Source organism: Lolium perenne, chromosome 7 (genome assembly GCF_019359855.2).
Source record: "Lolium perenne isolate Kyuss_39 chromosome 7, Kyuss_2.0, whole genome shotgun sequence".
NCBI classification, from domain to species: domain Eukaryota; kingdom Viridiplantae; phylum Streptophyta; class Magnoliopsida; order Poales; family Poaceae; genus Lolium; species Lolium perenne.
In genome coordinates this window covers 227,227,034-227,298,740 of record NC_067250.2, presented here as the reverse complement: position 1 = coordinate 227,298,740, position 71,707 = coordinate 227,227,034, and the positions used below count along the sequence as shown (strand labels likewise).

Sequence of the window (71,707 nt, the reverse complement as noted above, 5' to 3'; positions counted from 1 at the left end):
ATGTAGGGTGGGCTGTTGCTGGTCGATGAATTTGGTGGTCAATTGTGCGACTACCATCTTTAGCAGGAGGTAGTCCAGATTACTGTCATCGATGCTATGTATCACATAATTATGGTATTGATTACTCATTTGTGATGCTCTGCTTGCTTGATTGGCTGGTGACCGTGATTTGGGTGTTACTTGGGATGTAAGGGCGCTTTGACTTCTTTAGTCCTTGAGTTCTCTAAACTAAAACGTTGGCCACTATGCTCTAAGTTGGTTTTCCTTCCACCATCCTGGCTATATTTTCTGTTCTGACATGTTCTGTTAGTTTGCTCCTATCTTATCTATTGTGGGCTGATGTTATCCAATGAATATAGTGGTTCGTTGTGCAACTAGAGATCTTTATAGTTTCAGTTGGTCCATGTTGTGACAATTCTCGGATTTATTTTATTATTATTGTTGTTTGTAACAATTCTTGCCTGCCATATGACATGCTGATTATCGTATTAACATTGTGCCTAGTAATGTTCTCTGCTTGGATTGATTGATTCGCCGGCCCACAGTGATTTGGGTGTAGTTTAGGATTTGGGCGTGTTCTGATTGTCTTCAGGAGTTACTTTGCTAATCTGATATGCCATTACATACGTTGTTCTTCCTTCTGTCCTAGCTGTGCGTTGTTCTTCCTTCTGGATGGGACGATGACTTACTTCGCTTATCTAATAAGCTTTTCTTACTTTCTATTTGTCTGCCCTCTATACTTTATTCTGTGCTATTCTAACTAATAGTGTGTCTGCTGCTACTTATCTGTATCTATGGTGGTTGCCCTTGTGGATTGATGGATGTTGCGACGAGATAATGTTATGATTTTATTTGAGGTGGTCCCAGTAATTGTCGGATTTATTATTGTATCACTCCCTCTGGCCCGAATTAACGGGTGTGATGTTACTTTTGCAAAACGCCCCTTATGTATTTCCCGACAAACAACCGAGTTAAGCGTCGTCTCTCTCCCTCACACTCCCCCGCCGCTCCCCCGCCGGCCACCACTTTCTCGCCCGCGCCGCCTGCCCCGACCTTCCCTCGCCGGCCGCGTTGCTTCCTCCTCGTCTCCTGCGTTGCTTCCTCCTCGTCTCCCGCGTTTCTTCCAATCGAAACCTCACGAGGAGGGAGATCAAAGATGAAAGGGATCCCTCCCCCCCCCCCCCCCAAGCGCATCACTTTGCCGACTTCGGTGGCGCGCCGTCCCCTCCTCCCCGTCTCCGGCGACATCGCACCGCGCCAGGCCGGCAAGCGAAGACGCAGGGAGGGGCGATGGACGCGGAGCTCCTGGAGCTGTAGCGGCAGCTGGAGGCGGCGCAGAGCGCGCGCTCGAGCGTGCGCCTGTCGGAGCGGAACGTGGTGGAGCTGGTGCAGAAGCTGCAGGAGCGCGGCCTCATCGACTTCGAGCTCCTCCACACCGTCTCCGGCAAGGAGTACATCACATCCGTTAGCCATCCGGCCCCTCCCCCTCCTCCGCGCACCTCTACTAGTACTCCCCAATCCCCTCGCAGTCTCTGTGGAACCAGATTCACCTCTTTGCGGCGGAGGGGTTGTAGTACTCTCTGCTGTAATTGGGAATCAGCCCTTCGAATTATGGACCCCGCGTTGAATGAAATCATCGGTTCTACTATTTCAGCTTTGCTGTACAGCAGTCTAGAGATTTAGTTTGATAAATCGTATGCCAACGATGATCTAGCCAGTGCTCGGCACTGACCTATTCTATCTGTGGTGGATTGCCTCTGTTGTAGTGTGCTATTAGGATATGATGCTACCATGTAACAACTATTGATTGGGTGTTGTCAGTCTTGTCTGCTCCACTTCTGATAGTTGTAGGTTGGCCTTAACTTGTGTAATCTGAGTGGCACCATATGTCCTTCCCCTACACGATATTTCAGTCCAAAACATAAAATCTGAGTTGCACCAAACATTGAACTTGATTTCTCTGAATATGTTGTGTTGGAAAAATGGACCTTACCTGCAAAACATTGGCGTAACTGCTCTATTTTCATTTGTTGGTAGGTGCTGGAGCAGCTGAGCGGACAGTCACCGGTGTTCTCCAAGGGTCAGTTTCTTAGAGCCAGCCTATTCTGTTTGGCCATGTCCAGTTCCAGTATGGTCTATGTTGGTGGTGCCTGACAGCGATGGTATTGCGTTGTTGCAGGCTTGCAGCGAGGTACACTGCGAGGTCTTTCGGCATCCGGCGTAATGAGAAGATTGCGTGCTACGTGACGATCAGGGGTGAGAAGGCGATGCAGCTGCTGGATAGTGGCCTGAAGGTGAAGGAGTACGAGCTGCTCAGGAGGAACTTCAGTGACACGGGATGCTTTGGGTTCGGTATCTAGGAGCACATTGATCTTGGCATGAAGTAAGTTAATCTGATGCTGGTACTTTTTGTGTATGGCACATTGGCTGCTTCCACTGGTTATTATCTTGTTATAAAGATACTGTTTACTTGTTAAGTAGATGAAATCACATGTTGTGCATCTGTAACTTCATGTTTATATATTGTATCCATTTGGAGTAAATAAGATTTCTGTTTAGTAATTGCCATTTGCTATATATTGTATCCATTTGGAGTAAATAAGGTCAGCATCCAAGCGCCCGCCAAGTGCTTGCATTTATTCCTGTTACATGCTGCCTCCTAGCTGTAGAAATGCACGAACTATTTGGACTTACTCAACATCAACGCAGTTGTACTTGAAATGAAGAATCGAGTATGAAGAGCATTAAGTAAGGTACAATGTGAACAAAAGGTGTATTGCCTTACTCTGATGCAGCTGTATTGCTTCAAGAAACCTAGAGTTCTTCTTTGTGGTCTCTGACCTTTTGCATTTCTTTTTTTTGAAAGCAGCAGCTTACATTGCCCTTATTTTCAGATCATGACAGACCACTTAGCAAAGCTGGGAGAGCTGATGCAATAAGTGTTTCTGATAAATTTACAACTGTTTGCAGTATGCCATGTTTATAATTTACAATTGTTTGCCATGTTAATAATTTACAACTGTTTGCAATATACCATGCTTATAATTTACTCCTCTTGATCCTCTGCTCCTCCTCTTCTCCTCTTCTTCTCCTTAGGCTTCTCTTTTTCTATTATTGGTGGTTTTCCCTTCCTCTTCTCCTGCTTAGGCTTCTCTTCTTCTATTCTTGGTTGTATTGCAGCTTCAAATTCGCCTATTTGTGTTTCCCGGATGAGGTCAAGTTTCTGTAAATAGTAGACATAAAATTCTGTGAGTAAGATGCATCAGTTAATACAGATAATTACAAGCAATAGGACATTGACATACAGTCTTGACTCGACGCCATGGACGGCTAATGCTTGATGGGTCCTTCAACCATGTGCTATATTCTTCTGCTGTGATAATAGTGTCATCGTCCATAATTAATTGGGATCTTCCTTTTTTCTTTGATGCTTTCTTTGCTTGTGTAGCCTTGATCTTTTTCTCCTCTTCCTCCTTTAGTTGCTTCTCATATTCCTCTATCAACTTTAAGGTTTCTTCATATAGTTCACTATCAACCTCTAGTGTGTCAGGCAAGTTTCCCTCTTTTATCAGTTTGTCCTTGCCCATGTGAATTAGCTTGTATGTATTTCCACCCTGGTTTTTCATAATCTGCACAAGGACATACTGCAAGGTGACATACACTTTGGCAAGTGTATTCACGTCATATGCATCATAAGCTTGTTCTACTGATTCTATCAGTTCTTTGAGACTATTAGGTGCACTCTCAAATGCCAAGGATTGGATTGAACTGAAGATGCAGAGATCCAGAACATTCACATCCGGGGAGTTAGAAGGTTGAAAAGTCAACCTAATATCCAATCCTGAAGCTTTTACGGCGGCTTGAAAAATAGGATCATCAGGCGGAACATGTGTTCTTGCATTGTCTTGTTGTATCCATATGGTTCCCACGTCTCCATCGTCGGGCCATACTTCAACAATTGCTGGAATTACCTTCTCACAGAGGTATTCCCGCATCACGTCTCTAGTAACATTGAGATTCTTTAGCATCAAATCGCCTTTTGTGTGATACTTTGAGTTGTACTTGGCCACATCCTCTATGAAAAAAGCCCAAATTCCGACCTTTCCGTCAAATGTCATATTACCTTGTGCATCAAATCTTGGTCTTGCAACCAGAGTTAGGAACATCACCTTACCGATGTTGTTATGGTTATGGATAGTGCGAACTGGATCCGATTCTTCTAGAGTTAGGTAATATGTTCGATTACGCTTTGTCATATCAAACCATTTTTCATCCATATGCATTATGTTCCCCATCATTTTGAAGATAAGCTTTGCATCTGTTATTGATGGTTCATCTATCATTGAGATGCAATATAGAAGTCTTCTAAGTCTATTTTCCAAAGATAGATATGGCTTCAGACTATTAGTATGGCGCCTTAAATCGCCCCATGCCAACCGTCTTTGAAGTGTCGAGAAAGGGACATCAAGGGACCTTGCTAGCGCCCTCAATGTACCCCTTTTGTTTAGTGGAACTTTAGGCACCCTTTCGTCGAGATTAAGCTCTCTCCTCTTTCTTCCACACCTTCCCTTGCGCTTGTTTGAGAAATCAAGCACTTCATTTCTGCTCTCTTGATCTATGGCCTTCTTCCATGTCTTCTCAACAGATCTAAGACTTATTCCCAAAAGTTGAGCGACAATTTCTTTATCCGCCTTCACCACGGGTCTATCATTGCCTAGTGCTTTCAGTGCAATATATGCAACAAATTTATAACTCTCCGGCATATCTTTATGGTGCCTCTGCACACCATGTTCTTGTTCTTCTTCTAGAATCTGGTCTGCCTCCGCAGCATGTTCTTGTTCTTGGTGTTCTTCTTCTGGAACATGTTCTAGCTGAGCAGCATGTTCTGGAGTATGCGGACTGAAGTCAAGATCCAGATCCCTCCCTGCATCATCCTGTTCTTGTGGAGGAGTTAAATTGATATCAAAGAGGAGGACCATTTTCTCCTATTGTGGATTGGGCGAGCTGCAAAAAAGATAGACCAGAGTCATTACAACCATAAAGTTTCTGTAGCTAGAAGTTAGAGATAACACATTTGTTCCCTACTTGCTTTGATGAAATACAGGTAACTACCAATAAATGTTTCATACTCCCGTACATTGCTGGGTTCCAGTTGATTGTTTAATTGTTTCAGTAAGTTGATTAAAAACTGACAAAGTACTGAGTACAATCCACATCTACAGGTTATTAAGTCGGCCTCTCCTTGGATGATATGTGCCAGGAAGGAATGGGTGCTCGCTGCATGGCTTGGCTCCTGGAATGGGAATTCTACAATGTCCACTCCTAATTGTTATCAGTAGGATACATTCACAGTTGTAAAATCAAAAGCTTCACAACGCTGGTGTATTGCTATGTACCATCTTGTTGTACTACCCAGTTCCTAACTTCTTTGTTTTTATCTTGGTGATTTAGGCGAAAGGAAATGACTACCGTTCCGGGTTCCCTGGTCTGGGAGCTTGTCAAGAAGAACAACTGCTTCCTGATCAAGCAGTTCGGCAACAGCAACGCCAAGGTGCAGTTCAGCAAGGAGCCCAACAACCTCTACAATGTCCACTCCTATAAGTTCTCTGGTCCGTAGCTGCATGCGCTGTTTAAACCCTTCTGTACCTATAGATCTAGTGTGGTGCTTACCGACGAGCTCCGCGACAAGATCGTCAAGCAGGTACACCGGTCACCGTCTGATTTTTGTGTGATTATCTGAAAGTAAACTGTTTCTAATCCTGCATTCGCGCAATACACAAACCATATTCTGAATGGTGTGATTATCTGAAAGTAAACTGTTTCGAATTTGCAGGTGGAGTACTACTTCAGCGATGAGAACCTTTCGACGGATGAGTTTATGTTGAAATTTGTCAAAAAGAACAAGGATGGCTTTGGTAATGGTAAGTACTCTGTCATTTCTTCAGGACATCTGTGTCGCCTGTTCTCAGACTGCATAACCTTTTGCAGAGGCCACAGGTGATCAAGTTCTGCTACAGGAAGAGTGGCAAGGATGATAGCAGCCAGGACCCCATGACCCAACCTGCCAGCTCGCCCTTGAGCAGACAGAGCCTGTCCACGCCTGTCATCGACCCCTACCATGCTGGTGAGCAATGCTGGTCTCCGACATACGGTTTTTGTGCAATCCTCCATTCCTCTGCATGTCAAGTTGTTGATATTATGATTTTCAAGTCCATACGCGTTGTACAGGTGAGGATTCTGTATCGCTCACAGGGTTTTTCCTGAAGAACCAGGAGTTCCGCAAGATGGCCAAGGCTGTCAAGAACTAGGTAATAACACTACTCCTTGTTTGTTCATGTGCTCTTTACTTCCATCATCTTTTCTGCTGGTCTAAAACATATGGAACGCTAATAACCGCCAATATTATGCTGGTCCTGGTGTTTCATTTGATAGAGCCTTGTTATTTGGTTTTGTGAAATGGGCTTCGAATTTGTAAGAAGTATCTCTCTGAACAGCTCCAGCTGAGAATAATTTACTCACGGCCATGTCCAGCTCTGGTATGCATACCATGTCCATGTTGCATCTTGGATCTGTTAATGCCTAGCGCTAGTAATTTTGCAGCAATGAAAGAAAAACAGGTGGTGTCATTTTTGCAGAGTACAAGGTTCTTACCGGCAGGGCCCCGTCCCCGGCGGGTTGGTTGCAGAATGTAGCAGCAGCAGCACGAATTCGACCGGCGGCAGCTGCCGTTGCGAGCTGCTCCTGCGCGTCCCCCGTCCACGACGCGAGGGGCACGGATGGGACGGCCGCGAGCGCGGACGAAGGCGGCGCAGCGGCGGCGGAGTGGGTCTCGAGGAAGAGGAGGCCAAACCTCGACGGCCGCCAGACGACCTCGACGGCGCAGTCGGTGTCGAGGAAGAGGAGCTCGGTGAGGTCGCCCACGAGGCCTTCCTGCGCAGGGAAAGGCGAAGCGACCGGCCGGCGGGCCCTCCGTGGGAGCCTCCCGACACCGAGCGGATCCGCCCCGAACTCCCTCTCGCCGGGGAGCTGCGGACGGCAGCGCCGCGCCGTCGGCCTCCTCCTGGAAGAAGACGAGTCCTGATTTGGACCTGATTGCAAAGTATTTTGAATTCGCGAGGGGGTTATTGTAAAAATAACTTATAACACTCGCCCGAACAGTAATTCGGGTCGGAGGGAGTACTATGTTTACAACAATTCTAGTCTGTCATAGTATGATGCTAAGATGACCGGTAATGATATTGTGCCTGCACTTGCTTGATTGGCCGACCCACTAGGATTTTGGGCGTGTAGGACGATATGTGTTTGCAGGTCTGCTTAACAGGTCCTTCCTCTAGTTCTAGTGGTCTGCGGACGTTTGGAACCTGGGTGCACGCGCACCCATTTACGAAAAGTTCAAAAAAAATGCTATTTAAAAGTTTCAAAAAAATGTGAACTAAAATTTTGCATGTACATATTATGTTGATACTTACTCGTGTGAGTTTTCAAGAAAAAATACCATTGTGTGTGGCCTGCATAAAAATGACAAAATGTCCAAATGAGAATAGTGAATAGGAATTTTACTATTCACAGGAATAGGAATTTGCATTTTGTCATTTTTGTGTAGGTCATATACAATGGTATTTTTTCCGTGAAAACACACACGAGTAAGTATCAACATAATATATTCATGCAAAAATTTACTTCACATTTTTTGAAACTTTTAAATAGCATTTTTTTGAACTTTTCGTAAATGGGTGTGTGCGCACCCAGGTTCCATTCACCATTTCCGACCAACGATATTCATATTGCTGACTTGTGATGCTTGTTTGATTTGCCCGTCGACCTTATTTGGGATGTAAGCGTGTTTTGAATTCTTTAGGCCTTGAGTTCTCTAATCTGACATGGTGGCCAGTCTGCTTTAAGTTGGTTCCCCTTCCATCCTGGTTATATTTTCTGTTTTGATCTGTTCTGTTACCTCCAGCACTACAATTATTGGAAGCTCCGCCTGCTTCTACTGCAATTGATCACAATGGTGGTGCCCCTCCAATCAATTTGAACTCCCTATTGTCATCTTCCGCGTGCAGCCAGAGATGCCAGCTTTTGAAGAAACATAGTAGTACAATACTCTGCCGTGCCTTGGCCTCTGTGTGCCGCCGACCTCTGCCTTGGACACCCTCCGCCCTGCCTTGGATGCGCTCCACCGTGCCTAGGTCACCGTCCAGAACCCCACCTTGGTTGCTGTCCGCTGCGGGGATTGGTCTGCTAGCCGTAGTCATGCCATGGCCGCCATGCGCTGCCACGCCAAGGCCTATGGCCCCTGAACCCCCTCCGCTGAGTACGGGGCGAATCAGGCTTTGGATTTTTTTTTCATCGATACATAGGCAGAGCCGCCGAGGGGTACTTTGGTCCATCCAAGAAAAAACTTACAAAATAACATGTTGGAACCAACGGGCGGTATCATATAAGGATTTTTTTTACACAAAGTGTCATATAGGGAAGAATGTTCTGGTCCCTGTCAAATAAGGGAGTGCCATACAAGGAATATTCTCCAGATTATATTCGAGCGGCGAATGCCGAATAGGGTTCCGCATTGATCGGTCCATTTTTTTTTTGTCGACTCGCGATGCAAAGCATGGCAGCAAAACCCAAACGGGCTAGCCCACCAATGAGCACGCGTGGGCTGAAGGAATGGCTGCTCAGTAACGCCCGGTTGAGCAGTTTCCGATGCCCCCAACATCCTATACTCGGCAAGTCGATGTCTCACTACCATGGTTGCAACCTCACAAAGTTCAAAGATTCTCTTTTTCGACCGGCGCGACAGAGCCTCGAGCTAGGGGAAAAAAAGACCAAAAGGGAAGAGGTGCGGCGTGGGACAAGTGAGATAAGTTGGATAATCAAATCTGGATTTATTAAGAAGGAAAAGGAGTCAAATGAAGTACAATATGTCTATCCCACTTCTACATTCTTAGACGCAGGAGGGTCATTAGGGACCTAAGCCAAACGTCAAAACCAACAGTGTAAACATGCTCCTCGAAAAGGAAAATGGGTTAACCATATGACCACCATACTATGTTCAATGCAATACATGGATATTTTCTAAATAAACCTGCTACTCTGATTCTGTTCTAGTAAAATACAAGTGCGAGATAAACAGTCTGCCACTTGTTGTCCTGATCTCACATAAGCCAATGAGATAATCCCTGCATCAATCTTTTCTTTAATAAAGAATCTGTCTATCTCCACATGTTTAGTTCGCTCATGCTGGACAGGGTTATTTGTTATGTTTATGGCAGATATATTATCACACCACACTTTCAAGCTTCCTTGCCTTAAAATTTTCAGCTCTCTTAGAAGGTTTCGTACCCACAACATTTCACCCAGGCCCTGTGACATAGCTACGTACTCGGCTTGGTGTTGATTTCGAGACAACAGATTGTTTCTTACTTCTCCATGACACCAAATTTCCTCCAACAAAAACACAATACCCTGAGGTGGATCTTCGATCATCTAAGCAGCTAGCCCAATCTGCATCACAATATCCATCTACATTTAGGTGTCCATTACTTTTAAACAACACTCCTTTTCCCGGAGTGCCCTTCAGGTATCTCAAGATTCTTTGAGCTGCTTCCAAGTGTCCATCCCTCGGATCATGCATATAGCGACTCACTACACTCACTGCAAATGATATATCTGGTCTCGTGTGGCATAAGTATATTAGTCTTCCAACAAGTCTTTGATACCTCTCCTTGTTTATGGGTTCTCCAGACTCTGCTGTGATTTTAGTGTTCTGGTCAATAGGTGTCGAAGCCACTCGACACCCCAGCATGCCCATATCATCTAAGAGATCCAATGTATACTTTCTTTGAGATAGTGATATCCCTTTTGATGATCTTGCAACTTCTATTCCAAGGAAGTATCTAAGTTTTCCCAAATCTTTCACCTCAAAGGCCTGACTCAAGCATCCTTTCAGTTTTGCGATTTCCACAACATCATCTCCCGTGATGATAATATCATCAACATACACAGCAAGGATAGTGATTTTACGCTCCGAGATGTACGTAGAAATAAGGTATGGTCTCCATTGCATTGACCATATCCCATGCCACACATCACTTGTCTGAACCTGTCAAACCAGGCCCGTGGAGATTGTTTGAGACCATATAGAGATTTCTTCAGTCTACATACCTTCCCTTTAGTTTCAGGTCTGACAAATCCTGGTGGCATCTCCATATACACCTCCTCTTGGAGATCACCATGCAGAAATGCATTTTTGACATCAAGTTGATGCAAGGGCCATCCGAAATTTGCTGCACAAGAGATCAATATTCTAACAGTGCTCATTTTTGCCACTGGTGCAAATGTCTCATCATAGTCAATGCCATAAGTCTGACTATATCCTCTTGCCACAAGTCTTGCCTTATATCTCTCCACTTTTCCTTCTGCATTTTGTTTCTGAGAATAGATCCACTTACAGCCTCATCGTATTCTTTCCTTTAGGGAGATCTGTCAACTCCCATGTTTTATTTTTCTTCAAGGCCTCTAACTCTTCCATCATAGCATTGCACCATCTCGGGTCCAACCTGGCTGCCTTCCAATCCTTAGGAACAGATACAGTTTGCAGTGAAGCAACAAAAGCCCGAAAAGAGGGTGACAATGCCTCGTAAGAAATATAATTTCCTACGTCATAGTCATCATAACTCAGTCGCTTTGGGGGCCCAACTTTCCTTATCCCTTTCCTTATTGCAATTGGCAAGTCTAGGCTATTATTGGACTCAGTCTGAGATTGATTCTCCTCTGCAGCATCTACACTTGTGCTTCCTTGATTTTCTGGTCCAATGGGTTGCTCCCCCTGCCCCTGGTCTTGTTGCTCCTCCAGTGCATCTACTTGTTCCCTTTGTACTTGTCTTCTAGAGTACACAAGTGGATTCTGCAGCCATCTTTGTGGTGGTACAGGTCTAGGTGGTGTAGGTGTACCAGGAATTACAGGAATCTCCGCAACAATAGGAATTTGTTGATGTTGTTGTTGGTCACCATCTTGCTGCTCTTGATCACCACCTTGCTGTTGCTCCCCCTCTTGAGCATCACCAAGATGGTCAAGCCCCTGGAACAAGCCACTAAGATCATTCTCACCGTCATAAAATGGTTCTGACTCGCGAAACGTAACATCCATGCTTACAAATGTCCTCCTGTCAGTGGGACTCCAACACTTGTAACCCTTCTGTCTGGAGGAATAGCCAATAAAGATACATTTGATAGCCCGATGATCTAGCTTGCCAACAGATGGCCTGTGATCCCTTACAAAACATGTACAGCCAAAGAGTTTGGGTGGTACAACAAAGTCATTGTTATTTAGAAGGAGTTGGCAGGGAGACTGCATACCTAGAATCTTTGAAGGCATTCTGTTGATCAAATATGTAGCAGTCATAACTGCCTCACTCCATAAGAATTTGGGAACATTCATGGTAAACATAAGAGATCGAGCCACTTCAAGAATGTGCCTATTCTTCCGCTCAGCAACTCCATTCTGGGGAGGAGTGTCGGGACATGAAGTGCAGTGCAGTATACCTTGCGAAGATAAGAAAGCAGCAAAAGGTTTGTTGATATATTCAGTACCATTATCAGTTCTGATCACTTGCACCTGAACATTGAATTGGTTTTTCACATAGGCACAAAAACTCTGGAAACAAGTGAACACTTCATCTTTGTGACGCATAAGATAAATCCAAGTCATTCTGGAATAGCAGTCAATAAAAGTCACAAAGTACTTCATGCCACTTACTGACACAACAGGACACGTCCATACATCAGAGTGCACTAACACAAATGGGGATACACTTCTGATCCCTCTACTAACATAAGAGGTTCTCGTATGCTTAGCATATTCGCAGGCATCACAATATAATTTGGTTTTGTCCACTCCATTCATTACATCAGGAAAGACACGAAACATTTTATCAAACGCCATGTGGCCCATTCGACAATGATGAACTAGTGCCATACTCTCCTTTCCTCCAACAATCGCAGCAAACACAGAACTAGCATCATGCCCCATCTTGTCACGATCTATGTGCCAAAGACCTCTATGCCTGGTTGCAGTCCCAATCTTCTTGCTGCTCTCCCTTTCCTGAATTAAACACATATATCTATCAACTATTATACGGTAGTCCTGCTGATCAATCAGGGCACTTAGAGATAGCAGATTTACTGGAAAAGCAGGAACATGTAGAACTGATGACAATTTTATGTTGGGTGTACATTGCACCGACCCCTCCCCTTTTATAGATTGTGCTGTGCCATCTGCTGTTTGGATAGTGCCTCTATGTGTGGGAGGATACTGAGTATAAGAGTCAAACTCACTAATATTTCCAGTAACATGTTTGGATGCTCCAGAATCAAGAATCCAATCTGAATTAGCATTATGAGTGGCTATAGAAACTCTATCAATATTACCTTCATCTCTGTAGACATAGTGGGCAAAGTTCCCAAAGGTTGCTTCATTTTGTCCTTCTTCCTTGGATTGTCCCCTCGAGAGGTCTTGGTAGTTGACTCTGAAGCTGCTGCCATATGTGCCTTGGGTGATATAGCGTGCTGCTGTCCTCCACCCCTACCATACTGATGTCCATATGGCTGTCCACCACTTCTGCCATAGTGTTGTCCACCACCTCTTCCATACTGCTGTCCATATGGCTGTCCACTACCTCTTCCATACTGCTGTCCATATGGCTGTCCACTACCTCTGCCATCACCTCTTCCTCTGTAGCTTCCTCTGCCATGTGTGTATCCTCCTCTCCCCCTACTGGGTGTAGCAAAGGAGGTACACTGATGCTTCAAGTGTCCCTTCTGCCCACAAGTATAGCAGTCTCTCATCTCTTGTCTCTCGGTAGTGTAGAAGGTCGGATGAGGGACAGAATCACTTCCCTTTGTCATATTCAGACGCACTTCCTCTCTGGACATAGCTGCAATGGCTTCTTTGAGAGAAGGGGTAGTGGTTTGATGCAGTAAAGCAGCCCTTCTCCCCTCAAAATCTTGATTAAGACCCTTCAAGAACTTCATGACTCGCCGACGTTCAATCCAGCTTGCAGCAGCACTCACACATTCCCCATGGGCAAGTTCTAGAGGATCAACATGATCTAAATCTCCCCAAAGATGCTGCAACTCAGCCACATATGCCATCACAGTTTTGTTTCCTTGTTGCAAGTCATGCACTTTATCCTCAATCTCAGCAATCAACATAATGTTCCCCTTTCCAGAATAAAGATTTGATAGGGTGTCCCATACCTCTGAAGCTTTTGTGAGTGCCTCTACAGAAGCAGCAATGTTAGGGACCAAAGAGTTAAGCAACCATGCCACAATCAGAGAATTTATGGCATTCCACTGTTTCCATTCCGGACTGGTCTTGTCTGCTGGTTCTGCAGATTCACCACTCACACGTTCATCCAGCCCTTTCGAGTTCAAAATCAACAGCGCCCTCCTTGACCACCGGAGATAGTTGGCCACTCCTTCCAACTTGATTTCGTTCGCCGGCAGCTCAAGTTTCTGACCGATGTTAGTATGGGGAACGATTGCTCCCCCTCCAGCAGATCCTCCTCCATCTCCTTTGTTAGTGATAAGTTCTGCCAGCTTCTCCAGAGCCTTGGCCAAATCCCTGTTGTCCCCCATGCTTGACACCAAACTAACCTCAATCACCAAAGGACTTACCCGCAGGATGCCTCTTCGTCTCCTTACTTGTCACTGTCTTCCCCTCCTTGCCGCCGCAGCAGCCTGCTCCCTTCCTCTTCCTCTTCCTCCTAGCTGCCACATCAGACTAGGCTTCCAGATCGGCAGTCCTTCCCGTCGTTGCCCTCACTGCCCCTTGCTCTGATACCATGTTGACAGAGGTGAGGGTCTAACCTGAGGTAGAAGGAGGCTGCAGGGAGGAACTCACACTTCTTAGGGTTACAGAGATAGAAGCACCTTATATAGGTCAGGACTGGGCTGGGCCAAGTGGGCCACAACAGAGAACAAGAAGACAGCCCAACAGATACACCAACAGTTATCCAACAGGGTGATTGTGCTTAGCTTACCATTTGGACCGTTACTACGAGGTGTGGAAGAATTTTGAATCATATCTGCCCGGCGACGGTCTAGTTTACTTGCAGCCCTGAATATAGTAATCGATGCAAAACTGAAGAGTCAATTTCAGGCATGGATGTCAAACAACTAAAACAACTGAATGACAGTGATCGAAAACACAGAGTTCGCAAGAAAATAAAAATATAGAAAATGAGCAGCACGGTTCTGCAACAAGAACAATAGTGCAGTGTTATGTACTAGAATATAGACGCAGGAATGAATAACATAGCAAGAAAATGGGCAAGATTTTAGTTTTATTTCATGCTCACAGGGATGGTTGTGAGATTGCCTACATGGAAGTGTAGTGTACTTGCCTACATGGGGTACTATTTAGTTGTGTTCAAGTCACATTTTGCTTGCGAAAGAGTGCCTGGCAGCAACTTGCATGTTCAACAGACAGAGAAAATGCTAGCAGTAGCAGTGGTTCAAGCATCAGTGATAAGCCTTCTGCTGCGCAAAGTGGACATTTAACCGTCTGAGGAAATTGAAGGGGAAGACTTGGGATTACATAAAACCATCTTGATGATTATTACTTTACTTCTTTGCACCGGTGGAGTGTTAATAATGGTTGTAGTATTTGTTATTGTCAAATTGTATTTCATGTCATGTTAAAGTTGCTAATTTATGTGGCTGTGGCATATATGTTTTGCCTCCATGATGACTAATATGCTGAGTTTTTTTTTTTTGGAGCAACCGGCAGGAGCTCTGCCTTTTCATTAAGAAGAGGGAAATTTGGCCAGTTTATAAGGGAAACTGGCCGAAAACCGATACAAACACAACACCGTGTCCGGTTTATAAGGAAAACCAGACAAAAGAAAACCAAACACGGCACAGTTTTTCTGGGAAAACCGGCGAAAACCCGCACACCTGGCCACACGACCTGGATAAACCAGGTCTGGAGCTCCGCCGAAAGGCACCAGCACGACGGCAACAGCGAGCGCCACGACTGCCCGGTCCACGTCCCTGGAAAGGAAGTCAGAGCCGAAAGAGACGGCTAGGCCTTTCAAGCTTCGAGGGGTGAGGCAGGCCGCAAGGCAAGCCAGCGGCACTCGCGCACCGACGGAACACGAAAACGTCGACCCAAGCAGTAGCCAAGGCATTGCCGGAGATGGCTCCCAAACATTCCAAGAAATGACGCCTTCAAGGAGGTGACGACGTCCAAAGACGCCGCCGTCATTCAATCCAGAGCAGGATTTGGGTTTTCACCCTGGAATGATGGACGGAGGTGTGTGAGGACTCCACAGCAACGCCTCCAAGGAGGAAAACGGCGCCCTCGAGCGTCGCCGTTGCCGGCACCGACCGAGTCGGGCAAGACTTTCGTCCGGAGACCTACAACACCGCCGCTGCCGAAGACAGCCCAAACCCCGGACGAGCACAAACTACCACAACAGGGGCGCCGCCCACGCCACGGAGATATACCCTGCCGCCCACACAGCCTGCCGCCCACACAGCCAGAGGCATACCATCAACACACCAAGTTCCCGGAGCCGCCGCTCCGGCCTCCACGTACGGTAGGCCAACTCCTCATGCCAACTTGCCGCCGTCGCCGAGACGTTGCGAAGCAAACGCCCGGACCACCAAGAGCCGCGCCGCCGCGCCGCCGCGCCGCCGCCCAAGCGCCATGGCTCACCTCTGCCATGGGCCTGCAGGTGCCAGCAATGGCAGCCTGCCACACGCAGTGGTCCACCGCGACCACCGGGACACCGACGAAGCTGGGACCAGCCTCCACGCGACCACCACGCCGAGACACCCCGAGATCCGCCGTCCTCCGCGCAACCTCCGTGCCGAGGCGAAGCCGGCCGTCCCCAACCCTCCACCACCGCGTCCCCGGGGCCGCCGCCCCGGCATGCCTGCGCTGACGAGCCCCGAAGTCCGAGCAGGACCAGATCAGCCCCCTCCGGGCCTAGATCGGCCCTGGCCGCACCAGCCCGCCGACGCCCGAGCGCCGCCGGAGGCCCGCAGCGAGCCGCCGCGGAAGATCCTCCGAAGCACCGCGCCACGCCACTCCGTGCACGCCGGCGGGCGGCCCGCGCCGCACCACGCCCAGGCAGCCACCACCGCCGTCGAAGCCGGGGCCGCCGCCCCGGCATCCCGCGCCGCCCGACACCACCGGGCCTGGCCGCCGACGCCCGAGCGCCTGCCGCGTTCACCGCGAGCTCCCCCCGCGCCGCCTTTGGAGGCCGGGGCCGCCGCCACCGCGACGACGTCAGCGGCAGCGGCGGAGGGTGCGCCACGAGGGAGATCCGCCGAGCCGCTCCGCTCGAGCGACGCGGGGGGCTGTCTTCGGAACGGCTCTCTTCGTGAGAATAGGTGCACTAATATGCTGAGTTTCAGTTTCTATTTTTCATAAAATGTTGTCTGGTTTAATATATTGCTGAACTTACCACTGTGAACTTGTAAAACTTATGTCTCGTTGAAATCAAATGCAAAAAAGGAGCAATCTCATCACCTCATGACAAAAAGGTCAGCACAGCAACCTATATACATCGTCCCTTCAAGGAAACAATCTTCTACCCAAGAACAAATTGGCGCATCCCCTCTAATCCAACCAAACAGAAAAAAGGATACCCCCATCCATGCGGACAAGGATATCTCAACACATTCCTTCTTGACCTCAAAATCAAACAAAACTTAAGGGTTTCAAAGGTAGCAATGGGGTGGACATCTTGCAAGTTGCAATGCTCCCATCACCTTCATAACCATGACATTTGGTGTTCTCACTTTACTCAATATATATTTCAATAAAGAAGCACAACATAAAAATTCATAGCTTTCACAAGTTCTTGGCCCCGCATAATGCATATGCTATTTTCATCAGCATGGCTTTTGAATGAAAGTTACTATTAGTCTAGCATATGGACACCCTATTTCTAGCTCACTGAAATTTCCAGCTTTAGCTGTTAGCGTTTTGAGGCCTCCATCCTTATATCTTTTTCTTGTTGCATATGGATATGGCTTTGCTTTATTCCGTATGGGGAAAAATGCATCCCATGTTTTCATTCACACAATGCTTTCATTAGTTTGATTTATTCTACACATCTGCACTTCTGTCAAGAGACCCAGCCCAGAAATAATGTCTTCTCAACCAATTTGCATACTATCATACTTTGTTGAAAAAGTAGAAACTAGCAAAGGACAGTAAGCTAACTAGAAAAGCTGTTCAACATAAACGCTTGAATTCAACCTTACCAGTATATATCATGCCCCAAACATTCTAAAATAAGATTACTTGGTAAGAATGGGTTTTGTTCCGCATCATAGTAGTTGATGCCAACAATATTCCCATCACAGTCAACAAGTGGTCCTCCACTTGCAGCCTAGCACAAAAAATTAACATAAGTTCAGCCTACCAAACAGAGGGGAAACAAGTAATTCTGGGGCATCAAAAAGTTCAGTGCCTATCAAATAACTATGACCCTAATATCATGAATTCACTGTACAATTGTTGACTTCGATCATGTAGAGCAATCAGAAGAGATATCAACAGCGCACCTCTATGATTTTGCACGTGGAAAGTTTACGCCCTTCACTATGAATTCCCCCTATGAGTGACCCTCTCGTGGACATTAATTTGCCTGAGAAAAAGCACCTCCTTATAGCTAATAACTCAGCAGACACTCAACTTGCATGTCGTTGGCAAAACTTGCTACAAGAAGATCAAGGGAGGGCGGCAAGTTATGGGTGATGAAAACAGCCAATCTGGAAGGACCCGAATAATACTGCAACCACACTTTGACTTTTTCGTTATTGGGAAGGCGTACCATGAACTGGAAATACAGCAAAGCAAGACAAACGTTATGTGTAACCATTAACTATATCATAGATAAGCAGGCGAAGCACAGAAAAGTTGGCAGCACAAACCGTCAAAGAGTGCCACAATATTCGGTGTAGTGATCCGAATAAACTTCCCGTCGTCAGAAAAGAGGCTGAAGACAGTTTTCTGTCAATAACAATACCTGTGCATTCAGAATACAATGCCTCTCCTACACAACAGCATAATTTCAGTCATTAACTACTGATGGCTAAGTGCAAACATGGGAAATGTGCATATAGTAGTATAATCACCATGAAATGAAGCAACAGAGATAATTCTTGGAGACAAATTTGAAGCAAGTTCTTCACTGAGGTCACACCATACGCCATTAGCCCCGTGGTTTGGAAATGCACAAGGTTCCTGGTTCTTATTTTCACTTCCCTCAGTTGAGACAGTTTGACTTGAGCTACTTATAACTAGACTTGAAGTACCTATAATGGACGTGGGACTGAAATGAGACAAACTGACTTCATATATGTATACTTCAGAACGACCTATGTTATTGTAATAACAATTACAAAGGAGTGGTTGTGGTTAGCTCACCTTCTGAACTGAAGTCATCTGGTCTGGGAACATTATTTACATAGATCCTGCAGCAGAAGGTAGTAAACTAATCATAATGCAGAGTATATTTCTCAGTAGTTGAGGGTATTTGTTTTGAGTCCCAGATAACTAGCCCAACCAAAATTTTGGTACGATTACCAAAGCAAAGGCATGACCAATATTTTGAATTATAACAATTGTATGTGCCAAAGTTTTGGCAAAATGTTTAGGGCTCTGATTGGTTTGCAGCCAACTTGCTTGGCAAATAGTTGGGAACTTGGCTTGATTAGTGCTTGTTTGATTCCAACCCATTTTCACGATGAGCCAATAAAAACTTGAAAGATGTGAGCATGTAAAGAAATACAGATGTCCATCACATATGACACATGTCACCATTCAGAGTGAGACTTAGCCATCGCCAACTACAATCAACATGACTATAATCAAACTTGAACGCTAACAAATAGTCATCAACTCATCATCCTTTGAATTCAGGACAACCTTTTTTACAAAATGATCAGTGAAGTGTGTTGGCCTGCTATTGGGCTGTGCTAGACAGGATTAGTTAAGCGGACACTTGCACATAAACGTTTGCTTAATCAACTCAAAAGTCCTACACTTTAAAAACAATTGAAATGTCCATGTGTTCAAATCTGCAGGTAAGACATGACGATTTGGCTCCTGGTCAGCCACCTCTGACCACCAAAGGAGACCCAGATAGAAGGACGGGAGAGCTGCGAAGCCAATTTTTTGGCAGAGCTTTCCCACACCCTTCTGCTCACTGGGATCCAGATGAACTGGGCTCCAAGAGCACGTTTGGTGTTGACACATCAACAGAGTGCATCAAATTCATTAGATGGTGTAAGGAAGATCTGTACTGAAGTCGCTTGTCCTAAAATGGCAAGGGTTTGAACATCGTAAGATCAGATTGTCCCCTATAGGGACATCTAGCCTGTTTAAATAAAGTGAAGAAAAAAACACAGGTGCACATAGGGCTAGGTGAGCCAAAATTTTGACATGTTCCAAAGATCATCCAAATCAGGTGGGCCAGCGCAATTTTTGATCTAGCTAGCTTTGGTTGAACTCAAGATCGATTAAAGTGCCAAAGACTTCATCACTTGTTTTGTGTTTGTATTTTTCAGCAGTACGATTAAAGTATAGATGACATACCAAAACCCAAGATCGATCATACATTCAACAATCGACTGTGTTGGTACGAAAGAGGTGTGTCCACCTATCGTATGGAGGTTCATCCCAAGAAGATACCCATCAAAATCAACAAGAGGTCCACCTCTTCCAACCTAACACAAAATAAAATATGTGATGCCTCAAAAGAAGCTACTGTTAGAAAAATAGAGAACAGAAATTGGCAAAGCACCTCAGTGATCTCGCACGAGGACCAATTGATTCCATAACTCTCATCCAGAGTCGGATTGTTAGTCACTACCCCAGTTGTGACCAAAAATTTGTCTGGTGTGCAATAACTTGCAGCTAATACCTTAGTGCAACACTCAACTTGCATCTGTTTATCAAGACATACCGGGCGGAGATCAGGGGAGGACTCCGAGGCTACAACAAGCATGTTGCAAGCCACAATGTAGTCTTGCACATATGCATTCACCACTTCCCCATTTGGTAGATGCACTTTTATCTGTAACAAGACAACAGGTATACGAATGATTAGCAAATGATTACAGACATCTTAAATCAGCAAGCGAAGATCTAGGTGTTTGCTAGTTCAGTTTGGGTTGATAGACCTCCTTGTTCCATTTTCTGTTTCTGTCACACTGGTGACAATGTACAGTAGAGCCTTCTTGGCTAGCTCATCTAATATAAAGATACGGATATGCACCAAGGAAGTGCAGAAAAGTTGGCAGTACAAACCTCTAGTTTATAGAGATACGATGAAGGTTTACTTGCATCAAAACGTCCAGATGTAATCAAATCTCCAGATGTCACGTAAGATGCACCATGTTGACTACTTAGGACAACTATGCCTGTGCATACTGAATGAAGCTTCTTACCTACAGGAGGACTGAACTTCAGTCATGATGATTAAGTACAGGAGATGGAAGAGTAATGTGCATATAGTACAATCACCATCGAATGAGGTAAGCCAGACAATGCTTGGAGACAACTTTGCAGCAAGTGCTTGACTGAGTACACCTTCTCCATCAATGAATCTACCGGATGAACGCAGGTTTCCTAGTTACAGAAGCAATGTAGAGCATAGTTTTGTAAAAAACTGTACGACTAAGCACAGAAAAAAAGGGTGTGAAGATTGACAAGAATGACTTACTGCTCTTTGTGCTAGTTGCAACATCTGTTCTCTTGATATTCATCGTATTTCAAACCCTTAAGAAAAGGAAAAAAAATACAAACTTTCAGACGTCATAAAAGAGCACCGTATAACCGTTTTTAATAGTTGCATGGTCATCAAATACCGAAGGGCGGACATCCGACCTCACAAAAGACATGCTAATCACAAATCAACCAGGATAAAATTGAACCAAAAACCACAGCTAGGTTTTGGCAAAAACAAAAGGGATCAAAATACCCAATTTACTACCGTAAGGATGAGACCCCAACTAAAACAAGGGAGGAACTGCAGATCCCAACGAACAAAACAAAGGAGGAACGACAATCCAAGACACGACATCACATGAAAAGCACAAGCACTCTGGCGACTGGAATCGGATCACTAAAGAAAAGTAAGGCGCCAAAATCAGGGCATGTACACTGGGGGGCGCGCGCGCTTGATTGGGCGCTAAAGCGAATTAAAACAAAAGGCAAGAAATTGGGTAATAGCTAAGCGCAATGGTGAGCTGTAGATCGTCGCTACTGAATACCTGCTCGTACAACGCAACGCGCGACGCTCTGGATTCCGATTAATCCGTTTGAGGAAAGGCTCGTACAGGTCTGCAGGTTTTTTCTTTCTAGCGACTTGGGCTAGCGCCCGCCGCCGTTCGGTCCAAATCGGGAGGGGAAAAAAAACAGCTAAGCGCCCGACTCAAGTTTCTGCGTCGACGCCATCCATAAACCCGACATTGATCGGGAATCGAACGAAACGGCCAGGAAAAGGCTCCAAGCGCCCCCGTTGGATCTTACACGTGAACTCGGTTATAAAGATATGCTGACCGTTTGGGTCCAGGTGCCCCAATGGCCCGACGTACGGAGTATTTGTTTTCCAAACAAAAATCGTAATTTTTTTTACATAGTGCAAAAGAAAAGCATGAAAATATAAAAGGTCATGACCTACTAAAAGCCTAAAACCCTAATCCTAGCCTACGTCGTCGTTGGGCACCTGGGTTTGGTCGACAAGATCCAGGATCACCCATGGGCAGTCGGGGACTGGCCAAGCAAATGCTGGTGCGACAAGTGGTGAAGGTGGAGGTGCCGGAGCAAATACCGATGCTGCCCACTGGTACGTCGGCGGAGGTGGTGGCACCGAGGCACGCAATGCCAGATTGAAGGCATCTTCCTCCGACAGGTCTAGCGGCATGTGGTCGATGGCGTACCAGGGCAGCGGCAAATTATGCAAAGGATTAAGACGATGCAAAGTGCTGTTATCTATCCTATAACCCGGTCTCCAAATAACCACCTTGAGACCGGTAAAAGAAAAACCTAGCAAGATCATACCTTTGCCCTGCGCATCCCGCTTGATCTTGATGACAACGCTTCAAGCTCCATTCAAGCTGGAATGCCTCGCTTGATGATTGTTGCTTCGGAAGATTCATGATTGCTCAACCATACATCACTATGGGAAAGCTTCCTTGAAGCACATCTTCACACGTGCATTATCACCGAATGGGCGACAAGCTTCAAGCATAAGTTCTCGAGATATCTAACCCATATCGAAACACACATATATAAGGGGTTATCTCATGAAGCATAATTGGCAAGGTTTACCATCCACAAGATCACATGATCCAAAGTGGTACAATCTTTATGCTTCATGTGTTGACCATCTTGAATTCAATCTTCGCTCTTAGTCTTGGTCAACCTTGTATCTCCTCATGCTCTATCATAATATCTTTATTTGATTGCATGCTCTAAACCATAGTCATCCATATCTGAACTCATGAAACTATCATGACACCGGCTTAGAGCCATATCTTGAGTTCTTTTCTTGAAACCAAACACTCAAGATCATGATGTCAATACCCAAGGTATATCTTTATCTCCATGGCATCCGCAACTTGAATCCAACACATGGACTATATGAAAAATACCTAGGAGTATTCATACATATAAACTCAATGATAATATTAGTCAACAAGGATTATCATTAATTACCAAAAACACACTTAGGGGCAATGTACCCTTACACCCGCCTCCAACGAGGTGGAGCTCTTATTCACCGACACGTTTAGGGCGGCCTCCACCACCACCCACAACAGCGGTGGGCTCCTGGACAAAGCTGTGTGGGGCTGCTCCAGGCAGTTGGTCCGTGCGGAGGACGCGGACAAGACATGTACATGTACACTAAGTACCCTATTCGAAGTAATGAAAAATTGAGGAGAAATTTGGATTATTATTTGCAATTTTCGAGATGAGAGACAAGGGTCGACGAAACGGTTCAGGTCGTTTAACCGGATTCTTGTCCTTATCGAAAAAACATCATGATGATCATCTCAGTCTATTTATGCATGTTATCATGATTGATACCTGTCGAGCAGAGGGTGTTCAATTTCTATGTACACAACATCGTCACAGCCTCCCTCGTTACAATATTCTAGACATACCACGCTATAAATATTTTTGTATGTGTAACAAACTTCTATTGATCATAGCAAAATCGCTGAGAAAAGAATAGTAACTAGCAAATCGCTGACAGCATTAGTCACACACGAGCATAGAGCCAAAGGTTTGTTGCAATGTAAAACTATCTTGCAATACGAATGCAATACTCACCACATTTTCCAACAGGTATCTAGAATAATCGCAACATGGTATTCATGTGTACGCAACAAACAGGAAATGAGCCTATACCGGCGTAGGATCAAGCAACCCCCCAGACCCAACCCCTCCACCCACCATCTCCCCGGGACTTCTAATTTGGCATCTGGCTCGATGGTCATGGCAGCAAGTTCTTCATCAATGACCGAGGATGAGAATCATTGTGTAATCCATTATAGAGGGGATTCCAGTAACTCAAGCTTTGTGGTAATGGTGAAAGTTCTTATCTAGGGCATATGATGAGTAGCACTAGAGGACATTGAGTTGAGGAGCACCCGGAGAGGGGACCTGGGAGTGCTCTGCTGTAAAAAAAAAAAAAAAAAAAACTACATGCTATCAAGATGTTATTTGCTATATAGCACTAGGACTCCATTTTGAATAATATACGCCCTAGCTGTAAAAAAAATGTCTGAAACGGCAGCTTTGTTTGAGTTTGCATGATAAATGTCCAAAACAGTAGCGTTGACACCAGAATTAAGGCCTTATTCATTCGGATGGATGGAGTACTTTTTAGAGCTAGTGTTTGAGTTTGCATGATAAGTATGTAATCAAATTTATAATCAGCAACATGCTTATGTAGGCAACCTGGAAGAATCCATATAATCATGCATGGTTTGTATTAATTGACAGAGAGCAAAACAAGCCAGCTCATGAACTCGCTAGTTTTGCCTTGTGAGTGGTAGTGGTGGTGTGTTGGTTCAGCACCTTCCTGCGTGCTGGAGCTGGCCAAGATTGTAATCAAAACTCTGCTTTCAATTAATACAAATCACCAGTTCAAAAAAAAGGACTTCACCATGACTTGTTCCAGTGCCAGAATGTCATGGTTCGATGCAGGATTTCACTACAATTTGATCACAGAATATCACCATTCGATGCAGGCCCTTTCCACGATTTGTTGCAGGGCCAGAATATCATGTCAGCTCTAAATAGTTTTTTGCATACCAATAACACATGCGTGCGTAGGGATAACAGATAAGCACCCTGAGTTAAACTATTTGATGATAGCACCCAATCTGACATTACTAGCACCAGCAAAAGAACACCATGCTACAGATTAGTAGAAAGATGTTATCCATTGTCCTTATTGTTCTACAAGCCTGTTCATTCTAATGTGGGAAAGACCAAGCACATCTTGGCTACATAACAGCTAATATCATACATGAACACTTGTACATGTATAGCCACAAGGCTTAATCAGGGAAAAAATTATACAGCTAGAAGATAAACATCTCGCATGAACTCATGCACTCCACCTAAACTACGCAGGCAGTTCCTCGAAAGAATTAGACAAATGGCCCTATTGAACATTGCGATGGGTAAGATGCAGCAATGACTCCATTAGCCCGAAGGCATGTCATCTTGGACTGGCAGGTGGAAAGGGAATAAGAGTTATATATTTCACAGTGTAGACGATGTAATTCAAAGATAGGAAGAGTGCAAGAGAGACTCACTGCTAAGTATAAACCCCTGGAGCAAGCTCTGAGCTTTGTCGGCCTGCTCAGGGGTACCAGATATTCGGACAACCTTTTCCATGGCTCCAGGTCTATCTTCAGCAAGTGTGACAGATGCACCAGACATCTGTTTCCAGCAGAGTTTAGAAAGTAAGAGTGGCGAAGAAGTATCGGTACTTAGTTGCTAAGAACAAAAAATCAGGATATACAGCACCTCGCTTATCTGGGCAAGCTTGCTTCCAGCCCTCATGCTGAGGCTTGCAACTGCACTATTTGGTATGACAACTTCTAATGTGCTTCTAGTCACTAGGGGGACGGCAAATCTGATGGAGAAAAAAATATAAGGTGGTCATGGATCAACACGGAAGAACTGACAGTGTTCACACAAACTTACCGTTTTGGAGCACTTTGCCTTATATCATCGTTAATGTTGCTCCCTTGCTCAAATGATCCACTTGCACTAACTCCACTATCCTGCAATTAAACATTCGTATGTCATCCAAGCATTATTATCAGACTCCAGATAAAAGACACTAGAAGCAGTGACTAGAAGAGTAACATGCACTCTTTATCGAAAAAAGAAGAGTAAGATGCACTATATAACTCTGCTGCATACAGTATAATATTCACGTCATACAGTAAAATTTTGCCATGATTATGAATCATTTAGGTAAGTGTTTTTCTCTGCCATGAAGAATGCAACTTTACAAGCCACTGATAGTGCTTAACAGTAGATTGATGTATGGCGACTAAACGCATTTTGAAAGACACAGACAGAAGGTATCAGAGAACATCAGGGGCAAACATACTTCAGGGGATTCCTCAAAAATAAAAATAAACAGAGGGGGATAATACTTTGTTGCATCAAGCTCGAGATACCTTTGAGTGCCAAGAAGTTGTCATTTGTGGTGCTTGTTGGTACATGGCCATTGGAAGGTCATTTCCAGGGTACAGTCCACGAGGTGAGTCTTTTACTGGAGAAATGGATCCATGCACATTAATGCTGCCAATTTGGTTGGGACCATACATCTCACGGTATAAGTAACTTCGTAACTTCGTAGTTACTTGCATGAGAGCATTCCGAGCAGCTCTAATCTCTCCTACAATCTGGTAAAACATATTGTGGTTAACCTCAAAAATAAATGGACAATAAACTTCTAACTCAAACAATATAAATTTTGCATCTGTGTTAGGCAACATAGAATATTAACATGGAACTTTATAAATTAATGCATAACCTATTGCTCATTCCTCATGGGCAAGAAGCAACTAAGAAACATGCCAACTCCATCTTGGCTCAAAAAACAAAGAGCTAAACAGATACTGCTGCATTCCAACCGTATTGACACAGAAATACCATCTGCAACCCTCATAACTAATTGATATGAACTTCCAAAAAAAAACAATTATACAGCCATGTAGTCGTTTTGCACATGGATCTACCTGGTTAGATTCTCAAAAATAGCACAAGTGAAGATGTACTGCCAATGAAGACCAACCTGTATGAGCTCATCAGATTCTAGAGCGCAAGATGGAACTTGCTCCCTTGGTAATATCTGTATATTTGCGCTAGTTTGCCTCTGTATATCAGATAATGATCCGTCCCTTCCCTCAAAGCAAGCAATTTCACTTGAAGGGACAAGTAACCTTGTTGTGATAATGTTATCCTTGTCAGGGCCAAGATCTACGATATAGGTTTGAATGTGCAGCAATGCTTCTTGAGCTGGAAAAAGCTCGTGGTCTGGGCCCTACATCAAAATTAAGGGTACGTTAATAATATAAAACGGAACCCCTGAGGGGAAAAAGTGATCCCAAATTTAAGTTAACACAAACTGAATTATATGTGTTCATAAAACTTCCACTAGAACAAACTTAAGTATTTCAAATAAACAGATATCAAAATATCTATGCATCATGCCATAAGGCCAAAGTAAGGTTACACGCAAGCAAAGACTGTTGTTAACCGTTAAGCAATATGTGCCTTTTTTCAACTAGAATTGCTTCGCAGATCTCAAGATTGAAACTGTACAGATATAGTGTACTCCCTCCATTCCATATTAGTTGTCGCAGACTCGGATGTACCTATATACACAAAATGTGTCTAGATACATCTAAATCAGCAACAACTAATATGGAACGGAGGGAGTATTGAATAGCTGAGCTAACATCTCCCAGTTTCATTTAAATTAGATAACTACTGAAACTTCCATAACTGGTGAAAATCACAAACTTCCATAGCTGAGTCTCGTCAGGCAACAAGTCAAAGACCGCTGGAGCAAGTTAACTCTCCCAGATAGCAACCTAGCAAGTGATGCTACTTTAGACTGGTGCTACAATCGGTAACATATTTAGGTGAAAGTATACCATGCATCTAAAGAAGCAGGCTAGTATGTAGGGCGATAAAGTACAGGGACATAAGTTATGTCAATTACCTCTCTAGATGTGATGATTAGAGCCCTTTCATCAGATCCAGCAATATGATCAGTAAGCCGAACATCAACACCAACGTCAACCTGTAACATCTCTATTATTCCATCACGTGATCCTACTAAACTGTTGGCCTTGTCATTTGGGCAAAGAATTCGAAATATGATTTCATCAAACGGCATCTCTGGATGTTCATTGAACTTGCTACCATTTGAATCAAACTCATATCCTGGTGGCTCCATGCTACCATTATTTCTAATTTGATCGAATCGGGCATAAGGTTCTTCAAATGCAGGCATCGGCTGACCACCCAAGTATTCATCAGCCTGAGAAATTCGATGCTCTGGTGAATTCCGTCCGCGGAAGGGACCACGATCACGGTGTAAGCTTTCTTTCAGACGGTCAGAGATAATTAGTACAGCCTTTTTAACACAATTCCCTTCTCCAACAATCTGTAATAACATATCATGAGAATAATACACCTCAGAAGACAGGTTTTACAATGAAAAAAATGGGAGCAAAAGCAATTTGTCCTATCATGCATCTAAAATCACAATTACAATTATATGGTGTCAAGAAACAATGAAGCCCCAGTAGTTCTCCACCAAGTAACTGGCAGATTATAAAGTCACTACTAAATCACAATATTTAGAGTTGATGTTTCAGGATTCAAGCCTATTTTGAGGAACATGAATTTGGAACCATCAGTGACTACCTGGAAGACATTTATTTGGATGGTGCATCAGATTTAAGCTATAGTTAATAAGTTTAACAACCAGAAAAGGATCGAGAACAAATGCATAGCTACGAGCCTACAATAATTTTTTAGCAGGACATATCCTGGGAATCAGGGTGATCAATCAACAGAATTGTGAGAGCTAGGATGGGAAAAGGTTAAAGATCGCCACGAAGCCCAATTTTGAGCGTAGCTGATTAGGCATCACTCAGTATATTGTAAGAGTCAAACATTCATCTGTTTGATTTGTCTTTAATTTTAAGCTTCTTACTGTTGTTTGCATCTGAGAATATTCAGTTTGTTCAGGATAAGATACCTATGGTTGGTATGAGCAACTAGGAGACGTACACTTAGGTGTTCCGGCTAAACAAGACCCATACTACCAAAAGGCAGGTATAGAACACATATAGGGAAGACAGACACAAATGCACAGACACATTATCCGGGGGTGTCACCGTTTGCATCGTATCAGTATCATAAGAAAAGATTGATTGTTGTGAGTGATTTTACTACCCTTCCAGACTTAGCAGGTAATGAAGCTGCTGACGAGGGAGGAAATGTCCGTTGAAAATAAAGCGAACCAGTGGGGCTTAAAAGTAACTCTTTTTTTTTTTACTGATTTACTGTATGAAGCCAATGATTATCAGCATACCACCTCAATGTCACTCCACGTGGAAGCAAACGAACTTGAGATACCATAACAGACTCGGTAGAGGGAATATACACATATGAAAGAAAACAGAGAACTTGTGTATTAGAACAACGTAATTGCACACAAGTTTCTCCTTGGTTTTATCAATCCACACGCTTTTACCTTCCCACTAACTCAACGCGGTAACACCCCTAGAAGAAAGACGTGGACAGCACCTGCGGCACTAAGGGCCACATCAAAAGGTCATCACGGAAAGCAAATCTCGTGCGCAGAAGACGCGGCATTCACTCACTAAATCACTAACTTAAAGGAGTAGCTGTTTGAGTTGTATTCAGTCTGAGTCTTCTCCATCAATATATAACATAATTTTTTAACGCGCATTTGTTTCCTTCTTTTAGTTCATCAGCTAATGGTTTAGAATGGAGCGGTGACACATGTTATGTTCCACTCAAAACACCAATTTTGACGCTCATTATCAAGCCAGAATTGAAACATGTTTGTAGCAGGCAGCATACCTGTACAACCTCCTCGGACAAGGACACGCAGCGCGGCGTGTTCTGGTCGCGGGGCAGGATCCGGATGTGCGTCTTGGTCTCGGACCTCATCTGCTCGATGATCTTGCCGCCCTTGCCGAGCAGGCAGCCGACATGCTGGCGCGGCACGACGAGGCGCGTGGTGACCTTGCCGCGGTCGCGTGCGTCCTTGCCCCGGGGGCCGTACTCGCCGTCCTCGTCGCCGTCGTCGGGCTGCGTGTCGAGGATCCGGCGGTGCACCAGGAGCAGCGCCTCCTGCGCGGGCGAGAAGGCCTGCTGCGGGCGGCCGCCGCCGTCCGCGTCGCCGTCGGCCGTCTCGATGGCCCTGACGGGGTCCCCGGCGAAGGGCGCGTGGACGGTGATGGTCGCGCCGGTGTCGTCCTGCGCGTCGGCGATGAAGCTGGCGGTGAAGCCGTAGATCTTGGACTCCGGGCAGATGATGCGGAAGGAGGTGGTCGGGGCGGGGCCGCCCCCCGCCGCCGCGGAGGAGGAGGAGGGAGGGGGAGGCGGCGGGGGCGCGAAGGGGGGCGGCGCGGGGTCCGGGGGCAGGAAGCCGCCGCGGCGGTCGGGACCGCCCCCGGGGGGTCCGCGGCGGTGGTAGTTGTTGGCGTTAGGGTTGGGGCCGCCTCCGCCGGCGCCGCGGCGGTCGAAGCGTGGCTTGGAGCGTGGCGGCGGCGGCGAGTCCTGGTCGTTGTAGTGGTAGCCGCGCTTGGAGCGGGAGCGGTCCATTGGTGGATTCAATCCGGGAGCTTTTGCGTTCGTTTTTGTCGTTCGATTCCCTGATTCGAATCCCGTTCGATTGATGCGGTTCGGAGTTAGGGTTTACAGAGAGAGGTTGGGGAAGAACCGGAAGGGGAGCTGGCCGACAGGGAACGCGCCAGCTGATGACTAGTGTCACTGTCTACTGCGACTGTAGGTAGGTATGCTCTTTTTAGGGCTGATTTAAACTCTTCCTCTTTTCGATTTGATTCAAACCGTTTTCGATTCTTAGAATTGAAACAAACTTTACATACTCCCTTGGTTCCATAATTCTTGTCAGTTTATAACTCAATAATGAACCTTTGGTTAGCACCTTCGACTCATATATGCATATTTATCGAGCATAAAACTTCGGTACTACTCCCTCCATCCCATTGCTTAGGGCGTAATTTTTTTGCACAGTTTTTAAGGAAAACCCGGTAGGAGAGAAATAAACGCTAGTTTCCATCTTTACCCCTGCATGATCGCGTGATTAGTGCCTCTTCCACACGCGCTGGAGCTCCTCGTTTCCCTGGACCCCCTCGTTTCTCGGGCTAGACCAGTAGTTTCTCAGGATAGTGGGCTAATTTGACCGGGTTTTGAGGAAGGAGAACGGAAAAGAAGGGGCAAACTCGGGAGATTATCAATCCACAACAACCCGCGCCCTAAGCATTGAGGAAAAATCGGAAAAAAAATTGCACCCTAAGCACTGAGACGGAGGGAGTAATACTAAGGGGGGCGTTTGGTTCCACATTGCCAAGCCAAGATTTGGCCCGCCACACCACCTTTGGCTAGCGTTTGGTTAACTTGCAAGCCAGAATCACGAAGTTCCTTTGCCACACTTTCCGTCAGCAAAACCTTGGCGGTCTTTTTGCCCGCCAAAACTTGCCACGGTATCCTTGCCACATTTTATTAACCACCCAATAAGCTTATCTCGCCATAAAATTTGGCAAGCCACATGTGTGGCAAACACCAATTTTTGGCTTGGCAATCTCTGGCTGTGAACCAAACATCCTCTAATATCTTACGCACCTTCAGTACTTTCATAGTGTAATAATACCTATTCATCCTATTATTGTATTGTTATATGTCTGATTTATGAACAAGAATACAAAAAAACGTCAATTTGTTCTGTTATTTCGTTTGCAGAACATTATTGTGAAGCTTATTTACTTTATTTACATGTGAGACCATGGTAGGTTGTGTAGTGATCGTCTGTGGCCTAGCACCTTACTCGTAGCATTACATGTAGGTCATTTGAATTTTGAATATCCATGTTTATGTGCCATTATCATATTAATAAGAATGAACAATCCTAGTATATGTATTGGAAGGTATTAAATAAAGCCCACAAATGACGACCGAGTTCCTAATTCGCCACATGCATCTGTATCCAATCCAATACCTTACATTACTCTTATCCTTAAGAAAGACAAGTCCAGGTATGGGGTGCTTGGTTTTCTGTCTCGCCATTTTCATTTCTTTTTTTTTGCTCCCCCAATCTCCTAAGTTGCACAAAATTTTCTCTAGATCTAACGTAGCTTTATATGGTCTCTAAGTAGAGCCTCACAAGGTCATTATTTTGGTTTGCTGGACAGACAATGGCGCAAGTTAGAGAACTTCGAATTCCAACACGAGAAGTTATAGACTAAAAATTTGTGATGGTTTTATTGGACTCACACAAGGAAAATGAATACTTACAAGCCATACAAACATTGTGATAACAAGCTTTTCTTATCATAGATTCATCAACCCTTAAAGCCGATATTTGCAATTTTTGTATAGTTGTAGGAATCTGATGTTGATTTGCCGCTATAGTATAATGATCAAGACTCGGAAGATCCAGAGCAAGAAGAACAATTGACAAACAATAATGAGAAGATTCATCTATAAAAAAAGTAATACCTATTACAACCAAGAACCGATGTTTCTATGGGTACAAACGAGTACAAGATGTGTTCTCTTGGTGCCACTTAGGACTTCTTATGTAAACGGCTCACTACATTATACACTAAATGGTTGTATTTGCAGCTAATCCTCCTGAAGGAAACTATCTAAAATTTAGAACAAACTTGAGTAATGACAACTATCTCATAGAGTTATGAAATGGAATAAGGTCTAAACATGTAAATCACATATGGATACCAAACTCCACATAGCCAGTGGCGAAGCTAGAGTGTTTTCTCATTGGGTTCAGTAACTTTGTTACTGTTCAATCTTTCACTAACTTTAATGATAAAGACTATAATAATAAATAATTAAGAATTTTCATTGGGTTCATGTGAACCCAATTGTTGTACTCCCTCCGGTTCATATTAATTGACTTCAATGTGGATGTATCTAGACATCGGAGGGAGTACTACAACTCCGCCACTGCACATAGCCTAGTTGAAAGGAACCAAATATACGGCTTGGAATACAAAAAACAATCTGATTTTGTTTACAAGTTCAATTAGATGCTTCATAAAAAAACACAAAAGAGGTTTATGATTTTAAAATATTCTGGGCCATGGAGCCTAATAATTAGTTGAATTTCTAGACGGATATCTTTTTCTATAGATTGGGTCAAGCTTTTAAGAAATTTTATCTTGGAAGAAAAATATATTTCATTTACTTTGAAACAAAGGATTAATGATAAGTGTTCCCTCCTTTTAAAAAAGATGTCACAAATTTATGTAATTCGAATATATCTAAATTTAAATAAATCTACTAGGGACACCAAGCTTTGCATCATGTTGGTGTCCAGCCGCACCGAGTATGTACTCCGTATTTTACATTGCATGGCATAGCTCATACTCGCGGTTTGTCTCATTTGAGCCCACAAGAAAGAAGGATAAAAGCTTGAAGTTTGCAGTGGAAAAATCAAATTTTACAAAAAAAAAAGGAAAAAAAATCCAAAACATCACCATTTTCGTTGCTCTGAACTTCGGACTGGTGTTCCGCGAAGCAATAAAAAACAGCAGCGTCGATGTTGGCTCCTCCCGCCTCCATCCGTGCCCTCGCCTTCCACCGCCGCCTCCCCTTCCACCGCCGCCACCCTCTCGCCGTCCTTCCCCACTCGTCGACCCCGCGCCCCTGCCCCACCCCCGCGCGCTCCATCATGGTCTCCCCCGCCGAGACAGCGAGCGAGGAGGAGGAAGCCCTCCCCGGTGCCGCCAGCGCCGGCGCTGGGGACGGCGGCGAGGTGAGCACGGAGGAGTGGCAGCGATGGGGCACCTCCGCGCCTCTCCCGGCCGTGGTGTCCGACGTCGTCCGCCAGCTGCTCGACATGGAGTTCGTGGCCGGCGAGAAGATGCGCTTCGGCGGCCCCGGCTCCAAGATAAAGGTAAAAATGCCTTTTTTTCTCCAATCACCTGTCGGATCTAGAGTTTTGCTGTTGCTTCTTCTGTGCTCGACGCGGCAGGAACTGAATCGACGGGAATGCTCGTGAACTCATCATGGCTTGATTTTCTCTCGACTCGTAGGGCGATTTCAAGGACGTGGAGGACAGGAAGCACAGGGCTGTCTACGAGACGCTCGCCGACTCCGACCAGAAGCTGCAGTACTACTCCGCCCGGCAGATTGGTTGCCGTCTGCTCGGGAGCAGGGGCTATCTGTGCCAGAAGGTAGCCTACGAGTCTGATCGAATTTGCTGTTATACACAATGCACCAATTCGTGTTTAACTGTTCACTGAACTGAATCTTGTTTTTGCATGCACTTATGACTTGTGCACTCATCTTCATTCCAAGAGCTTTGCTGATGTATCGACCTCTAACATTGCAGTGCTGGCTACCGATGGAAGACTGCATGTGCTCGAAACTTGCCCCTCGCAGTTTGTGGAGGGGAATAAGATTCTGGCTATACATGCATCCGAAGGTCTGCCTGAAGATCTTATGCTGCTATATCCTTTCTTTGGATTGTGTGAGCATCTCTCTTCTTTCAGGACTTCTTGCGGCAAAACAACACTGGAAAGTTACTCTGGCAAGTATTTGGCATTGAAGCTGCGTCCCTGTGTCTCTTCGGCATCCAAGAGCATGAAGATATCATGTGGGATGCATTCCAACGTTCAGGTAATCCCAAAACCACCTTCAAAACATGTGAGTTCTTTCTTGGGACGAGAGCTTGTTATTAGACCTTTAACTTGCTCATTTTCATGTCTTGCTTAGTTGATAGCCTATCCTTATATACTCAAAACCTATGTCGAAACAAGCATCCCTTTGAATGCATAATCATTATGATTGAGTACCAAATTATGATATACGCATGCAGCTAACTAACTCAAGATATAACATTCCAATCAAATGATCCAGTGCATGCCACAGTCGATCAGTGTGAGTAGCTACCTCATGTTGCTTTGATCCCACATCCACAACAGCTTCAGATTAGACAAATGATGTCCAAGGCGAGGCGACCTTTTTTGCTTTGTGATTCCTTTAGTGTACTTTATGTACTGAATGCTGTGCATTGTTGGGTGTTCATTTTCTGTTTCTAGTTTCCACATAGGCCTTTTTGGTTTAATCACTGAGTGAGTCTGCCCATACACTGTGTGGTTTTGCTACGTTGTAGCTATTGAATTGAATTCTTTCTTGCTGTTGCATTGATTGATGATGACAGAACCTCAGAAGTTATGTTTCACACAAACAAATGCAGATTGCAAGTATTGATTCCTGGATCATGTCATTAGGACTGGAATGTTGTGTCGACCCTATTTATTTACCTTTTAGGGGGAATATTTTGTTTAATTACTTGTGCTCCATAGAAGATTGCATCATTGATCAATCATTTAGTAAACCTATTAGTCTGTTTATCCTTAACTTGGACGTGTATGCTTATTTGTGATCTTCACATTTAAATACCGTATATATCTGTTTTGATTTTGTCTTCCAGGAAAGGAGAAGGTCTCATTTCTGTACCCAAATAAGAGCGTGACCCCCAAGTCTGTCAAGGATCTTAAATTTGACGATTTGACCTTGAATGCTGACCTTCAGGAGGTGATACGTATTTCTTTTCTCTAAGCATGTCTTCTGTGACTTAAACTGTTGCAGACCAAACTTTAGTATTTGAAATGTTTACCGTGTAACTGCATAAGCAATATGTCCCACTTGTGACTTCATCTGTTGGCACTTTATCATCATCTTCATTATTATTACTACTATTATTATTTATATGTTAAAAGTACTGATATTGACCCTGTTCTTTGAATGTATACTGGTTTTATGTGTTTATGCTGTAATCGAAGAGATATTACCTTTCATGGTAGAAATAACATGATGCTGCAAGTGCAAGATATCACTGTATTAGTAGATGGTAACGACTTATCTTATGCACTGTAGGGAGTGCAACGTGAACCTCTTAACTTGGTATTGCTTGATGGTACCTGGAGTAATTCTGCCGCATTATACAGAAGGCTGAAGGTACAGTTCAGTGCATTCCTTATTCAGCATACTGCACTCCTACTATTTGTTTGTGTCTGCTTCCTCTTAAAAAATCATTTGGAGTAACAAATGTTGTTTAGCCGTTCAGGCAAGCTTCATCCTTTTTCCTTCTTCCATGTGATTGATCCTGGGAGCCAGCTGAGCACAGCAGATTTATCTCTCGGAGGAAGAAGCTGACGGAAAATTCAACTGAAGAAAGGGGAAAAGGCCCATTTGCCCATAGGGGTTTGCTGCTGCTACTGCCCCAGAGGGCGAATACACCTGCCTCTTCTAGTATCCACTTGCCTCTTTTCCTCTCTTGCAATGCAGTCAGCTCTCTTTGACTCTCCCTTGGACACATGACCAATATGTCACTGCCACCTCTCCCCCGTAGAGGAAGCAAACCTGGAGTAGAGAGCGCGGTGCTGAGGTGTGCTTCTGTATAGCATGGTCATTGGTGGGAATGGGGGATGGTGTGCAGAGGTGTGCTGCCATGGATGGCGAATCTGAATACAGACCACCAACCTGAGGAGGAGATGAGCCGACAGGAATGGGCCTGGCATGTCAGAAGAATCATCTTGCACAGTATGGTTGACATTGTCTTAAGGGTTACCGAGTTTTAAGATTGTGTTCTTCTTTTCAGATATTTAGGAACTTTGAAACATAGTTTTCAGATGGGTTTCACCGTAACTTGTTTTCCGCTAGATATTTTCTCATATACTAGGGCCTTGTTGATCCGCGGGATTAAAAAAAAATGCAGGATAGCAATGTCATATCCACTTGATCCGTACATGGTTGTGTTTGCACCAAAGTTCGTTTGAATGAACCATAGGAAAAACAAATGAATAATAATTCCAAATGATTAATAATGTTTGTGGATGGTAGATTTCATACAAAATGTAGTGTAGTGCAAAGCAATCCGTTGGAAAATATAATCCTACAAATCAAACAACCCACATAGGAAAGTTTCTAAGGATCCAATCCTCCAAATTTTCTGTGAAAATTGCTTTGAATCAAAGAGGCACTAAAGCATGCCACAATTAACAAGTGAACTTGGGTAGTTGGGTAGTTGGGTTCTAATATCTGTGGTTTACAGGAGAGGTGGACTGCAATATGGGGGGAGGAAGACATACCTTGTATCTCACTGTCTATGCTGACTGCCTCGGTGATGCATAAACTGCGGTGAGCTAAAAACTACACTTGTTGTCTATATTGATGGGTTTCTCTGTGTCTAACCGTTACTTTTGTTGACATGATTCCGTGAAACAGACCTCAACCAGCGTGGGATCGTACCTGCACTGCGGCAGCCGCAGCTGGTCTTCTCTCTGAATTGCACATGCGGCCTGAGCTGAGTGAATTTGATCTGGAAGGGCAAGCTGAGGCAGTGGAGTGCTCGCTGGATATCTTGCTAGATGCTCTCACAGTTCGACGGGTTCGCCTGGGTCGGTCTATTACCCGAAGAGAGAGACATAGAAGGGACTGCATATAGTGGAAGGTGCTCGCTACATCGGCTTATAGATTATGATATGCCTGGGAGGTTTATTTAGTCCTTTTTGCAGAATTGGAGAGTTGATTAGAGTCTTTTAATTGACTAATTCATCATTGCGGTGGTGTTCATTTTGTTAATGGTTTTGTGTTGCAATTACTGCTATGCAGAATTTTGGCAACAAACTGATATGCAAACTACATATGTAAGGTTCTAGCTGTGTTGCTAGAAACAGACTGAAATGAAAAAAAAAAACCGAAGGTGTATGTGTGCTGCGAGAGGATTGCAGACAGGCTAAAACAATGCAAGTCCGTACTGTTTAGCTATAGGAATTATTCAGCATTCCTACAGCTATTGAACTGTTCTTCTGAATGTCCTGCATTTGCGCACATGGTGATGAAGTAAAACAGAGCTTAATCAGTACATCACGTGTGCTCTTAAATCAGTGGCACATTCTTCACCTAACATTAGGGCGCACAGAAAGCAGAGATAGTAGACAACATTAGCTAGTGTCTTCATCAATTCTCAAGTCGAAGACTCGGACGCAACCTGTAGTTTTGTAGCAAGCTAGCACAGATATACTTCCTGGAGGAACTAGGTGTCACGATTAACTGACATAATTTGCATCATTTTATGGAGGAAACACAGGCCAAAGATGTTTATAAATAACCATGAAGTTCACCCACCTTAAGAGAGAAAAACCCCAAAACTGAAGTTCCTGTTTCTGAACTGCAAGGAGTCAAGGATGTTTATCCCAAGGTAAAAAGAAGGATGTTTATCCTGAGCAACAGGACCTGAATCCGTTGCATCATCATGATCATTGGTGGATTGGTTTGATGAATGATGAGTGATGACAAACCCCACAGGGCAAACATATGTCCTCATGAATATAGAAAACAACAGCCAGAAAACAATGCACAGGTTTGGCTCTGAAAATCAACAGTGAAGCAACAACGATACACTGTTTCCTCGTGGAGAGGCAAATGACTCTTTGTGTTTCATTTCATTGAAAAGGTAGAATTCGTTACACGCCTCCTAGGAGGTACAATACAGAAGTAAAAGATATGTATATTCATTTCGGGTTATATCTAAACCAGAGGTGAAACATTCTCACAGGACTTCTAAGTCCAAACAGAAAAAAGAAAGCTACATACGTGTTCCACTACTCAACACCCCGCTCATTCCAGCACATTCATCGGGTAGAGATTACTATGTATTTACACTTATACTCAATTCTAAATTACATCGAAGAGCGGCAAGAGAGAAGTAAACCCTTGTTCGGAAAGAAAATCATCCATGGCGCTTGCTGAGGCGCCACGAGTTGGGCTCGTTGTATCTGTCATGCAGAGGCTCGAGCCTTTCCTGGCGCTTCCGCTTGCTCATCTTTGCCAGGTCGATAGATTTGTAGAACCTCGGTGCCAATTCGACAAGCCATGCTGGGCTGATGGCTGTGACCTCCCTCATGTACTCTTTCGAGGTCATGACAATTTCGTTGTAAATCACCCATTGTGGCTGTTGATGAAAGAGTGCACTGCTTGGGTGGATATATACCTGCTGGTTATCAGCAAGGGTCCTGTATCCTCCTCCCTGGGAATCCTTCCTGGCAGTGTTGAAGAAGAAGCCTGCGGTGATGGCTCTTCTTACCTTTGTGAGATCATTGCCAGCGGAGACAACATCAAGCCTATACCTGTCCATGATCTCCAGGAGCTGCTTCCTCACATCCTGTGCTCTCCTCAGTGATGATATCTGAAGAAAATTCTCAACGCACCATGGCCCCGAAAACTGCTTTGCCTTCCACGCCTGATACACTGTGAGTAAAGTGATGTGATCCCCTTCCGGCTGGAAAAAATTACCCCTTTTCCGATCCGCCTGAGTTTGTTTTTCCCTCGGACGATAGAACACATTCCCAGTTTGAATCATTGCAATGATAGTCACTATTTCATCGCTGCATCCGAGGTCCACACTAGCCAGGAGCATTTTCGAAAGTGGTGGTTCTTGTGGAAACTCGGCCATCTTTCTCCCTAGTTTAGTAAGCAGACCTTCTTCATCTAAGGCACCAAGGCTGTACAACTGCTCCATAGCAGAGATAAGTGCTTGGGGTGCTGGAGGGTCCATGAAGTCAAATGCCCCTAGTTGATTGATCCCCATTGCCTTCATATTAAGAACTGTCCACCCCAAGTTTATCCTCTGAATTTCCGGAGTTGACGTTGGGGGCATTTCATTACGATACGCGCTTTCTGTGTACAGACGATAACACTTGCCTGGGCCTGTACGCCCAGCACGCCCTGCTCTTTGCTTAGCTGATGCCTGCGAGATCGGAGTGATAGTCAGTGAATCCAGTCCTCGTTTCGGGTTATACACGTTAACTTTTGCAAATCCTGGGTCAACAACATAGTATATCCCATCAATCGTAATAGATGCTTCTGCGATGTTGGTTGCCACAACCACCTTCCTCTTCCCAGGAGGAGTAGGTTCAAAGATCTTTGACTGCATTTCACTTGGAAGAGCACCGTACGCTGCATAGATTAGCAAATCGGGTGCATCCTTACCCAGCGCCTGCATCTTCTCGTGAAGATAGCTACAGGCATGATCAATCTCTTCCTGGCCAGTCAAGAACAAGAGGATGTCGCCTTCAGGTTCACTCATATGGATCTCCAACACAGTGCGCAATGCAGAATCCATGTAATCGCTCTGTGGCTGTTTTGCATACAGTATCTCCACAGGAAACGTTCTTCCAGGAATGGTGAAAATATTGCAATCGAAGAAATATCCAGAGAATTTCTCTGCATCAAGAGTAGCGGAAGTGACAATCAACTTGAGATCATCTCTCCGCCTAATCAGCTTCTTTAGCAAGCCAAAGAGGATGTCCGTATAGATGGTCCTCTCATGTGCCTCATCAAGCATGATCACAGAGTAACCAGAGAGGTTCCTGTCTACCATAATCTCCCGTAGGAGCATCCCATCTGTCATATACTTAATGACCGTATCAGGTCCAGTGCGATCGTCGAAACGTATGCAGTAACCAACTTCCTCTCCCAATCGACAACCAGACTCCTCTGCTACCCGCTTCGCAACCGACTCCGCAGCAACCCTGCGAGGCTGCGTGCACACGATTTTCCCACCTGCAGTGTAGCCTGCCTCGGCAAGGTACTGAGTAACCTGTGTGGTTTTCCCTGACCCCGTCTCGCCGATAACGACCAAAACTAGATTGCGATGAACAGCTTCGATGAGCTCATTCTTCAGCCTGTAAATCGGAAGGCTCTGCCTCTGCTCCTGCAGGGAAAGGTTCGACCTCTGCCCGAACGTTACAGTCTTCCCATAAGCCTCCTTCTTCCACTCCGGCATGCTCCGCGCTGATAGGCCGGCGCCCCTCAGCTCCTGCGCGATACACCGGCCGCCAGCATCGGGCACAGGATCTTCCCACGGCCGATTGAGATCCTTGGGGATGGAATCAAGCATTGCTCTCTGCTCCTGGCTCTGAATGTCGCGCCGCTCCTTGACAAGCGCGGCTTGCAGTGTTGCAGCCTGGCTCAGTGACCCCTCAGGGTTCCTGGAAATCCTGACCGGAGACAATTCAACCGAGGAACGGCCCTGTCCAGATAAGAACGGCGGCTCGTCTTCGTTGAGCTCAATCTCGAGCTCCTCCTCCATTTCTTCTTCTTCTTCTTCCTGGTACTGTATCCCCTCATCATCCTCGTCGAAGACAGCAGGGTGGTCCCTCGCATTCAGTGCCCCGGAAGCAATCAGCTGTTTCAGCTCCCACCTCTCCGGGGAGCTCATCCGCCTCGCCCGCCTCCGTGGTGCAGGCCCCTCCTCGGCAATCACAATTCCTGACAGCCCAACCCTCTTCCCAGAGGTTCCGGCAGGAGCAGCCGATCGATTGGCCCTCGGAACACCATCATCGTCAGATTGACGACGCGCTGGCGGCGGGATCTCCCTTCCAGTTTCCTGATCGAGGTCCAGCATCGACAGCGCTAGGTTCCCCCAGTCCAGGGAGACGACCTTGACGAACACCCCCTGGCCGCGCCTCACGGCGGCGAGGGCGGGCATCCGGGAGGCGTGGACGAGCCCCTCGCGGCCGCGCGCGCCGTCGAGGCGCACGAAGCACCCGGCGTCCACCACCCGGGTGACCCTCCCGTGGTACACCAGGTACAGCTCCGGATCCGCAGCGCCCTCTTCCTCCTCTTCCTCACCGTCGGAGGCGAGGTTTTGGGGGGCGGGAGCGGCGGCGGGGATGGCGTGGATGAGGGTGTGGAGGGTGCGTGCGAGGTAGTCCGGCGCCTGGAAGTCGTGCTCCCTGAGCCTGGCGTGGAACTCGGCGACGGAGGGGGAGCGGCGGGCGAGGTGGACGATGAACTCGGCGAGGTGGCGGTCGCCGACGCCGCCGTGGGCCTCCAGCTCGGAGCAGACCTTGGAGACGAGGGATAGGTCGGTGAGGCGCCGCATCGCTTCGCTCGCCCCGCCGGACGAGCCCGCCCCCGCCATGGGCGCGTGGGCGGCGGCGGCGGCGGTCGGGTTGGATGCTCGCGTTGCGGCGAACGGAGAAATTAAGAATCGTCAAAATCGCGTTGTTGCTGGACAGATTAGGGGCCCAAATCACAGTCACATACGGATACGGCTCGGAGACGAAGTCGGTTCCTCGTGTCTGATTTGGATCCTACAGTAGTAGAGTCGGTGTTTTTTTTTTTTTTTTTTTTTTTTGAAACCGTACGCCCGAAGGCATACGAACTTGTATTCATACCGTAGTAAGGAAAAGTACAAAGAGTATTGGGTACAAATACAAGGACAAGACTAGAAGGATACAGAAGGACAGCTGTCCAGCAACATTTGCACAAAAGCCCAAAGGAAAACAGGAGAAAAGCAATCCAGTCCTCCTGGAACTTCTAGCAAAACCAAGCTGTAGATCTTCGCCGGAAACCGCCGCCGTTTCCGTCGCCAGAGACGAAGAAGACCTGCAGCAAACTCCCAAAGTCCCTAAGGGGCACCTCGCGTTGTAGCTTTTTGAGCCATCGCTATTGTAGCTCGCCGCGGGAGGCGAGATCTTGATATCAATAAACACGCATCGACAGCCGGGGAAGCTCCCCGCGCCCCACAAGAACCACGCCAGAGCTCCTCGCCGAAGGTCGAGGAAGATGCTCCGGTGAGACCACCAACCAGCCACCTCCCGAGCCGTCCAGAGCATCCTAGGCCTTACTCCTGTACAAGGACGACGAGGGCCTGGAGAACCAGAGCCGCCATCCCCCTCCTCCACAAGGTTGCCGTCGCCGCAGGAGCCACCGACGACCACACGAGGGAAAACCCGGGAGGACAAAAGCTCGCCCCACGGTGAAGTCCCCCTCGCCAGGACCACACCGGCGAGAACAGAGCTGGGAGCTCGCCGACAACGCCCCAAAGAGCGCCGCCGGGGTGGGGAACGAACCCCAGCACCCTTATTCCATGGCGTCGCTGCAGCCACCACCCCTCCAGCGCCGCCCAGAAAACCTACCCTACTATTTACACGCCTAGGGCACGGATCCAGGGCCCCCCCACTCTCCCACCACCGCAACGGCGGCCAGAGAGGGAGGGGACCGACGAATCGGCCGTCGGTGGAGCGAGGGTGGACGAAGAAGAACTCCCTTTTGCCTCTCCTTACTGTAGCACGGGAGAGAGAAAGGGGGTAGTAGAGTCGGTGTTGAAAGCTGAAACTTGGAATTTTGGCCAGGTCTTTTTCTTAGGGCGCGGTTTGGTTCGGTAGGCTCGCATCGGTCCAGCAAAAATCGATTAGTTTGGTTGGTTGTAAGAGGTTCGTGTTGTGGTCTAACTGGTTCTTAAAGCAACCCTGGTACACGTCTAGATGAACGCTCGAATCGGCAGTTTCCAGCGGGTCTGTCCCGTTGTCGTGCCATTTTGCACGCCCGCGTGCAACGGTTGCACACGTGGAGAAGCGCGGGAGACAACGCGTTGTCTTGGTCCTCGCTCCCCACTTCCCCTCATTGGTTTGCTCTTCTCTCTCCCCATTCACTCCTGGCACGGACAACACCGCCCTGTCCCATCAACCGCCGCCATGGCCTCCTCGCCTCGTCCGCCTCCCCCTCTGCCATCCTCTCTAGCGCCGACGGATCCAGTCGTCCGGCCGACGGCCACCAGGTCCAACGAGGCGCTCATGCGCCTCGTCCGCGAGTACGAGGCTGGAGACCGCGACTCGGCGACGCAGATCGATGCCGGCAGCGTGCGGGTGTTGAATCGGCCGTCGCCGTTCGCGAGCACGAGGCCGGCCGGCGTGGCAACCCGGAGCGTCGTCGTCCTGGCTCTTCAAGCCACTGGGATTCCACCGGCGGATCGGTCGGGGACGGGGGTTTTTGCCCCATCCCCACTAGCGTTTCCGACGGTGAAGGCGGCCGCAATGGCGGCCGGTGCACCGGGCTCCAGCAGGGAGATGGAGCCCCCGCCGGGGTCCGCGTCGACCCCGATGCACGCGGCGATGCCATGGGGCATGCCGCGTCCGCCTGCACCCAATAGCGCGCCTCCCGTCGTGTCGTCGCCGGGGTTCAGCCGGCCTCGTGCTCGACGACAGCCGACAGCACCATCGGCGCCCCGCTTCCCGACCGCTGCACCGCCGTCATCACTGAGGACCTACGCTCCGGCTCCGCCTCCTCTGTAGGATAACGTTGCATAGAAAACAAAAATTTTCCTACCGCGAACACGAAATCCAAGCCAAGATGCAATCTAGAAGACGGTAGCAACGAGGGGATTATCGAGTCTCACCCTTGAAGAGATTCCAAAGCCTACAAGAGGAGGCTCTTGTTGCTGCGGTAGATGTTCACTCGCCGCTTGCAAAAGCGCGTAGAAGATCTTGATCACGATCGGTTCCGGCGCCACGAACGGGCAGCACCTCCGTACTCGGTCACACGTTCGGTTGTTGATGAAGACGACGTCCACCTCCCCGTTCCAGCGGGTAGCGGAAGTAGTAGCTCCTCTTGAATCCGACAGCACGACGGCGTGGTGTCGGTGGCGGTGGAGAAGTCCGGCGGAGCTTCGCTAAGCTACGCGGGAGATATGGAGGAGAGGGGGGCGGCTAGGGTTTGGGAGGGGGTGGCCGGCCACTTCAAGGGGGGCGGCCAGCTTGTGGTCTTGGGGTGGCCGGCCCCCTCCCTTGGCCCCTCATTATATAGGTGGATTCCCAAGAGTTGGTCTCCAAGTCTTCGAATAAGACCCGAACCAAAAACTTCCCATAAGAGGGGGAAACCTAGCCAAGCTAGGACTCCCACCAAAGGTGGGATTTCCACCTCCCATATGGGGGGGTGGCCGGCCCCCTAAGGGGGGGTCCACTTGGGACTCCTCCCCCACTAGGGTTGGCCGGCCATGGAGGTGGAGTCCCATGTGGACTCCACCTTCCTTGGTGGTTTCTTCCGGACTTTTCTAGAACCTTCTAGAACCTTCCATAGAACCTTCCGCGACATTTTAATTCACATAAAATGACATCCTATATATGAATCTTATTCTCCGGACCATTCCGGAACTCCTCGTGATGTCCGGGATCTCATCCGGGACTCCGAACAAATATTCGAACTCCATTCCATATTCAATTTCTACCATTTCAACATCCAACTTTAAGTGTGTCACCCTACGGTTCGTGAACTATGCGGACATGGTTGAGTACTCACTCCGACCAATAACCAATAGCGGGATCTGGAGATCCATAATGGCTCCCACATATTCAACGATGACTTTAGTGATCGAATGAACCATTCACATATAATACCAATTCCCTTTGTCACGCGATATTTTACTTGTCCGAGGTTTGATCTTCGGTATCACTTTATACCTTGTTCAACCTCGTCTCCTGACAAGTACTCTTTACTCGTACCGTGGTATGTGGTCTCTTATGAACTTATTCATATGCTTGCAAGACATTAGACGACATTCCACCGAGAGGGCCCAGAGTATATCTATCCGTCATCGGGATGGACAAATTGTAGGATAACGTTGCATAGAAAACAAAAATTTTCCTACGGCGAACACGCAATCCAAGCCAAGATGCAATCTAGAAGACGGTAGCAACGAGGGGGTATCGAGTCTCACCCTTGAAGAGATTCCAAAGCCTACAAGATGAGGCTCTTGTTGCTGCGGTAGACGATCACTTGCCGCTTGCAAGCGCGTAGAAGATCTTGATCACGATCGGTTAGGCGCCACGAACGGGCAGCACCTCCGTGCTCGGTCACACGTTCGGTTGTTGATGAAGACGACGTCCACCTCCCCGTTCCAGCGGGCAGCGGAAGTAGTAGCTCCTCTTGAATCCGACAGCACGACGGCGTGGTGTCGGTGGCGGTGTAGAAGTCCGGCGGAGCTTCGCTAAGCAATGCGGGCAATATGGAGTGGAGGAGCTTGGCTAGGGTTTGGGAGGGGGTGGCCGGCCACTCTATGGGGGGCGGCCAGCTTATGGTCTTGGGGTGGCCGGCCCCCTCCCTTGGCCCCTCATTATATAGGTGGATCCCAAGTGTTGGTGTCCAAGTCTTCGAATAAGACCCGAAACCAAAACCTTCCATAGGAGGGGGAAACCTAGCCCAACTAGGACTCCCACCCAAAGGTGGGATTCCCACCTCCCATGTGGGGGGTGGCCGGCCCCCTATGGTGGAGTCCACTTGGGACTCCACCCCATCTAGGGCTGGCCGGCCATGGAGGTGGAGTCCCTTGTGGACTCCACCTTCCTTGGTGGTTTCTTCCGGACTTTTCTAGAACCTTCTAGAACCTTCCATAGAACCTTCCGCGACATTTTATTTCACATAAAATGACATCCTATATATGAATCTTATTCTCCGGACCATTCGGAACTCCTCGTGATGTCCGGGATCTCATCCGGGACTCCGAACAAATATTCGAACTCCATTCCATAATTCAAGTGCTACCATTTCAACATCCAACTTTAAGTGTGTCACCCTACGGTTCGAGAACTATGCGGACATGGTTGAGTACTCACTCCGACCAATAACCAATAGCGGGATACGGAGATCCATAATGGCTCCCACATATTCAACGATGACTTTAGTGATCGAATGAACCATACACATATATTACCAATTCCCTTTGTCTCGCGATATTTTACTTGTCCGAGGTTTGATCTTCGGTATCACTCTATACCTTGTTCAACCTCGTCTCTGACAAGTACTCTTTACTCGTACCGTGGTATGTGGTCTCTTATGAACTCATTCATATGCTTGCAAGACATTAGACGACATTCCACCGAGAGGGCCCAGAGTATATCTATCCGTCATCGGGATGGACAAATCCCACTGTTGATCCATATGCCTCAACTCATACTTTAGGATACTTAATCCCACCTTTATAGCCACCCATTTACGCAGTGGTGTTTGGTGTAATCAAAGTACCTTTCCGGTATAAGTGATTTACATGATCTCATGGTCATAAGGACTAGGTAACTATGTATCGAAAGCTTATAGCAAATAACTTAATGACGAGATCTTATGCTACGCTTAATTGGGTGTGTCCATTATATCATTCACACAATGACATAACCTTGTTATTAATAACATCCAATGTTCATGATTATGAAACTAATCATCCATTAATCAACAAGCTAGTTTAAGAGGCATACTAGGGACTTCTTGTTTGTCTACATATCACACATGTACTAATGTTTCGGTTAATACAATTCTAGCATGATATATAAACATTTATCATAAACATAAAGATATAAATAATAACCACTTTATTATTGCCTCTAGGGCATATCTCCTTGAGTCTCCCACTTGCACTAGAGTCAATAATCTAGATTACATTGTAATATACCTAACACCCATGGCATTCTGGTGTTGGTCATGCTTTGCCCTAGGGAGAGCTTTAGTCAACGGATCTGCTACATTCGGATCGGTGTGTACTTTGCAAATCTTTACTTCTCCATCTTCGATGTACTCGCGAATCGAGTGGTAACGCAGCTTGATATGCTTCAGCCTCTTGTGTGACCTTGGCTCTTGTGCATTGGCGATGGCACCCATGTTATCACGGTAAATGATTAATGGGTCCAATGCACTAGGAACCACACCGAGCTCTACAATGAACCTCTTCATCCATACCGCTTCGATGAAGCCTGCGAAGCCGCTATGTACTACTGATTACGTTGAAGACTTCGCCACCGTGCCTTGCTTCGAGCTTGCCCGGCTTCTTTGCGGCACCATTCAATATAAACACGTACCCAGATTGTGACTTAGAGTCATCGGGATCGGTGTTCCAACTTGCATCGGTGTAACCGTTTACAACGAGCTCTTGGTCACCTCCATAACAAAGAAACATATCCTTAGTTCTTTTCAAGTACTTCGGGATATTCTTGACCGCTTGTCCAGTGATCCAGTACTGGATCACTATGATAGCTGCCAGTCCCCCTAACCGCAGGGGCTATAACCGGTCTAGACCCTAGCATGGCATACATGATCGATCCTCCAGCCGAGGCCTAGGGGATGTTACACATCCTTTCCCTTGCTTCTGCCGTAGCCGGTCCTTGAGTTTTACTCAATACCTTGCACAGTAACATAGGTAAGAACCCTTTCTTACTTTCGTCCATTCTAAACTTCTTTAGAATCTTGTCCAGATATGTACTCTGTGATAGCCCTATTAGGCGTCTTGATCTATCTCTATAAATCTTGATGCCTAATATATACGATGCTTCACCAAGGTCTTTCATTGAAAAACTATTATTCAAATAACCCTTAACAACTTGCTTAATAGTTCTATATCATTCCCGATCAATAATATGTCATCTACATATAATATCGGGAATGCTACTGAGCTCCCACTCACTTTCTTGTAAATACGAGGCCTCTCCATGACCTTTGTATAAACCCGAAGTCTTTGATCACCTTATCAAAGCGTCGGTTCCAACTTCTTGATGCTTGCTTCGGTCCATAGATTGAACGCTGAAGTTTGCATACTTTGTCGGCATTTTTAGGATCGACAAAACCTTTGGGTTGTACCATATACAACTCTTCCTCAATATCTCCATTAAGGAACGCCGTTTTGACATCCATCTGCCAAATCTCATAATCGAAAAATGCAGCTATTGCTAACAAAATCCTCACAGATTTTAGCTTCGCTACAGGTGAGAAAGTCTCATCGTAGTCAACTCCTTGAATTTGTCGGAAACCCTTTGCGACAAGTCGAGCTTTATAGACGATAATATTACCATCGGCATCTGTTTTTCTCTTGAAGATCCATTTATTCTCGACAGCCTTTCGGCTATCGGTAAGTCTACCAAAGTCCATACTTTGTTATCATACATGGATCCCATTTCGGATTTCATGGCTTCTTGCCATTTGTTGGAATACGGGCTCATCATCGCTTCTTCATACGTCGCGGGGTCCTCATCATTGTTATCTACAATCATGACATTTAGACAAGGATCATACCAATCAGGAGTGGCACGTTCCCTTGTCGATCTGCGAGGTTCGATAGTTTCCTCGTTCGAAGTTTCATGATCATTATCATTAGCTTCCTCTGTTGCCGGTGTAGGCGGTGCAGTACAACTTACGATCTTTGCGCTACTGCGATCAACGAGTATAGATTCATCAATCTCATCGAGTTCTACTTTTCTTCCAGTCACTTCTTTAGTGAGAAATTCTTTCTCAAGAAAGGTTCCGTTCTTAGCAACAAAGATTTTGCCTTCGGATTTGTGATAGAAAGTGTACCCTATAGTTTCCTTAGGGTATCCTATGAAGACGCATTTCTCCGCTTTGGGTTCTAGCTTGTCCGGTTGTAACTTCTTTACATAGGCTTCGCAACCCCAAACTTTCAGAACGACAGCTTAGGTTTCTTATTAAACCATAATTCATACGGTGTCGTTTCTACGGATTTTGATGGTGCTCTATTTAAAGTGAATGCGGCTGTCTCTAATGCATAACTCCAAAATGATAACGGCAAATCGGTAAGAGACATCATACTACGAACCATATCTAAGAGAGTTCGATTACGACGTTCGGACACACCGTTTCGTTGAGGTGTTCCCGGCGGTGTCAATTGTGAAAGTATTCCGCATTTCTTTAAATGCATGCCAAACTCATAACTCAGATATTCACCTCCACGATCAGATCGTAGAAATTTGATCTTCTTGTTACGTTGATTTTCTACTTCACTTTGAAATTCCTTAAACTTCTCGAAAGTTTCGGATTTATGTTTCATGAAATAGATATACCCATATCTACTCGGATCATCTGTGAAGGTTAGAACATAACGATAACCACCGCGCGATGCTACGCTCATTGGTCCACATACATACGTATGTATGATTTCCAATAAGTCGATAGCTCGCTCCATCATACTCTGAGAAAATGGAGTCTTTGTCATTTTACCCATTAGACATGCTTCGCATCTATCAAGTGACTCAAAGTCAAGTGATTCAAGTAATCCATCGGTATGGAGTTTCTTCATGCGTTTCACTCCAATATGACCAAGGCAGCAGTGCCACATATAAGTAGAATTATCATTAAGTTTAATTCGCTTAGCATCAATGTTATGTATATGCGTATCACTACTATCGAGATCGAATAGAAATAAGCCATTCTTTTGTGGTGCTCGACCATAAAAGATATTATTCATAAAAATAGAACAACCATTATTCTCAGACTTGAATGAATAACCGTCTTGCATTAAACAAGATCCAGATATAATGTTCATGCTCAACGCAGTACATAATAGCAATTATTTAGGCTTAAAACTAATCCCGAAGGTAGATGTAGAGGAAGTGTGCCGATTGCGATCACATTGACCTTGGATCCGTTTCCAACGCGCATCGTCACTTCATCTTTCAGCGGTTGTCGTTTATTCTTTAGTTCTGTTTCGAGTTACAAATATGAGCAACCGAACCAGTATCAAATACCAGTGTACTAGAACGAGAACCGGTGAAATGAACATCTATAACATGTATATCAAATATACCTTCTTTCTTCTTCTTGACAAGGCCGCTCTTCGGATCAGCCAGATACTTGGAGCAATTACGCTTCCGGTGTCCCTTCTCCTTGCAAAGTAATAGCACTCAGCATCGGGCTTAGGGCCGTTCTTAGGTTTCATAGGAGGCGTGGCAGCTTTCTTGCCACCCTTCTTGAATTTTCCCTTAGACTTGCCCTGTTTCTTGAAGCTGGTGGTCTTGTTGACCATCAACACTTGGTGCTCTTTCTTGATCTCAATCTCAGCAGCTTTTAGCATGCCAAAAAGTTCAGGTAACTCCTTGTTCATGTTCTGCATATTGTAGTTCATCACAAAGTTCTTGTAACTTGGTGGCGGTGATTGAAGGACACGATTAATCCCCGGTCTGTTAGGAATCACTATTCCCAAGTCAACGAGTTTCTTCGCATGCCGGTCATGGCGAGCATGTGCTCACTAACGGAGCTGCCTTCTTCCATCATACAGCTGAAGAAATGTTTCGATGCTTCATAGCATTCCTTTGCCGCATGAGTCTCGAATATAGCTTTCAGCTCATTCATCAACTCATGAGGATCATGGTGCTCAAAACGTTTTTGAAGATCGGATTCCAGATCGCACGGGATGGCACACCGAACTTTGAGAGTACCGAGTTTTCCGAGTCGCGTAAACAGCTTTTACTTCATCGGATTCATCTTCTGCGGGAGGGTCACCTAGCGGTGCATCAAGCACAAATTGCAGATTTCCGCCGAGAGGAAGATCCTCACATGACGGAACCGATCGGTGAAGTTGCTACCGTTGCTCTTAAGTTTCTCTTTCTCTAGGAACTGATTAAAATTGATTGGGGACGCCATCTCTACAACATATATTTGCAATAGTTTAGACTAAGTTTATGACAAATTGAGTTCAAATTTTAATTCAACATAATTAAAAACCTAAGTGAACTCCCACTCAAAACAATATCCCTCGCATTGTCTTAGTGATCACACGAACCAAATCCACCGCACCTAAACCCGATCATCACGAGAAAAGGTGTGATTTCAATGGCGAACACTCAAAGTGTTCATCATATCAACCATATGATTCATGCTCTACCTTTCGGTATCACGTGTTCCGAGACCATGTCTGTACATGCTAGGCTCGTCAAGGCCACCTTAGTATCCGCATGTGCAAAAACTGTCTTGCACCGTTATATGTACTTATTGAATCTATCACACCCGATCATCACGAGGTGCTTCAAACGACAAGACTTGGCAACGGTGCTACTAAGGATGAACACTTTATTATCTTGAGATTTTAGTGAGGGATCATCTTATAATGCTACCGTCGCGATCTAAGCAAAATAAGATGCATAAAAAGGATTAACATCACATGCAGTTCATATGTGATATGATATGGCCCTTTTGTTCTTGCGCCTTTGATCTTCATCTCCAAAGCACGGATATGATCTCCATCATCTTCGGGCATGATCTCCATCATCGTCGGCGTAGCGTCAAGGTCAATGGCGCCGTCTTCATGATTGTCCTCCATGTAGCAACTATTACAACTACTTTGAAATACTACTCAACATGAAATTTAAAGACAACCATAAGGCTCCTGCCGGTTGCCACAATACAATAATGATCATCTCGTACATATTCATCATCACATTATGGCCATATCACATCACCAAACCCTGCAAAAACAAGTTAGACGTCTCTAATTTGGTTTGCATATTTTACGTGGTTTAGGGTTTTCGAGAGAGATCTAATCTACCTACGAACATGAACCACAACGTTGATACTAATGTTTTCAATAGAAGAGTAAATTGAATCTTTACTATAGTAGGAGAGACAGACACCCGCAAAGCCTCTTATGCAATACAAGTTGCATGTCGAACGAGGAACAAGTCTCATGAACGCGGTCATGTAAAGTTAGTCCGAGCCGCTTCATCCCACTATGCCATAAAGATGCAAAGTACTCAAACTAAAGATAACAAGAGCATCAACGCCCACAAACCATTGTGTTCTACTCGTGCAACCATCTATGCATAGACACGGCTGCGATACCACTTTGTAGGATAACGTTGCATAGAAAACAAAAATTTTCCTACGGCGAACACGCAATCCAAGCCAAGATGCAATCTAGAAGACGGTAGCAACGAGGGGGTATCGAGTCTCACCCTTGAAGAGATTCCAAAGCCTACAAGATGAGGCTCTTGTACGTTGCTGCGGTAGACGATCACTTGCCGCTTGCAAAAGCGCGTAGAAGATCTTGATCACGATCGGTTCCGGCGCCACGAACGGGCAGCACCTCCGTACTCGGTCACACGTTCGGTTGTTGATGAAGACGACGTCCACCTCCCCGTTCCAGCGGGCAGCGGAAGTAGTGTAGCTCCTCTTGAATCCGACAGCACGACGGCGTGGTGTCGGTGGCGGTGTAGAAGTCCGGCGGAGCTTCGCTAAGCAATGCGGGCAATATGGAGTGGAGGAGCTTGGCTAGGGTTTGGGAGGGGGTGGCCGGCCACTCTATGGGGGCGGCCAGCTTATGGTCTTGGGGTGGCCGGCCCCCTCCCTTGGCCCCTCATTATATAGGTGGATCCCAAGTGTTGGTGTCCAAGTCTTCGAATAAGACCCGAAACCAAAACCTTCCATAGGAGGGGGAAACCTAGCCCAACTAGGACTCCCACCCAAAGGTGGGATTCCCACCTCCCATGTGGGGGGTGGCCGGCCCCCTATGGTGGAGTCCACTTGGGACTCCACCCCATCTAGGGCTGGCCGGCCATGGAGGTGGAGTCCCTTGTGGACTCCACCTTCCTTGGTGGTTTCTTCCGGACTTTTCTAGAACCTTCTAGAACCTTCCATAGAACCTTCCGCGACATTTTATTTCACATAAAATGACATCCAATATATGAATCTTATTCTCGGGACCATTAGGAACTCCTCGTGATGTCGGGATCTCATCAGGGACTCCGAACAAATATTCGAACTCCATTCCATAATTCAAGTGCTACCATTTCAACATCCAACTTTAAGTGTGTCACCCTACGGTTCGAGAACTATGCGGACATGGTTGAGTACTCACTCCGACCAATAACCAATAGCGGGATCTGGAGATCCATAATGGCTCCCACATATTCAACGATGACTTTAGTGATCGAATGAACCATACACATATATTACCAATTCCCTTTGTCTCGCGATATTTTACTTGTCCAGGGTTTGATCTTCGGTATCACTCTATACCTTGTTCAACCTCGTCTCTGACAAGTACTCTTTACTCGTACCGTGGTATGTGGTCTCTTATGAACTCATTCATATGCTTGCAAGACATTAGACGACATTCCACCGAGAGGGCCCAGTATATCTATCCGTCATCGGGATGGACAAATCCCACTTTGTTGATCCATATGCCTCAACTCATACTTTAGGATACTTAATCCCACCTTTATAGCCACCCATTTACGCAGTGGTGTTTGGTGTAATCAAAGTACCTTTCCGGTATAAGTGATTTACATGATCTCATGGTCATAAGGACTAGGTAACTATGTATCGAAAGCTTATAGCAAATAACTTAATGACGAGATCTTATGCTACGCTTAATTGGGTGTGTCCATTATATCATTCACACAATGACATAACCTTGTTATTAATAACATCCAATGTTCATGATTATGAAACTAATCATCCATTAATCAACAAGCTAGTTTAAGAGGCATACTAGGGACTTCTTGTTTGTCTACATATCACACATGTACTAATGTTTCGGTTAATACAATTCTAGCATGATATATAAACATTTATCATAAACATAAAGATATAAATAATAACCACTTTATTATTGCCTCTAGGGCATATCTCCTTCACAAATCCCACTGTTGATCCATATGCTTCAACTCATACTTTCCAGATACTTAATCCCACCTTTATAGCCACCCATTTACGCAGTGGTGTTTGGTGTAATCAAAGTACCTTTCCGGTATAAGTGATTTATATGATCTCATGGTCATAAGGACTAGGTAACTATGTATCGAAAGCTTATAGCAAATAACTTAATGACGAGATCTTATGCTACGCTTAATTGGGTGTGTCCATTACATCATTCATATAATGATATAACCTTGTTATTAATAACATCCAATGTTCATGATTATGAAACTAATCATCCATTAATCAACAAGCTAGTTTAAGAGGCATACTAGGGACTTCTTGTTTGTCTACATATCACACATGTACTAATGTTTCGGTTAATACAATTATAGCATGATATATAAACATTTATCATAAACATAAAGATATTAATAATAACCACTTTATTATTGCCTCTAGGGCATATCTCCTTCAGTCTCCCACTTGCACTAGAGTCAATAATCTAGATTACATTGTAATATACCTAACACCCATGGCATTCTGGTGTTGGTCATGCTTTGCCCTAGGGAGAGCTTTAGTCAACGGATCTGCTACATTCAGATCAGTGTGTACTTTGCAAATCTTTACTTCTCCATCTTCGATGTACTCGCGAATCGAGTGGTAACGCAGCTTGATATGCTTCAGCCTCTTGTGTGACCTTGGTTCTTGTGCATTGGCGATGGCACCCATGTTGTCACAATATATGACTAGTGGGTCCAATGCACTAGGAACCACACCGAGCTCTATAATGAACCTCTTCATCTATACCGCTTCTGATGAAGCCTCTGAAGCCGCTATGTACTCCGATTCTGTTGAGGATTTCGCCACCGTGCCTTTGCTTCGAGCTTGCCCGACTTGCTGCGGCACCATTCAATATAAACACGTACCCAGATTGTGACTTAGAGTCATCAGGATCAGTGTTCCAACTTGCATCGGTGTAACTTGTTACAACGAGCTCTTGGTCACCTCCATAACAAAGAAACATATCCTTAGTTCTTTTCAAGTACTTCAGGATATTCTTGACCGCTGTCCAGTGTTCCATTCCTGGATCACTTTGATATCTGCTAGTCAAACTAACAACATGTGCTATATCCGGTCTTGTACATAGCATGGCATACATGATAGAGCCTATTGCCGAGGCATAGGGGATCGACTCATCCTTTCTCTTTCTTCTCGTAGCCGGACCTTGAGTCTTACTCAAGACCTTGCACAGTAACATAGGTAAGAATCCTTTCTTACTTTCGTCCATTCTAAACTTCTTTAGAATCTTGTCAGTATGTATTCTGTGATAGCCCTATTAGACGTCTTGATCTATCTCTATAAATCTTGATGCCTAATATATATGATGCTTCACCAAGGTCTTTCATTGAAAAACTATTATTCAAATAACCCTTTACATTGCTTAATAGTTCTATATCATTCCCAATCAATAATATGTCATCTACATATAATATCGGGAATGCTACAGAGCTCCCACTCACTTTCTTGTAAATACGGGCCTCTCCATGACCTTTGTATAAACCCGAAGTCTTTGATCACCTTATCAAAGCGTCGGTTCCAACTTCTCGATGCTTGCTTCGAGTCCATAAATTGAACGCTGAAGTTTGCATACTTTGTCGACATTTTTAGGATCGACAAAACCTTTGGGTTGTACCATATACAACTCTTCCTCAATGTCTCCATTAAGGAACGCCGTTTTGACATCCATCTGCCAAATCTCATAATCGAAAAATGCAGCTATTGCTAACAAAATCCTCACAGATTTTAGCTTCGCTACAGGTGAGAAAGTCTCATCGTAGTCAACTCCTTGAATTTGTCGGAAACCCTTTGCGACAAGTCGAGCTTTATAGACAGTAATATTACCATCGGCATCTGTTTTTCTCTTGAAGATCCATTTATTCTCAACAGCCTTTCGGCTATCAGGTAAGTCTACCAAAGTCCATACTTTGTTATCATACATGGATCCCATTTCGGATTTCATGGCTTCTTGCCATTTGTTGGAATCTGGGCTCATCATCGATTCTTCATACGTCACAGTGTCCTCATCATTGTTATCCACAATCATGACATTTAGACAAGGATCATACCAATCGGGAGTGGCACGTTCCCTTGTCGATCTGCGAGGTTGATAGTTTCCTCGTTCGAAGTTTCATGATCATTATCATTAGCTTCCTCTGTTGTCGGTGTAGGCGATGCTGGTACAACTTCCGGTCGCGCTACTCGATCAACGAGTATAGAGTCAGCCATCTCATCGAGTTCGACAATTCGTCCCGTCACTTCTTTAGTGAGAAATTCTTTCTCAAGAAAGGTTCCGTTCTTAGCAACAAAGATTTTGCCTTCGGATCTGTGATAGAAAGTGTACCCTATAGTTTCCTTAGGGTATCCTATGAAGACGCATTTCTCCGCTTTGGGTTCTAGCTTGTCCGGTTGTAACTTCTTTACATAGGCTTCGCAACCCCAAACTTTCAGGAACGACTGACTTAGGTTTCTTATTAAACCATAATTCATACGGTGTCGTTTATACGTATTTTTATGGTGCTCTCTTTAAAGTGAATGCTGCTTTCTCTAATACATAACTCCAAAATGATAACGGCAAATCGGTAAGAGACATCATAGAACGAACCATATCTAAGAGAGTTCGATTACGACGTTCGGACACACCGTTACGTTGTGGTGTTCCGGCGGTGTCAATTGTGAAAGTATTCCGTATTTCTTTAAATGCATGCCAAACTCATAACTCGAGATATTCACCTCCGCGATCGGATCGTAGAAATTTAATCTTCTTGTTACGTTGATTTTCTACTTCACTTTGGAATTCCTTAAACTTCTCAAAAGTCTCGGATTTATGTTTCATGAAATAGATATACCCATATCTACTCAGATCATCTCGTGAAGGTTAGAACATAACGATAACCACCGCGCGATGCTACACTCATTGGTCCGCACACATCGGTATGTATGATTTCCAATAAGTCGGTAGCTCGCTCCATAATACCGAGAGAATGGAGTCTTAGTCATTTTTCCCATTAGACATGCTTCGCATCTATCAAGTGACTCAAAGTCAAGTGATTCAAGTAATCCATCGATATGGAGTTTCTTCATGCGTTTCACTCCAATATGACCAAGACGACAGTGCCACATATAAGTAGAATTATCATTCAATTTAATTCGCTTAGCATCAATGTTATGCATATGTGTATCACTACTATCGAGATCTAAAAGAAATAAGCCATTCTTTTCGGTGCTCGACCATAAAAGATATTATTCATAAAAATAGAACAACCATTATTCTCAGACTTGAATGAATAACCGTCTTGCATTAAAAAAGATCCAGATATAATGTTCATGCTCAACGCGGGTACAAAATAACAATTATTTAGGCTTAAAACTAATCCCGAAGGTAGATGTAGAGGAAGTGTGCCGACAGCGATCACATCGACTTTGGATCCATTTCCAACGCGCATGGTCACTTCATCCTTTAGTAGTCTTCGTTTATTCTTTAGTTCTGTTTCGAGTTACAAATATGAGCAACCGAACCGGTATCAAATACCCAGTACTAGTACGAGAACCGATAAGATAAACATCTATAACATGTATATCAGATATACCTTCTTTCTTCTTCTTGACAAGGCCGCTCTTGAGATCCGCCAAATACTTGGAGCAATTACGCTTCCGGTGTCCCTTCTCCTTGCAAAGTAATAGCACTCAAGCATCAGGGCTTAGGGCCGGTCTTAGGTTTCACGGGAGGCGTGGCAGCTTTCTTGCCACTCTTCCTGTTCTTGCCTTTAGACTTGCCTTGTTTCTTGAATTTGGTGGTCTTGTTGACCATCAACACTTGGTGCTCTTTCTTGATCTCAATCTCAGCAGATTTTAGCATGGAGAAGAGTTCAGGTAATTCTTTGTTCATGTTACGCATATTGTAGTTCATCACAAAGTTCTTGTAACTAGGTGGCGATGATTGAAGGACACGATTAATCCCGATCTATTAGGAATCACTATTCCCAAGTCATTTGAAGTTTCTTCGCATGCCCGGTCATGGCGAGCATGTGCTCACTAACGGAGTTGCCTTCTTCCATCATGCAGCTGAAGAAGTGTTTCGATGCTTCATAGCATTCCACGGCCGCATGAGTCTCAAATATAGTCTTCAACTCATTGATCAACTCATGTGGATCGTGGTGCTCAAAACGTTTTTGAAGATCGGCTTCAGTGCATAAGATGGCACACTGAACTTGAGAGTACCGAGTTTTCCGAGTTGCGTAAACAGCTTTTACTTCATCGGTTTCAGTTTCTGCGGGAGGGTCACCTAGCGGTGCATCAAGCACATATTGCAGATTTCCGCCATTGAGGAAAATCCTCACATGACGGAACCATTCGGTGAAGTTGCTACCGTTGCTCTTAAGCTTTTCTTTCTCTAGGAACTGGTTAAAATTGATTGAGGACGCCATATCTACAACATATATTTGCAATAGTTTAGACTAAGTTTATGACAAATTGAGTTCAAATTTTAATTCAACTTAATTAAAAACTAGGTGAACTCCCACTCAAAACAATATCCCTCGCATTGTCTTAGTGATCACACGAACCAAATCCACCGCACCTAAGTCCGATCATCACGAGACAAGGTGTGATTTCAATGGCGAACATTCAAAGTGTTCATCATATCAATCATATGATTCATGCTCTACCTTTCGGTATCACGTGTTCCGAGACCATGTCTGTACATGCTAGGCTCGTCAAGGCCACCTTAGTATCCGCATGTGCAAAACTGGCTTGCACCCGTTGTATGCACTTGTTGATTCTATCACACCTGATCATCACGAGATGCTTCGAAACGACAAGTCTTGGCAACGGTGCTACTAAGGATGAACACTTTATTATCTTGAGATTTTAGTGAGAGGGATCATCTTATAATGCTACCGTCGCGATCTAAGCAAAATAAGATGCATAAAAGGATTAACATCACATGCAGTTCATATGTGATATGATATGGCCCTTTTGTCTTTGCGCCTTTGATCTTCATCTCCAAAGCACGGACATGATCTCCATCATCAACGGGCATGATCTCCATCATCGTCGGCGAAGCACCAAGGTCAATGGCGCCGTCTTCATGATTGTCCTCCATGTAGCAACTATTACAACTACTCAACATGAAATTTAAAGACAACCATAAGGCTCCTGCCGGTTGCCACAATACAATAATGATCATCTCATACATAGTCATCATCACATTATGGCCATATCACATCACCAAACCCCGCAAAAACAAGTTAGACGTTCTCTAATTTGGTTTGCATATTTTACGTGGTTTAGGGTTTTCGAGTAAGATCCAATCTACCTACGAACATGAACCACAACGGTGATACTAGTGTTGTCAATAGAAGAATAAATTGAATCTTCACTATAGTAGGAGAGACAGACACCCGCAAAGCCACTTATGCAATACAAGTTGCATGTCGAGCGTGGAGCAAATCTCATGAACGCGGTCATGTAAAGTTAGCCCGAGCCGCTTCATCCCACTATGCCACAAAGATGCAAAGTACTCAACTAAAGATAACAAAAGCATCAACGCCCACAAACCATTGTGTTCTACTCGTGCAACCATCTATGCATAGACACGGCTGCGATACCACTTTGTAGGATAACGTTGCATAGAAAACAAAAAATTTCCTACCGCGAACACGAAATCCAAGCCAAGATGCAATCTAGAAGACGGTAGCAACGAGGGGATTATCGAGTCTCACCCTTGAAGAGATTCCAAAGCCTACAAGAGGAGGCTCTTGTTGCTGCGGTAGACGTTCACTTGCCGCTTGCAAAAGCGCGTAGAAGATCTTGATCACGATCGGTTCCGGCGCCACGAACGGGCAGCACCTCCGTACTCGGTCACACGTTCGGTTGTTGATGAAGACGACGTCCACCTCCCCGTTCCAGCGGGCAGTGGAAGTAGTAGCTCCTCTTGAATCCGACAGCACGACGGCGTGGTGTTGGTGGCGGTGGAGAAGTCCGGCGGAGCTTCGCTAAGCTACGCGGGAGATATGGAGGAGAGGGGGGCGGCTAGGGTTTGGGAGGGGGTGGCCGGCCACTTCAAGGGGGGCGGCCAGCTTGTGGTCTTGGGGTGGCCGGCCCCCTCCCTTGGCCCCTCATTATATAGGTGGATTCCCAAGAGTTGGTCTCCAAGTCTTCGAATAAGACCCGAACCAAAAACTTCCCATAAGAGGGGGAAACCTAGCCAAGCTAGGACTCCCACCAAAGGTGGGATTTCCACCTCCCATATGGGGGGGTGGCCGGCCCCCTAAGGGGGAGTCCACTTGGGACTCCTCCCCCACTAGGGTTGGCCGGCCATGGAGGTGGAGTCCCATGTGGACTCCACCTTCCTTGGTGGTTTCTTCCGGACTTTTCTAGAACCTTCTAGAACCTTCCATAGAACCTTCCGCGACATTTTAATTCACATAAAATGACATCCTATATATGAATCTTATTCTCCGGACCATTCCGGAACTCCTCGTGATGTCCGGGATCTCATCCGGGACTCCGAACAAATATTCGAACTCCATTCCATAATTCAAGTGCTACCATTTCAACATCCAACTTTAAGTGTGTCACCCTACGGTTCGAGAACTATGCGGACATGGTTGAGTACTCACTCCGACCAATAACCAATAGCGGGATCTGGAGATCCATAATGGCTCCCACATATTCAACGATGACTTTAGTGATCGAATGAACCATACACATATATTACCAATTCCCTTTGTCTCGCGATATTTTACTTGTCCGAGGTTTGATCTTCGGTATCACTCTATACCTTGTTCAACCTCGTCTCCTGACAAGTACTCTTTACTCGTACCGTGGTATGTGGTCTCTTATGAACTTATTCATATGCTTGCAAGACATTAGACGACATTCCACCGAGAGGGCCCAGAGTATATCTATCCGTCATCGGGATGGACAAATCCCACTGTTGATCCATATGCTTCAACTCATACTTTCCAGATACTTAATCCCACCTTTATAGCCACCCATTTACGCAGTGGTGTTTGGTGTAATCAAAGTACCTTTCCGGTATAAGTGATTTATATGATCTCATGGTCATAAGGACTAGGTAACTATGTATCGAAAGCTTATAGCAAATAACTTAATGACGAGATCTTATGCTACGCTTAATTGGGTGTGTCCATTACATCATTCATATAATGATATAACCTTGTTATTAATAACATCCAATGTTCATGATTATGAAACTAATCATCCATTAATCAACAAGCTAGTTTAAGAGGCATACTAGGGACTTCTTGTTTGTCTACATATCACACATGTACTAATGTTTCGGTTAATACAATTATAGCATGATATATAAACATTTATCATAAACATAAAGATATTAATAATAACCACTTTATTATTGCCTCTAGGGCACATCTCCTTCATCCTCCTCCACCCGAATTTGGAGTGCGACCTCATCGAGGACCAACCGGCGCCTACGCGCGTCCTGTTCCTCCTTAGACTGGGCCGTTGTTGCTCCACCCAATCGTAAGTACCTTCAATCGACTCCTTCTCGCTTGTTTACATCGACTAGATGACATTGTACATGTCAATGTAGATAGGAATGTAGATAGGATTCATGGCAATGTGCATGCATGTTCTTGACATTGCTTATGCTTGCCATGTCAAGCTCAAGCACCATCATGGACTTGACAACATGACAGTGCTTGAGATTGGCATTGCCATTGTCCATGACATTGCTTGTGCTTGGCAATGCCAAGCTCAAGCACCTGTCAATGCCAATCTCAAGCACCATGATTGGCTTGACAGTGCTTGGCATTGACACAATGTCAAGTCCATGACACTGCTTTTCCATGGCATTGCTTGATTGTGCTTGCCCATGGCATTGCTTGGTTGTGCTTGTGCTTGTCCATGACATTGCTTGCTTGTGCTTGTGCAGAACTGGCCCTTCCTGGAAGTGTTCTTGGAAGGGCCCATACTGGACGCTATCGACATGGCGTGGGATGACTGCGTGGAGGGTGCGGGTGATACGTCTCCAACGTATCTATAATTTCTTATGTTCCATGCTAGTTTTATGACAATACCTACATGTTTTATTCATACTTTATATCGTTTTGATGCATTTTCCGGAACTAACCTATTAACGAGATGCCGAAGTGCCAGTTCCTGTTTTCTGCTGTTTTTGGTTTCAGAAATCCTACAAAGGAAATATTCTCGGAATTGGACGAAATCAACGCCCAGTATCTTATTTTTCCCGGAAGCTTCCAGAGCACCGAAGAGGGGCCAGAGGGGAGCCAGGGGGCCCACCCCACAAGGCGGCGCGGCCAAGGGGGGGCGCCCCCCTATGGTCTGGCTCCACCAGGACTCCTCCGAGGCTGCCCTTCCGCCTATATAAAGCCTCCGTCGCGAAAACCCTAAAGGAATAAGCCACGGGACGAGAAAAGTTACGCAGCCACCGCCATCGCGAAGCCAAGTTCGGGGGACAGAAGTCTCTGTTCCGGCACGCTGCCGGGACGGGGAATTGCCCCCGGAAGCCATCTCCATCGACACCACCGCCATCTTCATCGCCGCTGCTGTCTCCCATGATGAGGAGGGAGTAGTTCTCCCTCGAGGCTGAGGGCTCTACCGGTAGCTATGTGGTTAATCTCTCTCTCATGTACCTCAATACAATGATCTCATGAGCTGCCTTACATGATTGAGATCCATATGATGAGCTTTGTATCACTATTAATCTATGTGCTACTCTAGTGATGTTATTAAAGTAGTCTATTCCTCCTTCATGATGTAAAGGTGACGGTGTGTGCATCATGTAGTACTTGGCGTAGGTTATGATTGTAATCTCTTGTAGATTATGGAGTTAACTATTACTATGATAGTATTGATGTGATCTATTCCCCCTTTCATAGCTTATTGGTGACGGTGTGTATGCTATGTTAGTACTCGGTCTAAATTGCAGCGGTCTATTATGCTCTAGAGGTTACTTAAATATGAACACCGAATGTTGTGGAGCTTGTTAACTCCGGCTTGAGGGAGCTCTTTTAGCCCTACACAATGAATGGTGTTTGTTATTCAACAAGAGAGTGTATGTAGCACAAGTGAGGAGAAGTTATTTATTTGTTATGTGATCAATGTTGAGAGTGTCCATTAGTGAAAGTATGATCCCTAGGCCTTGTTTACAAATACTGCAAACATCGCTTGTTTCTTGTTTCTTTGCATCTTTACTTCCTGCAATATTACCACCATCTATACCACCTGTGTTTTACTATCTCTTCGCCGAACTAGTGCACCTATACATCTGACAAGTGTATTAGGTGTGTTGGGGACACAAGAGACTTCTTGTATCTTAATTGCAGGGTTGCTTGAGAGGAATATCTTTGACCTCTACCTCCCTGAGTTCGATAAACCTTGGGTGATTCACTTAAGGGAAACTTGCTGCTGTTCTACAAACCTCTGCTCTTGGAGGCCCAACAACATCTCTGAGGAATAGAAGCGTGCGTAGACATCAAGCTATTTTCTGGCGCCGTTGCCGGGGAGGTAAGGTAAAAGGTATTCACATCCTCCGACTACTAAGCTATTTCCTAGCACTATTGCCGGTGTGTGAGTGCTCGATACGTCCCAAACGTATCTATAATTTCTTATGTTCCATGCTACTTTTATGATGATACACACATGTTTTATACACACTTTATGTCATTATTATGCATTTTCCGGAACTAACCTATTGACAAGATGCCGAATTGCCAGTTCCTGTTTTCTGCTGTTTTTGGTTTCAGAAATCCTAGTAAGGAAATATTCTCTGAATCGGACGAAATCAATGCCCAGCATCCTATTTTTCCACGAAGCTTCCAGAACACCCGAGAGCCAGCAGAGGGGGGCCACAGGGCCACCAGATGACAGGGTGGCGCGACCAGGGCCTGGGCCGCGCCCCCCTATTGTGTCACCGCCTCGTCAGCCCTCCGACTCCGCCTCTTCGCCTATTTAAAGCTCCCTGACCTAAATCTTCGATACGGAAAAGCGACGGGACGAGAAAAGTTACGCAGCCGCCGCCATCGCGAAGCCAAGATTCGGGGGACAGAAGTCTCTGTTCCGGCACGCCGCCGGGACGGGGAAGTGCCCCCGGAAGGCATCTCCATCGACACCACCGCCATCTTCATCACCGCTGCTGTCTCCCATGAGGAGGGAGTAGTTCTCCATCGAGGCTAAGGGCTGTACCGGTAGGTATGTGGTTAATCTCTCTCTCATGTACCCCAATACAATGATCTCATGAATTGCCTTGCATAATTGAGATCCATATGATGAGCATTGTATCACTATTAGTCTATGTGCTACTCTTGTGATGTTATTAAAGTATTCTATTCCTCCTTCACGGTGTAATGGTGACAGTGTGTGCATCGTGTAGTACTTGGCGTAGGTTATGATCATAATCTCTTGTAGGTTATGGAGTTAATTATTACTATGATAGTATTGATGTGATTTATTCCCCCTTCATAGTGTGATGGTGACAGTGTGCATGCTATGTTAGTACTCGGTTTAATTTGCAAAGATCTATTATGCTCTAAAGGTTACTTAAATATGAATGCCGAATGTTGTGGCGCTTGTTAACTCCGGCTTGAGGGAGCTCTTGTAGCCCTACACACCGAATGGTGTTCATTATCAAACAAGAGTATATGTAGCACAAAGGAAGAGAACTTATTTATTTATGTGATCAATGTTGAGAGTGTCCACTAGTGAAAGTATGATCCCTAGGCCTTGTTTCCAAATACTGCAATCATCGCTTGTTTACTATTTTACTGCATCTTTACTTCCTGCAATATTACTACCATCAACTGCACGCCAGCAAGCACTTTTCTGGCGCCGTTACTACTGCTCATATTCATTCATACCACTTGTATTTCACTATCTCTTCGCCGAACTAGTGCACCTATACATCTGACAAGTGTATTAGGTGTGTTGGGGACACAAGAGACTTCTTGTATCGTGATTGCAGGGTTGCTTGAGAGGGATATCTTTGACCTCTTCCTCCCTGAGTTCGATAAACCTTGGGTGATCCACTTAAGGGAAACTTGCTGCTGTTCTACAAACCTCTGCTCTTGGAGGCCCAACACTGTCTACAAGAATAGAAGCACCCGTAGACATCAAGCACTTTTAAAGGCGTCGTTGCTTAGGGAAGAAAGTTAAAAGGCACTCATACTCCGGTCCCAGGTAACTAAGTACTTTTCTGTTGCCGTTGTGTGTGTGCTCGAAGCTATTTCCTTTAGATCCTGCAATTGCATCTTTTTGTTTCTTGTTAAACACTAGTAAGGCATAATGGAAAACATCTGTGAGCTTTTTAAACTATTTCCTGAGTCAAGACATGAATGGTTTAATGCGAAAATTAAAAAACCTATGGAACCTTATTTGCATGCTAGTAGTAATATTAGTATGAACGCTTTGAACACCATTGTTGATAATGATACGGAAAATTCTAAGCTTGGGGAAGCTGGTTTTGATGAGCGTGACATTTTTAGTCCCCCAAGCATTGAGGAGAAAATTTTCTTTGATGATACTTTGCCTCCTATTTATGATGATTATAATGATAGTGGTCTTTTGGTGCCGCCTACTATGGAGAGTAAAGTTTATTATGATGATATTATACCTCCTATATTTGATGATGAGAATAATAATGATAGCTACTTTGTTGAATTTGCTCCCACTACAACTAATAAAATTGATTATGCTTATGTGGAGAGTAATAATTTTATGCATGTGAATAAGAATGCTTTATGTGATACTTATATTGTTGAGTTTGTTCATGATGCCACTGAAAGTTATTATGAGATAGGGAAACATGGTTATATGCATCTTAATACTATTAAGTTTCCCCTCTTTGTGTTGAGAATCTTGAAGCTACTCGTGTTTTATCTTCCTATGCTTGTCACTTTGCTGCTCATGAATTTATTTGTGTACAAGATTCCTTTTCATAGGAAGTGGGTTAGGCTTAAATTTGTTTTGAATTTGCTTCTTGATGCTCTTTTTTGCTTCAACTCTTATTTCTTGGGAGTGCATCATTAAAACTGCTGAGCCCATCTTAATGGCTATAAAGAAAGCACTTCTTGGGAGATAACCCATGTGTTTATTTTACTACAGCACTTTTGTTTTATATTTGAGTCTTGGAAGTTGTTACTACTGTAGCAACCTCTCCTTATCTTTATTTTATTGCATTGTTGTGCCAAGTAAAGTCTTTGATAGCAAGGTTCATACTAGATTTGGATTACTGCGCAGAAACAGATTTCTGTCTGTCACGAATTTGGGCAGGGTTCTCTGTAGGTAACTCAGAAAATATGCCAATTTACGTGCGTGATCCTCAGATATGTACGCAACTTTCATTCAATTTGAGCATTTTCATCTGAGCAAGTCCAGTGCCTCTAAAAAATTCGTCTTTACGGACTGTTCTGTTTTGACAGATTCTGCCTTTTATTTCGCATTGCCTCTTTTGCTGTGTTGGATGGATTTCTTTGTTCCATTAACTTCCAGTAGCTTTGGGCAATGTCCAGAAGTGTTAAGAATGATTGTGTCACCTCTGAACATGTGAAATTTTGATTATGCACTAACCCTCTAATGAGTTGTTTTGAGTTTGGTGTGGAGGAAGTTTTCAAGGGTCAGGAGAGGAGGATGATATACTATGATCAAGAAGAGTGAAAAGTCTAAGCTTGGGGATGCCCCCGTGGTTCATCCCTGCATATTTCAAGAAGACTCAAGCATATAAGCTTGGGGATGCCCAAGGCATCCCCTTCTTCATCGACAACTTATCAGGTTTCTTCTCTTGAAACTATATTTTTATTCGGTCACATCTTATGTACTTTACTTGGAGCGTCTGTTTGTTTTTGTTTTGTTTGAATAAATTCATGCTTGTGTGGGAGAGAGACACGCTCCGTTGTTGCATATGAACACATGTGTTCTTAGCTTTACTCTCAATGTTCATGGCGAAGGTTGAAACTGCTTCGTTCATTGTTATATGGTTGGAAACAGAAAATGCTGCATGTGGTAATTGGTATAATGTCTTGAATAATTTGATACTTGGCAATTGTTGTGCTCATATGGATCATGTTTAAGCTCTTGCATCATGTACTTTGTACCCATTAATGAAGAACTACATAGAGCTTGTTAAAATTTGGTTTGCATGATTGGTCTCTAGAGTCTAGATATTTTCTGGTTAAGGTGTTCGAACAACAAGGAGACGATGTAAAGTCTTATAATGCTTACAATATGTTCATATGTGAGTCTTGCTGCACCATTTTATACTTGAGTTTGCTTCAAACAACCTTGCTAGCCTAGCCTTGTATTGAGAGGAATTCTTCTCGTGCATCCAAATCCTTGAGCCAAAAACTATGCCATTTGTGTCCACCATACCTACCTACCACATGGTATTTCTCTGCCATTCCAAAGTACATTACTTGAGTGCTACCTTTAAACTTCTATTCTTTGCCTTTACAATACATAGCTCATGGGAAAATAGCCTTAAAAACTATTGTGGTGAAGAATATGTACTTATGTATCTTATTTCTTAATAAGTTGCTTGTTGAGCGGTAACCATGTTTCTGGGGACGCCATCAACTTTTACCTTTGTTGAATATCATGTGAGTTGCTATGCATGTTCGTCTTGTCTGAAGTATGGGCGATTTTCATGATCAAATGGTTTGAGTATGCATATTGTTAGAGAAGAACATTGGGCCGCTAACTAAAGCCATGAATCATGGTGGAAGTTTCAGTTTGGACACAAAACCTCAATCTCTTATGAGAAAATTATCTGTTGTTGAATGCTTAAGCATTAAAAGAGGAGTCCATTATCTGTTGTCTATGTTGTCCCGGTATGGGTGTCTAAGTTGAGAATGATCAAAAGCGAGAAATCCAATGCGAACCTTCTCCTTAGACCCTTGTACAGGCGGCATAGAGGTACCCCTTTGTGACACTTGGTTGAAACATATGTTATGCAATGATAATCCGTGTTAATCCAAGCTAATTAGGACAAGGTGCGAGCACTATTAGTATTCTATGCATGAGGCTTGCAACTTATAAGATATCTTATACATAACACATATGATTTATTACTACCGTTGACAAAATTGTTTCTATGTTTTCAAAATGAAAAGCTCTAGCACAAAAATAGTAATCCATGCTTCCCTCCGCGAATGGCCTTTCTTTTACTTTATTGTTGAGTCAGTTCACCCACTTCTTTCTATCTTAGAAGCAAACACTTGTGTCAACTGTGTGCATTGATTCTTACATGTTTACCTATTGCACTTGTTATATTGCTTTATGTTGACAATTATCCATGAGATAAATATGTTGAAGTTGAAAGCAATTGCTGAAACTTATATCTTCCTTTGTGTTGCTTCAATGTCTTTTACTAAGAATCTATTGCTTTATGAGTAACTCTTATGCAAGACTTATTGATGCTTGTCTTGAAAGTACTATTCATGAAAAGTCTTTGCTATATGATTCATTTGTTTACTCATTGTCTTCACCATTGCTTTGAATCGCTGCATTCACTTCATATGCTTTACAATAATGTTGATCAAGATTATGTTGGTAGCAAGTCACTTAAGAAATTATCATTGTTATCGTTTACCTACTCGAGGGCGAGTTGGAACTAAGCTTGGGGATGCTTGATACGTCCCAAACGTATCTATAATTTCTTATGTTCCATGCTACTTTTATGATGATACACACATGTTTTATACACACTTTATGTCATTATTATGCATTTTCCGGAACTAACCTATTGACAAGATGCCGAAGTGCCAGTTCCTGTTTTCTGCTGTTTTTGGTTTCAGAAATCCTAGTAAGGAAATATTCTCGGAATCGGACGAAATCAATGCCCAGCATCCTATTTTTCCACGAAGCTTCCAGAACACCCGAGAGCCAGCAGAGGGGGCCACAGGGCCACCAGATGACAGGGTGGCGCGGCCAGGGCCTGGGCCGCGCCCCCCTATTGTGTCACCGCCTCGTCAGCCCTCCGACTCCACCTCTTCGCCTATTTAAAGCTCCCTGATCTAAATCTTTGATACGGAAAAGCGACGGGACGAGAAAAGTTACGCAGCCGCCGCCATCGCGAAGCCAAGATTCGGGGGACAGAAGTCTCTGTTCCGGCACGCCGCCAGGACGGGGAAGTGCCCCCGGAAGGCATCTCCATCGACACCACCGCCATCTTCATCACCGCTGCTGTCTCCCATGAGGAGGGAGTAGTTCTCCATCGAGGCTAAGGGCTGTACCGGTAGCTATATGGTTAATCTCTCTCTCATGTACCCCAATACAATGATCTCATGAATTGCCTTGCATAATTGAGATCCATATGATGAGCATTGTATCACTATTAGTCTATGTGCTACTCTTGTGATGTTATTAAAGTATTCTATTCCTCCTTCACGGTGTAATGGTGACAGTGTGTGCATCGTGTAGTACTTGGCGTAGGTTATGATCATAATCTCTTGTAGGTTATGGAGTTAATTATTACTATGATAGTATTGATGTGATTTATTCCCCCTTCATAGTGTGATGGTGACAGTGTGCATGCTATGTTAGTACTCGGTTTAATTTGCAAAGATCTATTATGCTCTAAAGGTTACTTAAATATGAATGCCGAATGTTGTGGCGCTTGTTAACTCCGGCTTGAGGGAGCTCTTGTATCCCTACACAACGAATGGTGTTCATTATCAAACAAGAGTATATGTAGCACAAAGGAAGAGAACTTATTTATTTATGTGATCAATGTTGAGAGTGTCCACTAGTGAAAGTATGATCCCTAGGCCTTGTTTCCAAATACTGCAATCATCGCTTGTTTACTATTTTACTGCATCTTTACTTCCTGCAATATTATTACCATCAACTGCACGCCAGCAAGCACTTTTCTGGCACCGTTACTACTGCTCATATTCATTCATACCACTTGTATTTCACTATCTCTTCGCCGAACTAGTGCACCTATACATCTGACAAGTGTATTAGGTGTGTTGGGGACACAAGAGACTTCTTGTATCATGATTGTAGGGTTGCTTGAGAGGGATATCTTTGACCTTTTCCTCCCTGAGTTCGATAAACCTTGGGTGATCCACTTAAGGGAAACTTGCTGCTATTCTACAAACCTCTGCTCTTGGAGGCCCAACACTGTCTACAAGAATAGAAGCACCCGTAGACATCAGTGCTCGAAGATATTTCCTTTAGATCCTGCAATTATATCTTTTTGTTTCTTGTTTTCACTAGTTAGGCTTAATGGAAAACAACAAGAAAATGAGAGATCTTTATGAAATTTATCTGGAATTAGGACATGATGTGTTTGAAGAGAGAATTAAAAAACCCATGGAACTTTATATGCATGCTAATGGGAATGTTATTAGTATGAATGCTTTGAACACCATTGTTGCTAATGCTATGGAAAATTCTAAGCTTGGGGAAGCTGGTTTTGATGAGCATGATATTTTTAGTCCCCCAAGTTTTGAGGAGAAATTTTCTTTGATGATACTTTACCTCCTATTTATGATGATTATAATGATAGTGGTATTTTGGTGCCACCTACTATGGAGGATAAAGTTTATTATGATTATACCATGCCTACAATTTATGATGATTACAATGATGGTTATGGTAGTTTTACTCCCACTATTACTAATAAAATTGATTATGCTTATGTGGAGAGTAATAATTTTATGCATGTAGCTCATGATAAGAATGTTTCATGTGATAGTTATATTGTTGAATTTGTTCATGATGCTAATGAAAGTTATTATGAGAGAGGGAAACATGGTTACATGCATCTTAATAATATTAAGTTTCCCCTCTTTATGTTGACAATCTTGAAGTTGCGCTTGTGTTGCCTTCCTACGCTTATTGCATTATGCTTACATGACTTGTTTATTTACAAGATTCCTTTTTATAGGAAGTGGGTTAGGCTTAAATATGTTTTGAATTTGCTTCTTGATGCTCTCTTTTACTTCAACTCTTATTTCTTGCGCGAGCATCATTAAAATCACTGAGCCCATCTTAATGGCTATAAAGAAAGCACTTCTTGGGAGATAACCCATTGACAAGGTATAAACTTGTCAATGCCTACAAGTAGTAGACTAGGGTTTCGTTGGATGTAGAGGGCAAGTAGATCTCGAAGGTTTTCAGCCGAAAAGTACTCGACGAAATACAAACTAGGGTTTACTCAACAATGATTCGATGATCTCCTCGTCCCTCGACTCCCCCTTATATATGAGGCGGAGCCAAGGGATTCATATTGTACACGTTACAGAGTCCGGGAAGATTTCTAACTCACCCCGTAATATTACAAACAACACTTCCTATTACAACTCTAACTTTCCTTAATAATATCTTTGGGCTTCCGAGTCTTCTTATTCTTCGGGTAACGGGCCTTCAGTAAACCCCGGGTACTATCTTTGGCAGGCCCACTGGGGATGCCTATGTCACCCATGTATGTTTTTATTACTGTTTTGTTGCGTCTTGGAAGTTGTTACTACTGTAGCAACCTTTTATTATCTTTATTTTATTGCATTGTTGTGCCAAGTAAAGTCTTTGATAGTAATGTTGATACTAGATTTGGATTACTGCACAGAAACAGATTTCTTACTGTCACGAAATTGAGCAGCCCCGTCTGTAGGTAACTCAGAAAAATCTGCCAATTTACGTGCGTGATCCTCAGATATGTACGCAACTTTCATTCAATTTGAGCTTTTTCATCTGAGCAAGTTAAGTGCCCCAGAAAAATTCGTCTTTACGGACTGTTCTGTTTTGACAGATTCTGCCTTTTATTTCGCATTGCCTCTTTTGCTATGTTTGATGGATTTCTTTGTTCCATTAACTTTCAGTAGCTTTGGGAAATGTCCAGAAGTGTTAAGAATGATTATGTCACCTCTGAACATGTGAATTTTTGATTATGCACTAACCCTCTAATGAGTTTGTTTCGAGTTTGGTGTGGAGGAAGTTTTCAAGGGTCAAGAGAGGAGGATGATATACTATGATCAAGAAGAGTGAAAAGTCTAAGCTTGGGGATGCCCCCGTGGTTCATCCCTGCATATTTCAAGAAGACCCAAGCATCTAAGCTTGGGGATGCCCAAG

General features: G+C 44.8%; 4 protein-coding genes and 1 long non-coding RNA gene across 11 annotated transcripts; 2 read left to right on the top strand and 3 right to left on the bottom strand.

The window, feature by feature from the left end:
• The first annotated feature begins 5,420 nt into the window (after positions 1-5,420).
• Positions 5,421-7,180, top strand: LOC127313814 (uncharacterized). 7 transcript variants are annotated; one of them, XM_071823546.1, is made up of 6 exons: positions 5,421-5,701; positions 5,834-5,921; positions 5,989-6,124; positions 6,229-6,308; positions 6,433-6,536; positions 6,636-7,180. In XM_071823546.1, exons 5-6 carry the CDS (start codon positions 6,524-6,526, stop codon positions 7,079-7,081), a joined length of 459 nt encoding a protein of 152 aa, XP_071679647.1. In that variant the 5' UTR covers positions 5,421-5,701; positions 5,834-5,921; positions 5,989-6,124; positions 6,229-6,308; positions 6,433-6,523; the 3' UTR covers positions 7,082-7,180. The 7 variants fall into 7 exon arrangements, 6 of the variants coding, with proteins under 6 accessions (XP_071679647.1, XP_071679645.1, XP_071679646.1 ...); XM_071823544.1 differs by having other exon boundaries at positions 6,618-7,180; XR_011748760.1 differs by having other exon boundaries at positions 5,428-5,701.
• Positions 7,181-17,279: 10,099 nt separating this feature from the next.
• Positions 17,280-18,326, bottom strand: LOC127315439 (uncharacterized). The gene is made up of 4 exons (XR_011749770.1): positions 18,157-18,326; positions 17,953-18,074; positions 17,584-17,858; positions 17,280-17,408 (listed from the first exon to the last, which is right to left on the bottom strand). It is a non-coding gene; the product is annotated as an uncharacterized lncRNA (long non-coding RNA).
• Positions 18,327-24,461: 6,135 nt separating this feature from the next.
• Positions 24,462-30,069, bottom strand: LOC127313813 (RNA-binding KH domain-containing protein RCF3). Its single transcript, XM_051344274.2, has 8 exons — positions 29,189-30,069; positions 27,291-27,737; positions 26,358-26,606; positions 25,738-25,965; positions 25,253-25,332; positions 25,073-25,181; positions 24,859-24,985; positions 24,462-24,771 (listed from the first exon to the last, which is right to left on the bottom strand). Exons 1-8 carry the CDS (start codon positions 29,933-29,935, stop codon positions 24,746-24,748), a joined length of 2,013 nt encoding a protein of 670 aa, XP_051200234.1. The 5' UTR covers positions 29,936-30,069; the 3' UTR covers positions 24,462-24,745.
• A 2,828-nt stretch (positions 30,070-32,897) lies between these two features.
• Positions 32,898-36,964, top strand: LOC127313812 (uncharacterized). The gene is made up of 8 exons (XM_051344273.1): positions 32,898-33,269; positions 33,409-33,549; positions 33,708-33,800; positions 33,868-33,994; positions 34,812-34,915; positions 35,258-35,338; positions 36,435-36,520; positions 36,608-36,964. The coding sequence occupies exons 1-8, from the start codon at positions 32,913-32,915 to the stop codon at positions 36,825-36,827; spliced, it is 1,209 nt and encodes a 402-aa protein (XP_051200233.1). The 5' UTR covers positions 32,898-32,912; the 3' UTR covers positions 36,828-36,964.
• A 916-nt stretch (positions 36,965-37,880) lies between these two features.
• On the bottom strand, positions 37,881-41,415 carry LOC127313809 (probable pre-mRNA-splicing factor ATP-dependent RNA helicase DEAH5). Its single transcript, XM_051344272.2, has one exon. The coding sequence runs from the start codon at positions 41,307-41,309 to the stop codon at positions 38,115-38,117; it is 3,195 nt and encodes a 1,064-aa protein (XP_051200232.2). The 5' UTR covers positions 41,310-41,415; the 3' UTR covers positions 37,881-38,114.
• Between the last annotated feature and the right edge of the window lie 30,292 nt (positions 41,416-71,707).

Coding starts and splice junctions, on each gene's coding strand:
- LOC127313809 (XM_051344272.2), bottom strand. CDS start 41,309: ATGGCGGGGGCGGGCTCGTCCGGCGGGGCGAGCGAAGCGATGCGGCGC.
- LOC127313812 (XM_051344273.1), top strand. CDS start 32,913: ATGTTGGCTCCTCCCGCCTCCATCCGTGCCCTCGCCTTCCACCGCCGC. Junction 33,550..33,707: donor GGGGCTATCTGTGCCAGAAG/GTAGCCTACGAG, acceptor CTAACATTGCAG/TGCTGGCTACCGATGGAAGA. Junction 35,339..36,434: donor CATTATACAGAAGGCTGAAG/GTACAGTTCAGT, acceptor TGTGGTTTACAG/GAGAGGTGGACTGCAATATG.
- LOC127313813 (XM_051344274.2), bottom strand. CDS start 29,935: ATGGACCGCTCCCGCTCCAAGCGCGGCTACCACTACAACGACCAGGAC. Junction 26,607..27,290: donor TAATCATCACATCTAGAGAG/GTAATTGACATA, acceptor ATTTTGATGTAG/GGCCCAGACCACGAGCTTTT. Junction 25,182..25,252: donor AGGCAAAGTGCTCCAAAACG/GTAAGTTTGTGT, acceptor TTTCTCCATCAG/ATTTGCCGTCCCCCTAGTGA.